Source organism: Coffea eugenioides, chromosome 8, assembly GCF_003713205.1.
Source record: "Coffea eugenioides isolate CCC68of chromosome 8, Ceug_1.0, whole genome shotgun sequence".
NCBI classification, from domain to species: domain Eukaryota; kingdom Viridiplantae; phylum Streptophyta; class Magnoliopsida; order Gentianales; family Rubiaceae; genus Coffea; species Coffea eugenioides.
In genome coordinates this window covers 15956609-16028697 of record NC_040042.1, presented here as the reverse complement: position 1 = coordinate 16028697, position 72089 = coordinate 15956609, and the positions used below count along the sequence as shown (strand labels likewise).

At 35.2% G+C, this 72089-nt stretch overlaps 4 protein-coding genes and 1 pseudogene across 4 annotated transcripts; 3 read left to right on the top strand and 2 right to left on the bottom strand.

Annotated features, from left to right (window-relative positions):
* Positions 1–4566: 4566 nt before the first annotated feature.
* On the top strand, positions 4567–9522 carry LOC113780326 (putative disease resistance protein RGA1). Its single transcript, XM_027326133.1, has 2 exons — positions 4567–5045; positions 6954–9522. Exons 1-2 carry the CDS (start codon positions 4567–4569, stop codon positions 9520–9522), a joined length of 3048 nt encoding a protein of 1015 aa, XP_027181934.1.
* A 4068-nt stretch (positions 9523–13590) lies between these two features.
* LOC113780325 lies at positions 13591–25872 on the bottom strand (annotated as a pseudogene).
* Positions 25873–26019: 147 nt separating this feature from the next.
* LOC113780324 (receptor-like protein EIX1) lies at positions 26020–28239 on the top strand. The gene is made up of 3 exons (XM_027326132.1): positions 26020–26073; positions 26179–26848; positions 27425–28239. Exons 1-3 carry the CDS (start codon positions 26020–26022, stop codon positions 28237–28239), a joined length of 1539 nt encoding a protein of 512 aa, XP_027181933.1.
* A 26-nt stretch (positions 28240–28265) lies between these two features.
* On the top strand, positions 28266–28625 carry LOC113780323 (putative receptor like protein 25). Its single transcript, XM_027326131.1, has one exon. The coding sequence runs from the start codon at positions 28266–28268 to the stop codon at positions 28623–28625; it is 360 nt and encodes a 119-aa protein (XP_027181932.1).
* Positions 28626–38523: 9898 nt separating this feature from the next.
* Positions 38524–51872, bottom strand: LOC113780322 (the record flags this gene model as incomplete). Its single annotated transcript, XM_027326130.1, has 3 exons — positions 51719–51872; positions 39570–40736; positions 38524–39494 (listed from the first exon to the last, which is right to left on the bottom strand). Coding segments are annotated over exons 1-3 (2292 nt in total), but the record flags the coding sequence as incomplete, so codon positions are not given.
* Between the last annotated feature and the right edge of the window lie 20217 nt (positions 51873–72089).

The following is a 72089-nucleotide window of genomic DNA, read 5'->3' as shown; positions in this document are numbered from 1 at the left end:
GTTATATCTAGGCAAACTCTGAAAATTATCCAGAGGTTTTCCCCCATTTTCCAAAAATAGGGATTCCAAAAACAGGGGATTAGCTGGCAATCCTGTTTTGTGAAAAATCTTGTCCTTCGCAATTCTGATCAAAGCATCTTGACACACAAAATGCAGCAGCACCTGGATGAAGATATACAAAGACCAATATTAATCCTACACCTTGAAATCTCAACTCACAATTCTAATGCATATGCGTCAGTTGTGCATGAGCATCATTAGCCGGTTAAAGGCTTTGCGGGTGATTGCTTGGGGTGAGGGATTTTTCATTTCTTTTATAAATATTTATGAATGTACACATTTATTATATCCTTTACTTACATAAAGGACCTAACCGCCAAATGTGACCGTAGGACTAGAAACATGAAATCAAGGCATGATGATTAAATAAATTTAGGAGGACAAAATCCAACTAATTAATGTCTTAGAACTCCCTCGTGAATCCAACTTCTCTGAAAAGGGAAAAAATTCTATGACGAAGAACTTATTTTGTTTTGTAGGAAAGAATAGTAGAATCTCTTAAGCAAAACATGTTTCCTATAATGGTCGAAAGCTATGGAGAAGGAGAAGTTATATCATTCTGAAATTAGGATGGTTAGATATTTCACAAATTTGAAAAGAATTACCTACCATGGAATAATTGTTGAAGGGGGTTTCGAATATTTTTTTCTATATGAAACGTTTTAACGTTATCAACTGAATCAATTTTTACTCACACTTGATCTGAAAAAGAAAGGAAAGAATCCAGTGTCATGTGGGCCAAAATTTGGACCTAATGGTTCCAAGTTAAGATTGTAGGAGAATGTCACAAATCCTTTGCTTGTAACTTTTGAGATTTCTTCCTTCAAAAAAAAAAAAAAATTGTGAGACTTCTCAGAGTTAGCTTGATTTTACGTAATGTTCAATGCTTGTGCACTACACAACCTGGAAAGTAAATGCAAGAACTTAGCTTTGCGTTCTTATCAATATAAGTATTGATTCCTTACCTATTACTAATACTTTCTCCTGTATACTGGACCACCAGCATTGCAAAAAGTTTCGCCAATATAAATTAGCTTCTTTCTTTGGTTCAATTCATCTAAATATTTTCTTCTGCTTAAATTCAAAGTTTTCAGAACGTAGCTTTACAATATACAAGGAATTTCTACATATTTTTCGCATTTGTTGTCGCCTCTCGGGAGTATTCATTCCCTCTCAAGTAAGTGCTCAAGTGCTTTTAACTAGTTGATCAAATAATTGTTTGGTTGCAGTATAGCTTCAACGGTTTTTTTTTTTTTGGGAACATTTCTTCAGCTAATTCCAGCTTTTCTTGTTTTATTATGCATATATTTTGCACTTTGCTCTTTGATCTTGACGGGTGTCAAATTCATCTCTGGCTTTGTCTGATGGTTCAGTAGCCTGCAGTGAGGCATAAGACGTACTTCGAGTAATACTTCCATTAACAATTTTTTTTTTAAAAAAAGTTGTTGAGTGCAAAAAGAAAGTTCCATATTCTTAATTTAGGTCTGTACTGATTTTGAAATTTCGGAGAAGAGAAAATCCATTTAAGTTGTTTGCTACATGATGTCGCCTTTGTCACCAAAAAGATGGTTTGTACACTAATTTTTGGAGATGTCTCTTAAAAACTAGGGAATGGCTTCAATTTGTTCCTCAACTTTTACCAGTGATTTTTCTATTTGATCTCTTAGCTTTTAAAATTGTCTATCGGGTCCCCTAACTTATAAATTTGTTTCCAAATTGTTCATATGATTCCCTCCAAGCCAAATCGAAGCATGGTAACGTTCATTTGATTTCAGGTATATTTTCCTTCTCAAAGCTTGAAAACAAAGTATAACCATATTGAATAGTTTTTTGGTTAAGTATTTTATGGTTGACCAGGTTGAGTAACAAAAAAATAACACTATTCTTGTAAAAATTTACATAAGGTAAAAAAATTACTCTCTAGTACATCACAAGCTTAGCATTACCTTATGCTTATAAATTTTGCTACCTTGGTTTTTTGTTATTAGTATGCCATCATCATTATTATTCTATTAAAGCCTGATAAACCTAAACTAGTAAATCTAAAAGTAACATTAATCTAACAAGAATAATGAAAACTAGTACAAAAATAAACTAAAAGAATTTTCTTTTAGCAATTTAACATTTTTTTAAGTCAATACTACAGAAAAGATGATAAAATGTGAAAACAAAATATTGTAAAACGATTAAAGTAAACAAAAATTCCTATATCTTTCTTCATCTTCTTCTTAATTTGTTCGCTTCTTTTTAAGGTACCTTTTTTTGCTACATCTGTCATTTGAATCCAAATAAATCGATTAGCCCCACAATAGAATAATAATATTTATAACAATATACTACACAAATCAATAAAGGTAGTGAATAAAAATCAATAAAATTAGTGATTCCTTACCTACTATTGTTACTTTCTCCTGTATATTCCACCATAACTGCAAAAGTTTTTGCTATTATTAATTTGCTTCTTTCTTTGGTTGAAATTATTATTTTTGTCGAAATCTTCATCTCTTCTACTTGTTAATTTGCTTGTTTCTTTTGCGGAAATTATCATCTTCGTCCTAATATTCTCTTTTGCTTAAATTCAAAATTTTGAGTACATAGCTTTCCAACATACAGGGAGTTTCAATACATTTATCAGAGCTGTTGCCAGAGTATTTAAACTTTCTGGAGTAAGTTCTCATGCTCTTTTAACTTTTATATCAAATAAAATTTTGGTTGAAATATAGCTTCCACTATTTTGTTCTCCAAATATCTTCTGCTAATATTTCCTTTGTCGTCAAATAAATTTTTGGGCTGGAATTTTGCTTCCACTTTTTCTTGTATAGTTATGCATATAGTTTCCGCTTTGCTCTTTGATCTTGACAGATATTGAATTCGTCTCTGGCTTAGTTCTATGAGTTTATAGCTTCTAGTTACGCATAAAGTAATATTTTGGGTGGCATGTCCAACGAAAATATTTTTTAAGTTATTAAGTGTAAAAAGAAAGTTCCATATCCCTAATTTAGGTGTGTATTGATTTTTAAATTTCTCAAAAAAAAAGAAAACATTTAATTTGTTTGCTGCATGATGTTCCCTTTGTTGCCAAAAAAATTACAACTTCTCTAAAAAACTAGGTATCAGGCTTCAATAATCTCTCAACTTTCAGCCATAATTTTGTTGAATCTATCAAGTCCTTCAACTTATAAATTTGGTTTTAAATGGTCGCTCCAAATCAAATCCAATTTTGGTAATATTCATTTTGCTCTTAAGGTTTGATTTTTATTTTGCTTATCATTGTCTAAAATCAACTATTTCATTGTTGGATAAATAACAACTATGCAAATTTTGAATTTAAAATCCAACTTTTGCATATGTGTCATTAATCTAACAATGATAGTTCATGCATTGTCAATGTATATAAAATTAATCCTTTACTTTACTTTATGATACTTAATAGTTTAAGTATTTAATAACCAAATAATTTGACTAACAAAAAAATAATTTGAGTGTGTTTAAATAGGAGATTATTTGAAATAATATATGGAAAAAAATTGCTATAGCACTTTTTGAGAAGTGATGCATGTGAAATATAAAAGTAGTTTAAAAAGTAAAAAATTAATTGAAAATTGTATTTGTGATACAAGCAAAATATTATTTGAAATAATTTTGTTTTCCAAACACACTCACAATATTTCTAACGATTTACATATACTAAAAAAATTGAAAAATTACTCTTCAACACATGAGAAGTTAGCATCGCCTTATGTTACAAATTTTGCTAACTTATTTAGTCCTGTTACAATGTCATCATCATTATTTTTCTGCTTAAATTCTAATAAACCTAAAATAATCTAAAAAGAAACATTAATCCAACAAGAATAAGAAAAGATTATATACAAAATAAATAATAGAGATTTATTTAACTATTTAATGTTTTTGTATAGTTGTTATTGTAGAAAAGAACATAACGTTTAACAATGAAAAGATTACAAAAAAGATACACATAAATAAAAATCCCAATATCTTGTTTTGATTTTTTTTTTCTTCTTCTTCTTTGTGTGCTTCTTTTTTAAGTACGATAATTTGTGTGCTTCTTGGCTAAACATGTCATTAGAATCTAAATATATCATTAGCCCCAAATTAGAACGATAATTTGCATAACAGTAGCTTGGAATTAATATGCTCAGACAAAATTTGTTAAAGGAGATTGTTATCAGTTTTTTTAGTTAAACTAGTTTCTCGAGTTTGTAACCATGCATGTCCACCAATTATTCTGAAAACATTTCCTTGATTAATCGATAAGTATTCTTGGTGGTCATTGACTGGCTGCCTAAAATGAATCCGAACAATGTTTTCATGTTAATGTAGAAGATATGTTTTCTTCATTTCCTAGTAAAAGAAAAACAGCTTTTGCTTATAACTATGTATGCTTTTTTCATTTTCTATTGGGTCCATCAAGTTATAAATCTCTAATAACTTGATTAACATTGATTTAACTTTCTCGAACTGTGATTTTTCAGGTCACACGTGATGGAAGCATTTGTGGGAATTCTCGTAGATACTTTGAATTCCATGATCGAGGAGGAGCTTGGATTGCTTTGTGGCGTTGCAACCAACATGCAAAAGCTTTCACGCTTGCTCTCTACCATCAAGGCAGTACTTGAAGATGCTGAGCAGAAGCAATTCACAAACAAGCCAATACTACAGTGGCTTCAGGAGCTCAATGTTGTTGCCCATGAAATCGATGATGTATTGGATGACTACGCTGCTGAAGCCTCAAGAGTCAAGTACAAAAATTCTGTTCGTTTTAGTTTGATGTGTTATCCTGTAGCAGGAAACTTAGTGTTTCGTCACAGGATTGGGAAAAGGATGAAGCAGATCCTTGAAAAATTTAATGCAATAGCTGATGAGCGAATAAAGCTTGATTTGAGTGATCAGAAGCGTGGGAGCTATTTCAATGCAAGCCTTGAGACTGGATCCATGGTAAATGAACCTGAAGTTCTTGGAAGGTGATAAGAGTTTATTTTACGTATTTTTAGTGTGTTTTATTAGTTAATTTTGGTTTGATTATTTAGTTTTATAACTAGAATAACTAAGGTTTTGGTAAAAAACTACATTTTATGTTAAAGTGGCTAAACATTGCATTTTATGGATTTTTATGGTAAAAACTTCATATTTTGTAGGTTTAATGATTCAATCATCAAATGAAGTGCATTGAGAATATATTTGGATTATTGATGATGGATTAAAGTTGTGAAAATAAAATATGAAGTGTAAAAGGAAGAAATGCAATTTGAGGACAAAAATCAAGAAAAGTCAGCTTTCACAACTCAGACACATTTTCGTATTTTGACTATATCAGGAGCTACAATGATCGGATCAAGGTGATCTTGGTACCATTTTGAAGCTAAGAGATATATCTACATTTGGTATGAAGACATCAAAGTCCAATTCAGCCGTTTTCTTGGTCAAAAGGTCGAAACACAGAAACTTATCTGGATGGTCGAAAGCTGAAGCCCAGAATTGACCAGTCTATGGTATTTTGACCATATCTCAGTCCACCGATCTCCAAATTAGATGATTCTTGAAGCATTGGAACTCTAATTCAAAGGGCTACAACTTTTGTGTTTTGCACAAAAGCCAGTTCGGCCTTCATCATGGAGAAAAATGCAGTTGAAGTGAGGTCAAAAGTAAAAACGTGTATGGCAGCCGAATTTCTGTAATTTGCTCAGCCATTTTTCTCATCTTCACACTACTTTCCAGCTAGAGTTGGAGAGAAAACGTAGGCTGCACATGCTTCAGAAGACATAAGGAAGAGATATAGCCAAGGTTCCAAGTCAAAAGCCATTATTTTTGACTCCCTTAACAAATCCAGATTTGGAGAATCAAAGTGGAGAGTCATAGCAGAAAGTTTTGACTGGTAAGGGAAGGATTTTTCATCAGCTTATATGCAGAGACATTTGAGAAGATTATATACGGGAGAAGCTGGGAGTCTGCAAAAATGTAGCTTTTCCATTCTCTTATTGTTAGATTAGTTTAGTATAGAGTAGTAGTTCATCCATTCTTGTATACTATCTAGATTAGGATGAAAATGGAGATGAAGAAAGAGAAGTTGAAGCTCAAGTGACATGGGTTATCTCTTCTCCAACTCTTTATCTTTTGTATTGGATTCTTAAATATAGTTAATATGCAATTTCTGGATTTTATATTTAATATGTGTCTTTAAAGTTTATACCTTGGGTTTGGTTGAACTTTCTATGATTGTTAGTATTTATTATTTGGTTATTTGATTGCTATGATTTGAGCAAGTTATTTAGCACTTTGACTCTTTAAATCATGATTAATCTGGTACCATTAATTGTGATTATCTAAGGTGTTATTTCTACAATGAAAATTGAGATTTAACATTAGTTCAAGAAGTGCTAAAACATAGGGAGTACACTCACGAAAGTAGAGGTGCACCTATGTGGTTTTAGTGATTCATTTCATGTAATTTCACTGAAGAAATGAAACTTGTAGCTAATTTCATAACCATGAGAATAGGTATGGATTAGTTATAAGTATAATTGATTCACTACGAAAGTAGGATTCAAATGCATAAGGAAATTACACCATAATTAGCCTAGATGTAGTACTCAATGATCCAAATATAACACTTGCATGAGTAGTTAGGGATACCACAACCTAAGGAGCTTTTATTTGTTAATTTCTTGTATAAGTGCAGTAGGTTAAATTTCTTATCATTCATTGATAGTCTAAATAATAGAGAAGCTTTAGTAATACCGGTAATTGTTCACTCTTCCTTGTGGGATCGACCCGATATATACCCTAAACTACTAGTTGATCTGTATACTTGCAGTGAACGGGTGTAATTCGGTATTTTTTAGCTTGCACGTATGTAAAATACCCGTCAGAAGGGATGAGGAAAAAGAGCAGATTGTACACATCTTGATGAAAGAAAAGGATAGAGATGATCAGAATGCATCAATTCTCCCTATAGTGGGTGTTGGAGGCCTTGGAAAGACAACACTTGCCCAATTGGTGTTTAATGATGAGCGCATAGCCAAGCATTTTGAGCCAAAACTCTGGGTTTGGGTTTCAGAGGATTTCGATGGGAAGAGGATTATAAAAGCCTTAATTGAGTCTGTAGAAAAGACTTCTATTGGAGACTTAGCCTTGAATACTCTTCAAAGAAAGCTTCAAGAGTTGTTGAGAGGGAAAAGATACTTGATTGTACTGGATGATGTATGGAATGAGAATACACGGGAATGGAAGAAGCTGAAATCTGTTCTGGAATGCGGATCAAGTGGTAGTTCAATTGTGGTGACAACTCGTAAGCAAAAGGTTGCTGAAATAATGCGCACATTAGAGACACGTTATCTATTGAGTTTGTCAGACGATCAGTGTTGGTCACTGTTCAGGCAACAGGCATTTGATTGTCAGGAGAAGCAAGAAAGACTTGAAGCTATTGGAAGAGAGATTGTAAAAAAGTGTGGCGGTGTTCCACTAGCTGCAAAGGCTCTTGGAGGCTTTCTACGATTTAAGTCGGAAGCGGAATGGAACTCCGTGAAATGCAGTGAGCTTTGGAACTTACCTGAAGATGAAACACATATCTTGCCCGCATTGAGATTGAGCTACCTTAATCTTCCAGTAGAGTTGAGAGGTTGCTTTGCATATTGTGCTGTATTTCCCAAGGGCTCTAAAATTGAAAAAGAGGAGGTAATACATTTGTGGATGGCAAATGGATTGATTTCTTCTAATGGAACGATGGAAGTGGAAGATGTTGGTGATGCTGTGGTGACTGAACTACATCATAGATCACTGTTCCAAGCTGTGGAGAAAGATGAATTTGGCCTTGTCCATGATGACACTTTTGAGATGCATGACCTTGTCCATGATCTGGCTCGATCCGTAATGGAGGCTAAACACGGTGGAACAGAGTCAAACAGAACCATGATGTTGGATTTGCGAGATGATCAGCTAACAATGGCTTTTCCTATTACAATCACAGGCATTGACCAGTTTTCTTCTTTCTTGTCAAAATGTGGTTCCCTGAGGGCGCTCATTGTAAGGTCCCTGAGAGAAATAGTTATAGAGTTTACAGAGCTGCCACCTGCAGTAAGCAAAAAGTTTACAGAGCTGCCACCTGCAGTAAGCAAACTGAAACATTTAAGGCATCTAAATCTTTCAAGATCCAGCATTGTTGAACTACCCAATTCAATTTGTGACTTGTGGAATTTGCAAATTTTAAACCTAAATGATTGTAAATATCTTCGGAGCCTACCCAAGGGCATGAGATTCCTCAGAAATCTTCGACATCTTTGTCTACAGGGGTGTGGGAATTTGACACACATGCCAAGTGGAATTGGAAAGCTAACTTGCCTGCGGACGTTGAGTATGGTCGTCTTGGGTGGCAAAAGTGGCTTCCGGCTAAGTGAGTTGCGAGGCTTAAATAACCTTCGAGAAGAGCTAACAATTGAGCACCTTGAGAGGGTTGAAGACAAAAAGCATGCAAAAGAAGCTTGCTTAATTAGAAAACAGAGTCTCCGCAAGTTGCGTTTGAATTGGGATTCCAAAAGCACGTTTCAACAGTACAACGATGAGGAAGTGCTTGAAGCCTTGAAACCCTGCCCCAGCCTTCAATATCTGAGTATAAGCGGCTTCGAAGGTTCATCATTATTTCCATCTTGGATTTCAACTGTAACAGAAGTTGATGTGGTGGAAAGTGCAGCAGAGTACATAGTTGGGGCCCAGGAGAGTACCGCCGCTAGTGCTGCAATGTCCCCATCTTCGTTGAAACAGCTGGAGTTAGAGAACATGCCCAACCTAAAAGGAATGTTAGGAAGAGAAGTCCAAGGTACTCCAGGAGTATTCTCTCAACTTCAATCCTTGTCCTTTTATCGTTGTCCAATGTTGACATTGCCATTGCCACGTATGCCATCCCTGAAGGAGTTACATATCGAGCAGTGCCCGAACATGGCATGGGCTTCAATCTCCAATCTCACTAGTCTCAACTCCCTTAGAATTATGGACATTGAAGGGTTCAGTTGTTTTCCAGAAGAGATGCTACAAAATCTTAGTCTTCTTGAATCCCTGGAAATTCGGTGGGTGAGTGATCTGCGAGCCTTACCCAGAAGCTTGGCTAGCCTCACGGCTTTGAAGGAATTGACCATCGACCACTGTCTCGAGCTGGAGTCTCTGCCAGAAGAAGGATTGCGAGGCCTTGCTTCTTTGCAGAAACTCGATATCGAGGGATGCTATAATTTGGTGAGTCTCTCAATGGGGACTAAAGCCCTCAAATCCCTGACTCATCTACGCATCGCAAGGTCAAACATGGCAGATCTGCCAGAGGAAGACCACTCCATTGAGCCTTCTACCATACCAGGGAACAAATTTATCCAACTTTTTGCTGCAAGGAAGAGTTTTCATATTTACCATGTAACAATCCAAAGCACCATTCTCAGTAATTTGGCAGAAAGAAGATGAGAAGATGCTATACGAGCAGACATGGGAACGGAAATTTGAAGGCCGCTAAATGCCATTCACTGAATTAATCTAGAAAAACAAAATGGGAGATAAAGTTATTGTCTCTCTTCCCTCTTTCAACCTTCTTCTGGTCCTTGGTAGAAACATAACCGACGAGGAAAAGAAGGAGAAAATCACATCCATGGTTAACCCAAACACATGATGTATTATGCTTGAATCCTTGCAAACTTGATTTTCATAATGCTCTTTATCCTTCCAATATTTGATTGGCTATGCACCATAGAATGTAGGGAATTAAGATTGCATCAGTGGGAAGAAAGTCATATCAGAGGACAATCTAGAGTTTCAAGCCAGACTGAAACCAAAGAACTAAATCTCTCTGATTCTTAACACATATAGCAAGTATACTCTTTGAATTTTGATTAAAAAATGTACTAATTAAACCAACTAATAAATTCCCTTAGAATAAAGCAGATACTCAAGTTGAATGTCATAAACAGCAATCTGACTTTCATGACTGACCAGCAGATGACATTGATCATTGTGGAACTGAACTTTAGTTTCTCCAATTACGGGTGATGTATGACCTGGTGGTGCTTGCATAGCTTTCATTTTCTTCTTCTGCAAACCATCAATGTTCCAGATACATAGCTGCAAACAATATGGTGCACCAATCATGAGCAGTTAGCTCCTTGACATTTTTACAGATTGTAAAGGAGATAATTTCAATCTAGACTTGGGAAAAAAAAAAAAGCATTTGCATGTGCATCTGCTCCAGATGATACCAATACATTCAAGTTCTGGGAGAAAGCAAGCCCAGTGATTTGTTTATGGTGCACCTTATGCTTGGTTTTAACCTATAATTCAAAACAAGTGTGAAAAAGAAAAACAGCTGATAGTTCCATCACAAGCAGGGGGAAAAGAAGACATACAAGCCGATAGTGAAGCTGCCACCATATACAAAAAAGATCGTAATCAACAGATCTGTAGGCTTCTTTATTCCAAAAGCTAAGTATAAAACTTCAAAGGGGCTGTCTCAACAACAAAAGATCTACTCTGAGATAGACAAAGAGAATTAGTCAAGTGATTGCAACAAAATTCATGCATACAAACTTTCATTTTCAAAACATCCTACGGCAGCATCATTATCTTTATGTAAAAGCCATTGAAGTGCTAAACAAACAATTTCTTTAAATAAGCAACATGATCAGCACTTTCGAATAGGATAATATTCACAGATCCAAAGGGATAAGAAGAAAATCTACCTCATCAACTCTGACATTGTATATTTGTATAGTGGAATCTTCCATTCCTATGGCAATAATATTGTTGTCCTGAGGATGGACTGCCAAGTAGTCATGACCTGACCAAAATTCAAGGATTGGATTTGTCATCTTAAACCATTAGCAGAGGTCGTGTAAAAGTCAAACAATGGACACAATCAAAACACAATCCGAGCATAAAAAACGATAGATAAGCAAAAGAGGACTTTGACCCATAAACATAATGGCATTAGGTGCAGAGGGTAACAACCGACCTTAAACCTCATCATATTGAACAAAGAGACCTTGCCACCAGATGCAGACATGACGTAAGAGTCATTCCTTGATAAAGCAATGGATGCGGGTGACTCTTCTGCTGGTTTGGCTTCACTTAGATCATTGGACAGGAGAGCCCTGCTACTTGGCTGCCACATCTGAGGAATGATGGATGCAATAGACTGATATGCGCAGAACATACAACACGGAAGAAAAAAAAATACAAAAAATGGGATATATGAGATAAGGTTAAACCGAAGGAAAAGAGAACAGAAGTGGAAACAACATGCTGAAAATCCAACCTTTCCAGAAGGATTCCGTTCACTGCGCTGCCATTTCCAGAGCCTATGAAGAGCATTAGAGCCCAACGCCAACAGAGCAAGACCAGAATTTGTGTAAAGCAAACGCAAAATCTGTAATTCCCATATTTTTTGCTAAACAAAAGTACCAAGGGTATCCGTTGATAAAGAACTTTCAAAGCATTACACACAGCAAGAAATTCTATCAAATATAGGATAATCACATTTGACACTGAGACTTGCACACTAGATACAGATACCCCCTCAACTTCCGATTGCAGCACTTTAATACCTCATTCAACTTTTTAGAGCATCATGATATCACACCAGAAGAATCTTAGCCTTCTTGAATCCCTGGAAATTAGGGAGATGAAGAATCTTCGAGCCTTACCTAGAAGCTTGGCTAGCCTCACGGCTTTGAAGGAATTGGCCATCATGGAATGTCCCAAGCTGAAGTCTCTGCCAGAAGAAGGATTGCGAGGCCTTGCTTCTTTGCAGAGTTTCAATATCTACGAATGCTATAATTTGGTGAGTCACTCAATGGGGACTAAAGCCCTCAAATCCCTGACTCATCTACGCATTTCAAGGTCAAACGCGACAACTCTGCCAGAGGAAGTCAAATATTTGCCCGCACTACAAAAACTAGAGCTGAATGATTTTCCCAATCTAACTTCAGTGCCGGACTGGTTTGGAAACCACCTAACTTCTCTTCAAGACTTGACACTAAAATATTGTCCCAAGCTTGAAACACTTCCATCCAGCATTCAAATGATGACAACACTCCAAAGTTTGACTATATTTGGCTGCGCCCTACTGGGACCACAGTGCAAAAGGGGAGGAGAGGAATGGCACAAAATTAAGCACATCCCGGACCTGAATATTTGATAATACAATTATGTATGTGTGGGTCTGCTTATAACATAATTATGTAATAAAGTATTTGTGTATTGTCCTGTAAGTGTGGAGAAGACCAACACTAGTACGTAATTGATACAATGCCTACTTGATATGAATTTAGTCATTTGCTAGAGGTTGTATTAAATGAAGAAGATATTTGGGATTTCATTGCAGTTCTAGTTTTTTTTTTCATAATGCTATTACTTTAGACCATCCACATTTGAAAATGTAAGATTAATTATGGAAAGTAAATAAATACAAGGAGGTGTAGGTAAGATTAAATAGGGAAAACATATGAATGCAAAGAAGAATAATAATTATTAATATGTGCATATACATGATAGGTTATATGAATTTTAGATGTGTTAATCAATTACTAGGCATGTCAAGTAATTGATTTGGACCAATATAAAATTTTTCAAAGTAGATATGGACCTATGCAGTGAAGTTGCAAAATTAGAATTCTTAATTGATATGATTGGAAAATTCTCGATGTGGAAGTTGGAAGTTTGGAAATTCAAATCATTGCAATTTTCAGCAATTGCACCTCATGGATGTGCAATTGGTACCAAAGTGCACGTTAGTATTGCATTCTTATGGATGCAAACAATTGGTACCATATCAACAGTGTCTTTAAAAAAGTCTTAAAATGCCCAAGGCAGAAATGGCAACCATATTTGAAAATGAGAAAGGAGAAGCAAGGAATATAATTGGGAAGGCACAACAGGAGTGGATTGAATATGAGGAGGTGACAGGAAGAGCAAGGAAGGAAATGGAGGGTGAAGTAGGGTCTGATCAGCATAGAAAGGTTAGTGAACCTCCAAAAAGAAGGTATCATGAGAATTCACACGGATGCAGCTATAAGTGCAAAGCTGATCAGAACTGGAAAGGGAATAATAGCAAGACACTTGACAGGAGATATTATGAGAGCAAGAGGTGTAACGGAGATGAAATTGGGAGAGGCACTAATGGAAGAATCCTTAACCATTAGAATGGCACTCCAAATGGCAAGACAAGCAGGCTGGGGAAAGATAGAAGTGATGTCAGATTGTAAAGCAGCAGTCGACATGATCACAAGCAACAATGTGCAGGAGGGTCATATAGCAACCATTCTGGAAGACATTGAGGACCTAATTAAAAGGTTTGATTTTTACACAGTTTTTTTTGTACCTAGATCAGCTAATGTAGGAAGTCATAGGCTAGCACAATTTGCAACAAAGCTAGTTAATGACATTGATTGGGAAAACAATTCCCCAACTTGGCTAATAGAAGCAGCCAACAAAGATTGGAGGGCTGAGGCCACCTTTTGTAATTAAGCCCTTGTAGTTATCAAGTTAATCTGTAAAATGTCATCTAACGTTTGTTGAAAAAAAAAAAAGAAAAAAAAAAAGAACATAAGTTCAACAAGGAGAACTTGACATGCAAGCAAATTTTTCCTTTCTCCAAATCCAATTTAGCTCCTGTCACCAACCAATGTCCTGGATTATCCTGAGGCCATTTACACAATTGTGAAGTATCTACAAACTTCAACAGCTTTTGTGTTTGCACCGGCACCGGCGGCCCTGTCGGATAGACCGCAGAATCCACCACAACTGCGGGCATTTTCTCCTTATCCAAAGTACCGGAAATCGACGTGCTTATGGCTGAGAAAATGCTCCACTTGATGGAGTTTTCCGATGGACATTGCATCCAATTTGATTGAACAACACAACAATTTGAGACCTTATACTCACAGTCGAAGATGTAGCACTGTTTTTGATGATTCTTTCTTAACATGGATTTGTGGCCCGGTAACAATGAATGCTTCGTCTGTTTTTGTAGCCCATTTTGGATCATATCTCACAGGGGCTGTGCATATATGTGAAATTTTTTTCGATTGAACTGCTTCCAAATATCGATTATCGGTCATTGATCATTGATCTTGTCTTGGAATAATACTGAAGCATTTGATAAGTGTTGCAGATGTATTGCTAACCTGATAAAAGTCCAATTTTTGATAAATAAGAAAGCTAACCAATTTTTATTAATCTAATTTCAAGGTTGATCACATATCAATGCAAGTACAAATTATAAAAATACAAAAACACAAATTAATGTTTAAGTTGTATATATATTTTTGTTTAATATGAAAATCAATAAACTGTTGCACAAAAAACACATACAAAAAGATGAATTTGTGACATAATGTACAATGAATTATAACAAAAAAAAACACTAAGTAATTCATAACATGGATATCAAGAATCTGAAAACTTAAAACATTAGTAATAAATTGCTTCTTCTAATTCACCAGGAAAAAATATAACCATTATTATTATTATTTGTCAGAAACCACATTTGAGAAGCCAGAAGCCAAGAATTCTTGGTGTTTGATGTTGGCAGGGAATTTGATCCCCCAACCAGCGCCCCAGGAGAGACTTAAAGGTCCTCCTGGTTTAGGAAAAACAGATAACCATTAAAAAAATTGACTGAAGTCTGTATGCTTTATCCATCTATTATTTTAGTGAAGTTCTAAAATTAAAATTGACCACAGTTTGTTTTTTTTTTTTTTAACTAAATACAACCTCTTTGTCTAGGCTACTAAGTACAACTTCATTCATTAGTGCATACATTCACCAATATTGAGATTGTCAAGCAATACCTGTTGCATTTCATACCCTCCAGGTACAACCGCATTCCCGTTACAGGTCTCTTTCCAACTATAACCTACAGCAAAATTGTCCCATTAATTCATATACAAATTATAATCACCAATGAGTCTATTTAGTGTACAGTTATTCTTTTGATAACAAGAAGATGGGTTATATATTATAATATGTATTAACTTTTTATACATTGACAAAGTAATAATTTTTTTTTACACTAACAGTTTTGAATATATGTCATATGTGCATGATTTGAATTTTAAATTTGAATTTATATTATACGTCATGATCTAAATCTGCTATTACAAATAAAATTATATACTGACAGTGTATAAAAAGTTATCTTCATAATATTTATATTTACTAAAAGGAGAAAAAGATAAAAATAATTACCTTAGTGGTGCTGACACAGAGCTTTGGGCCCATGAAGTTGAAATGTAGAGTGCTGTTTTGTCGAGCCTTGTTTCTTGTTGGCCCAAGAGGAAGATCGTTATGAACTGGAGCCCAAATTTTGTGGGCTTGGAAGTCAAGAAAGTGCTGCAAATCATTAATCGGTGGTTTATCTGCAGATTATGCATTTTCAACACCAGTTATTCACTAATGACTTCAAGCCCAATGGAGTGGAAGCTTTTATACTTTTATTTGTCTTCTTCTCTTCTTTTTTTCTATGTGGAAAAAGATCCATTTTCAATTTTCATTTTGTCGTTGAATATATAATTTTAACCCAACCCATGATTTATGCAGTTTTATCAATTACAACACAACATTCTCTATTTCCTCAAAATTCCCACAAAATCTATAAATTACTAATTCTTTTTTTTTTTATAAATTACTAATTCATGCATGTCAACGAATTAAATTAAAATTATACAAAAGCTAGCATATAGATGTAATAAAATGAACTTACAACGAAGATAGAGGTTGATGGCATGTGACAAGAAGCCCTTGCCAGGCACACCTTTGAGAAGAGAGGTGATGGGAATGAAATTGAAATGGATTGCATCTGGCATTGATGGAACTGTTAGAATCCACTCACAATGAGTACTAGTAGAAGTATCACCACCCCTTTTTGAGCATACAACTGTTATTCCCTGCAGAATATATTCATACCACAGGTTGGACATATAATTCAATCAAACAGTGTTTTCATTTCTTAGTATTTTGATCTTTAACAGCAAAATGAGAACACTGCAGTTTGTGTGATTTTTCTTTTTTTTTCCTTTTGTAAAATACCCTGAATTTGATTTTCTTTAATAGTAATAGTTTGAAAGTTCCTAAAATATTAGAAAACTACAATTTTGGGCTCTTAGCTTTTCAGTTTTCTAAGTTAATATGTCACATTTCCTTTGTCAATTGTTAATTTAGTCTTTCAATCGTCTCTAATGCACTGAATTTTTCAGTAATGAGGTATGCGAGATGGAGGGACCAACTAATTTACCAACTTTTGAGAAACTAAATTTCTCTAAATTTAAAGGGACCAGACTAAAGATAACCTCAGATTTCAGAACTAAAGCTCCAAAGGTACATTTTTGTTCTTAACATACTAAAACTTTCCTTAGTGTTGCTTCAAAAAAAAAACTTTCCTTAGTGTGTCACATTTTTCCAACCATTCTTTTTTTTTAATCCTCCCACCTTTCTCATTTCCAACTGTCAGCTATAAGATTCGAACTATGAACTTAACAATGAAGAAAACTCTAAGAGCTCTTTCATGTTACATTCATATTTCCCGCCGTGCTTATTGGGCTAATAATTTTTTGTTCCAAGACCAATCAGACAATTCACGGTTATAAAACCTTAAGAAACCACCACATTAGCTGCCTTATGGAGTCTTGAAGAATTCAAATACCTGATTGTTCATTCAAGATCTTGAGAATTCACTTCTTTCTAGCAATTTTGTGAGTGATCCTTGAAGAAAATAGTCATGGGAATAGAGTGCAATATTTTGGAAAAAAAATTATAAATTGCTTCCCAGACCTGAAGTTTCTAGGAATACTAACTAAATTTACCTGAAGTTTCTAGAAATGTTTCTAGCTGACCCTATAGCTGAGATTCAAATTGATTAGCACAATCACATAAGTAGAGGGAGACTATTGGAGAAACTAAATCTTTGTTTAATAAACATGTCTCCTATGTAGGGATTTCCAATGCTGAGTCAGGACTCACACCCAAACCCGCTCAGCACGCCAATTCTTCTCTCCGTATTATTTTTATTCTTACCATGTAACCCCTTTGAAACGCTAAATATGCATATCAAGATTGTGAAGATTGTTCCCTAGCAGTCAACTTTTCATTGGCAGGTTAATGGAGACCGATTATCCAATTACTTGGTAATTAAAAGGCTACTCATCTCAAATTCTTAATTTCATGCAGAGGATTAACTCCCCTTTGCATTTCTAAACTCGCACCACTTTCTCGCTTTGCACCTCTAAATTTATACCACTTTCTCACTTTATACTCTAAACTTTAATTTTGAATACTTAAACCCTAAACTCTTAATTTTAGATACTTTGTAAGCTAAACTGCCAAGTTTGTCCCATTTATGTCCAATCAATATTTATGTTTGTAAAATTAATAAAATAAAAGATAGTAGAAATTAATGACAATATACCGTTTTGTCCTAACTACGATTTCCTTGCTTTTCTGACCATTTTCAATACATTATTGTTGATTTATATTGGCTTCAATCATTAATATTATAAATAAAATTAATGAGATAAAAAATATTGCAAATTAATAACAATGTATTGTTTTATTTTTTTATGATACCTTAACACTTTTTAACCACTTTCAATACATTATCATTCATTTGTTAGGTCATCTATACCGTTAATTTTACTAAAGTTGTCATTGATTGGATTTAAATAGGATAAAATTGAGAACTTAGGATGCGAAGTATTCAAAATTGAGAGTTCAGGCATAAAGTGTTCAAAATTGAAGTTTAAGGTACAAAATGAAAAAATGATATAAGTTTAGGGGGTGCAAAGTGGATTTAGTCCTTTTTCGGAATCTCATTATCTATTTTTGCAATTCAATCTTTTTGGATTGTTTACCGGCCCAGTCAAATAATGCACGGGAATAACAAGCCAATCAGCCATCAGAATGGACTAGTTTAGAACGCGAAAACTTGAATTCATGATTCGACAAACTTTTTTTTTTTTGGTATCCAAATTATTTGATTTGTCATCAACATACGGAACTGGTGAAAATTTGGAAATTGCTAGGACTAATATGCCTTCAGGGAACTTTAAAGACGAAAATTGTCCAAACCTCAAAACATTTGTTATTCCCATTTGACAATTTGTCAATTGGCTTGGTGATTTCCTATCAAACATTTTTATATTAATTTAAATTGCAAAAAAGGTGGAAGTTCTGTGGTAACGTAAATCAGCAAATCAACCAACTGATAGGGAATGAGCATTTCCATTAATTGACTTTAGAATATGTCTCCAAGAAATTTTCTTTTTCCACAAGAACTTACAGATTTTCCACAGCGTATCGGGACTTTCATTCACGAGTGGACTTGCACTAGCAGGACCCTGCACGTACCTCGGCTAGTTTTCTAAGCAGCTTATGAAAAGGGTGATGAAGTCTCGTTGAATGTGCTGAAGAATGCTTTCATCACCAGAGAAAGAAATATAGATGCACACAATTATTTTGAAGTATTCTCATGAACCAAAGAAAACTTTTTATCTTTAATCCCTCTGAAGAACAATCTAAAGATCATTTGCTTAACAAAATGTACTGATTGTTTTTTTTATATATAAATAATCTTGTATACACTATCAATTTATACATTAGCAGGTATGGATGCAGATCACGTACACAAGAATTGAAGTTCAAATTCGAATCAAATAACGTAGTATGCATCGATACTTGTTAATACATAAATTGTCAATTTTTGTAAGGTTAATCCTTAACTTAGTATTCAATATATTAAACAAAAGGTAGACTGATTGGATTTTGGTAGTCATCAATTTATGGTCGGTTGATTGTTGGAGACTGACTAATACAACCAGCCATTAATTGAGTGGTCAACTTTCCATGAAGACTTTTAGGTAGTCATTTTTATCAACAATTTCTGCTAGCATTTAGAACCGTAGTTGATGCTCGTCAACTAGTATAGATGAACCACTCAAATATTAGTACCCAAAAACGTCCAATGGGGCATCTTCTTGGTATTTCTTCATCTTTACTGCTACTGTTCTTATTCAGCTTTATTCAAGTCTCTAGCCAATTCTCATTTAGCAGCAGTAACCAATCTTATCATTATTTAGATCTTTACTGGTATATTGTACATGAAAAAATGTTAAAATTTAGCAAAGTCATAAATTTTGTTTGAAAAAGTAGCAAGCTCTATACAAAAAATAGGAAAATTCGTTTGAAAAATAGAAAGGTTTTGTTAATGATATAGTAAAATTTACTAAAAAAATGGTAGGATTTGTTAATGAAGTCGTAAGTTACAATAAATCTAGTAAGATTTGATATTTAAATAGCAAGTTACAATAAATAATAAAAGTTATTTGTTTTGTACAAAAACTTACTATTAATTATACCAAATTTACTATCACAATTTTGTCCCTAGTAAAATCTGTGATAGCAGGATAAAACCTATATGTCGCATCATATTAGCCAGTCATTTATAATTATGTGTCCATCAAAATGGTGTCCATTTATGCTCATAAACTTTTCGAAGTCTTGTGGTTAACTTCCATGAATTAGATGAATTGCATGATGCAATTGCAGAGAATCTTCACCCAATTGGAGACTTTTCCCTAACTACATGTATACAATTGATACGTCATTGGGAATTTTTGTTGTCAACCCGACAGGGATTGACTTTTTGGATAGAATTTTGAATTTAACGTCATTGCCCAATAGGGTGGCTCGATGCTAGGAAGTGTTTTCCTTCTAAAATGACCCATATAATTGCCGACATGAACAGATCATATAATTTGGTTGAGGCCCCTACAATAAGTGAAAGTATTGTTTTCCTTCTATTCTTTTTTCTTTTTAGCTTCATCTTCTTTATAATTTAAAAGCATCTAAAATGTTTTACTTATGAAAAATTTTATAATGCCACATTAATGTCAAAGAATGTCTTCCATGGAGAAAGAAATGCTTACAAAAAAAGATTGAGAAAGGATTTCTATACTTACATGTCCTTCAGGTGAAACTAATAAAGGTCATCCAATTAAGCTAATTAAGCTGTTTGTTGCACTATATGTAATTCACTTTACGTATAAATGCTTTTTGAATGCTCAAACTTCATATTCAATAAAATAAACTTTTGAAAGATCAAAATTTGATAATGAACAAGTACATAAAAAAAATTCAAAATCAACACAAAACTTTTTTGATAAATGTGCACCTTTTTTTTGTTTTTGTTTTTTTGTAACTATCCAACATGCAATGCAGACTACTGTTGATGTGATCTACAATTGACACGATCTAGACAATGAACAATGACGGTTTGGCAGCAGAAGTTTGACCCAATCTAATCCCCGAAGTAGCGAACAATATTGATACTATCTCAACCTACTACTTAACGAATTAGCGAACCAAACTATATGTAGAGGAATGCCACAACCAAGGAGATACTTGACTGATAAGTTCACTTGAATAACTTGAGAAAGATTCTCAAAAATTCAAAGAAACTCTCTTGGAAAGAGAAAAGTGACAACTCACGATTTTTATTGATTCAAAAACTGATCATGAAGGTCTCTTGCCTTGACTATATATAGCCATACAACTTGAAAACCCTAACTCGGGCTAGGATAGGCCTTTAGGCCGCTTCTACTACTCAAATCCACTATCTAATGGTCGGCCAAGACTAAGTGATTGATGGCCGACTTTAGTAACAAAAATAAATAACGAAAATAGCAAATAAATGACAAATAGGCCCTTGCTCAACAAGACCAAGTGAACGACACAACTTGAAACTTGAATAACTTTCGCATGTGAGATCGTCGTGGACTAGAGTTGGGGGAGAGAGCTCCGGATCATATCATTCCCCTCCTCTTGAAAGCAATTTGTCCACAAATCGACGGTGCGTTTAAAGGACAACAATGTTGGAAATAGATGAATGACTACTAGCCATGTTGCATGTCGTTTGGTCAACTTCATGAGGTTCTCAAACAAGGACATGCGCCAAGGTAGGAAAGACCTTGTGTAAGGCTTGTGAAAATTCCAGGTTGCAATCTAAAACTCTCTAATTAACCTTTGGTCATGGATTTGCACATTGGGACCTTGATTGTGCAAAGGTGTAAAATCCAGCCCTAGTTGACATTGATTTGGATCATCTTGCATGGATAAAATGGGAGCAACTTGTTGCATGGATGAGGCACTAAACAACTCGTGGAGGATAGTTTTGGGATCTTGCGTGACACACAATTTCTCATCTTCCAACATATAAGGTAGCAAACAATTGAATTCCACTTCATGAGGGTTATTAGCACAAGTTGAAGTTAACAAATTGAGCACTTGGCCACCAGCTTTTGGATGTGTGAATAAACATGAAAGATCACCACTTTTAGCTGGAATAAGCACGAAATCAGGTTGTAAGTCTTTAATCAAAATTGGAAAATTTTGGACAGCTTTACAACCTACAAAAAAAAAAAAAAAACCTTCAACTTGAGACAAATCAGAAATTGGATAAAGAAGCAATAGTACATCATCTACTAAATGGTAAGAACGTATAGAACAAGATTTAAGTACGAAAACTCCCTTTGACACTTCATTATTCCTTCCACCAATTGATTCAACTTGAGAAGGCATTGCTAGCTTTTTACACTTTCCTTCAAATACTGCATGAGAAATACAAGCGTTAGGATGGAAATTATATTCAAAAGAAGGTGAAGATGATGAATGAACCATAGGTAGCAAATGAGAGTCAAAATTTGGAATTCTCCCTTCATGGTGGGTTTGAATTAATTCTCCTATTGTATGGACAGATTTGAATTAAAATTGTTCCATGAGGTGTTCCCAAATAGATTTAACTCCTAGAAGACAGGCTCCATGGAAACTAGTAAATTGTACGAGTGACTTTAGAATGGAGCATGACATGACTAATTTCACTTGACTTTGCTTAATTTGCACAAAAGAAGAAACACTAAACAAAGCAAAGGTAAGTTCGTTAGGAAAACAATAAGCCCTCACATTTTTTATCGAAATCGGCTCACTTTCTATTTTTTCTTCCTTTTTACCACTCATCTCATCAGATTTTCTGTTCTCTTTTTCTAGCTCGATACCCTTGATTGTTTCCTCATTATCAACCTCCTCAACAAATGGTTCAATTGGATGAGATACTCCTTTGTTAGGAATAGGCTCAGCAACCTCCTCTTTGGAAAACTCACTTTGATAGCATCTATTTGACTCTATTTGTTTTTGGTGTAGAAGACGTTGATATGTCTCCCAAAATGACTCCTCATGAGATGGTTCAACTCTAGGTTTAGGCCTAGAAAATGTTGAATGAACCTTCTTATCACCTCTTGTATAAATCGGCTTTAAAGAGGTAGATTGCATGGAACCCCACCTCTTGAGAGATTCATTCTCTCGCTTGAGTTTATGTTTGTGTTTCCTCGACCATTGTTCCCAATCGTCAAGGTCGGTGTGCACACATTTGAATCACTAGACTCATTCGAAGATTGTTTCCCTCGAGATTTCTTAAAGGAATTCCTTGAAGTTTCTAGATTATCAATGCATTCATGGATTGTCTCAAACTTAAGATCAAACTTTCTTTGAAACTCCGCTAATATGGCATCTAATTTAAGAGCAAATTGAGTAATAGTCATTTCATCTCCACTTGCCATATTTTTTTTTAAACCTGCAAAACTCAACAAACGTTAGTCGTAAAAGGCCTCACTCACTCCCTTACGTGTTTCTCTCACTCTCGTGTATCGCTCAAGTGTTTAAAACACTCTAATACTCTCATTGATCACTTCTCAAGTCCTTTGATTGCTTCCTTTGAAGAAATCAGAATTTTCTCCAAGAAATCCAACCAAACTTCAGTCAAGCCTCACCCAAAATGTGGCATATAATTGCTGGGATTTTTAGGGTTTATTGGACCGTCAAAGTGACTCAAGGAATGCTGTGAAAACTTGCTAAAAATTTCCAGATTTAGTCCGCAAAAGGTAGCCCACGAATTGGAAGAGTTTGACTCCGACAAGGACTCAAGGACTCAATCTAGGACTAATTAAATCCTAGACTGATTTGGACTCTTTTTGGTACTACTAGACACGAAAAACAATCTGAAAAAGACTCAAAAACACTAATTTATAAAGCTGGACAGAATATTAATTTCGACCAAACAAGAATCAAGATGGCAGAATTTTGTTGGATCCTAGAATTACTCTTCACAATTTGCACTTGACTGGAATTTAGGCAAGTTGAAACAAAGGTTTCTTGGGTTGTTTGGGGAGGTTAGTGGCTGATTTCTGGTTTCGTAAAAGTGCCAAAAGGTTAGCAACTGAATTTGGTAATTTGAGTGCAACTAGGATTTGTTTTGCAAACCCAAGTCAACTTAGTTTCCAAATTCAAGTTGGTTTCCTTTTTGTTTCTTTCTTGTGATCCGATTTTGTTTCCCTTTTTTTTTCTTGCGTTTTGTTTTCTTTCCAACGTAATCAGATTTCTTTTTCTTCTTTTCAATTCGGATCTCAACAAGAAACAAGAATTTTGTTTTTGATTTTTGCACAATGTCAGCCCCAATTTCAAGAAACAAGAACTAGGGTTTGGTTTGTTCAAGATATGGTGATTTTGACTTCAAGAATTCAAGAACCCAAGAATACCAACCCAATACTTCAAGATTCACCCAAGAATTTCCAGAAAATTCAAGAAATTATCAAGATTCCCAAGAACAAAGGTAAACAGCCATCTTTGTAGTGCAATCCCAATACACTTTGTCAGAAACCCTAATTGATATTTGGACTTCAAGACAAATAGCGACCAGATTTTCCCTTTTTTTTGGACTAGACTCAAAACACAAAAAGATAACACACAAACTTTTTTGTATTCGGATGAACAGTACCACCATGAATAGTATGTGAACAGTACGGTGAATAGTAATAGGTGAACAGTACTCCAATGAATAGTACCAAGATTTTTTTTTTTGGTGACTCTCAACGATTTCAAGACTCAAGAACAAGATCACAAGACACCAACAAATCAAGAAACACGACACAACCAAGAATCAATCACGGACAACAAACAACAAGACGTAAACAACAAGAAGAAACGAAGAAACCCTAACGACTCAATTTTTTTTTTTTGACACAAGAATCTGAATTGGAAACAAGAAGATATGACTCAACACAAAAGAAAAGAAGGATATAACCTAGTGGTTGTCGACTAACTCTGATTACCAACTGATGTGATCTACAATTGACACATGATCTAGACAGCGAACAACGACGGTTTGGCAGTGAAAGTTTGACCCAATCTAATCCCCGAAGTAGCGAACAATATTGATACTATCTCAACCCACTACTTAAGGAATTAACGAATCAAACTATAGGTAGAGGAACGCCACAACCAAGGAGATACTTGATTGATAAGTTCACTTGAATAACTTGAGAATTCTTTCTCAAATATTCAAAGAAGCTCTCTTGGAAAGAGAAAAGTGATAACTCATGATTTTTATTGATTCAAAAACTGATCACGAAGGTCTCTTGCCTTGGCTATATATAGCCATACAACTTGAAAACCCTAACTCGGGCTAGGCTAGGTCTTTGGGCCGCTTCTAATACTCAAATCCACTATCTAATGGTCGGCCAAGACTAAGTGATTGATGGCCGACTTTAGTAACAAAAATAAATAACGAAAACAGCAAATAAATGACAAATAAGCCCTTGCTCAACAAGACCAAGTGAACGACACAACTTGAAACTTGACTAACTTTCGCACATGAGATCGTCGTGGACTAGAGTGGGAGAGGAGGGCTCGGGATCATATCAACTGTCCTTCATGCTTTAGATTGTTCTCATCTCATGGAAACCTTATTTACTTGCTTCTTTAACATAGACCTATCAAATTTAGGATATGTGACAAATTTTCAATAGGTTTGGTGATTTTAAGTCAAACATTTTAAAATTAATTTAGATTGCAAACGTGAGGGTCGTAAATCAGAAAATCAATTCCACAACCAACTGATAGAGAATCAAAATTTCCATTAAGTCACTACAAAATGTGTCTCTAAGGATTTTGTCCACAAGAAAATAAAAATTTTCCACGGTGGGTCACGACTTCCATTGACGAGTAGACTTAGACCCAGCGCATTCGCCAATTCTCTACCCAACTCGAAACGTTATATGTTGCCCGCCATGATCTTGAACGTTGTTTATTTAGTTTTTTTTTGCTTCTTATAATTTTAAATGCGCATTTGAAATTCTCGAAAAATTACTTTTTCTATTTTTATGTGAAATTTTTAGTTGTATTGCTAATGCTTACAATTAATGCTAACTAACAAAAATAACTGCTCATGTATATTGTTTTTCAGACAAAAGTTCATAAAACATGAATTTTCAAAATATAAAACTAATTTTTACAATTAAATATAACTTGAATTATTTACGCATACATATAGTGTGCTCCCATCACTAGTTCATATGAATAACAAAACATAGGTTAGGATTGATTTTTTATGAAAACGTAGGTATCCAAATAAAATTAAAATTCAAATATAAAATGAATTAATATTTCCATTTGTATGTCACCAAGGATTTTCCCCACAAGCACGCAAGGATTTTCCACGCTATCTTTCCCTTTCACCACGTTAACAAATTTTTTTCAACGAAGACTTGAAATCGTCGTCCTTTATCACCTTTGTATGGTTCCTTCCTACTTACCACAAACACAGAATCGTGAAGTGATGCTTTTGTAAGCGTACAAATGAGACCACCCATCTGAGCTTACTATATCAAATAAACCAATAATACCAAAGAAATCCAAAGGAGCATCATCTTCTTTGTACTTCTTCATCTTTACTACTACTTTTCTTATTCAGTTCAATTCCTATAACCAGGCAATTCCTATTTGCAAGCAGCAAACAAGCTCATAATTATTCAAATGTCTCCTGTGTTGAAAATGAACGACAAGCTCTTCTTCAATTCAAGCATGAGTTGATAGATGAATCAAATCATCTGTCATCTTGGATTGGAGAAAGCTGTTGTTCATGGGAAGGTATTAGTTGCCACAAAACCACTGGTAGTGTTTTGAAAGTTGATCTATGCAGTACGGTGCCATTTTATGATGATGATGATGATGAGTCCTGCAAAAATTGCTTAGGGAGGCCATTTAAGTCCATCTTTGGTCAATTTGACAAATTTGCGATACTTGGACCTGAACTCGAATAGTTTTTCAGGAATCCAAGTTCCTGCTTTCCTGGGATTGTTGAAAAACTTGAGATACCTCAATCTCTCAGGTGCAGGATTTGATGGTGAAATTCCCCGCCATTTAGGAAATCTCATGTATTTACGGTATCTAGATCTTGGAGATTCAGATATCTCCCCAGTATCGAATTGGTTGAGCACTAGGGATCTTGGATGGGTTGTTGAGCTCTCTTCTCTAGAAGCCCTAGTCCTGTCCAAAGTGAACCTTACAGCTGCTCAAGATGGGTTACAGGTGATTAACATGCTTTCTTCGCTAACAACACTAGACTTGAATGGTTGTGATCTTTTCATCCATCCTCATCTTTCACATGTCAATTTCACATCTCTTTCTTCCCTTGACCTCTGTGAAAATAATTTTAGTAACTACATGGTTCCTCCTTGGCTCTGTAATTTTACTGGCCTCCATGATCTTCGTCTTGATCATAATAATCTTTCTGATCCAATTCATGGCCTATTTGACCAAATGACCTCTCTAGTTCGTCTTGATCTATTGTATAACTGCTGTGATGCTTCAACATTGAAATCACTTTGTAACATAAGCAGTCTTACTTATTTGGATTTGAGGGGTAATAATTTGTGAGGGTCAATACCAAGTGAAATAGGTCAGCTTCCAAAACTAACTAATCATTTATTGTCCTATAATAGTATAAATGGTACCATACCGACCAATCTTGGGAAGCTGACGAAGCTACAAGCACTTGACATTAGCTATAATTCATTCACTAGTGTCCTATCTGATGACCATTTTGCGAAACTCCGAGAGCTAAAGTCACTGAACCTAACTGGACACTCGCTCTGAGAGTGAGCTCCTCGTGGGTTCCTCCTTTTCAACTCCGACAAATTCGGATGGGATCCATCCTAGTGGGACCCCAATTTCCAGCTTGGCTTTGGACGCAAAAGGAGGTTGAGGAGTTAAACATGCGGAACGCGATGCCATACCCAGCTGGTTTCGAGTGCTTTGTTATAATATTATGTCATTAGATCTCTCCAGCAACAGCCTAACTGGAAATCCTTTGGAGTTCAAATAATTGAACGGATCGAGAAATAGTCAAATAGTTTCCGTTGACTATCCTTATCGAGAAATATCCCTAAGGTCCATCAAATTGATAGATCTCTCAAATCGTTACGGTTGGATATTTCAGATTTCGATCTTTCACTCAATTTTCTTACTGGACATATTCCGCAGCTTGAAGTTGGTCAAACTTCGGTTTTACAGTCTCTCTTTCTAAATGATAACCGTTTCACAGGTACTATCCCAGAAGACTTGTGCAAGTTGGAAAATTTATTTCTGGATCTATCCAACAATCTTCTGTCTGGAAGAGTTCCTGTGTGTCTAGGAAACTTGGGAGACCTGCGGATCCTAAACTTGGCAAATAACAGTCTATCCGGTCAAATTCCGAGTTCACTGGGTAACTTGGGGTCACTTTATACTCTGCATTTGAATGGAAATAAATTCGTTAGGAAGCTCCCGACCTCAATGCAGCATCTGAGATATTTGGAAGCTCTTGATCTCGGTGACAATGGACTCAAGGATATTATACCAGCTTGGATTGGGGAAAGGTTATCAAATTTAATGTTTCTAAGATTTCAGTCAAACAACTTCCATGGAGCTATCTCTGATACACTCTACCAACTCTCACATCTTCGAGTGCTGAACTTAGCACATAACAACTTGGTTGGATTTATTCCTCACTGCTTTAACAACATTAGTGCCATGGGATCAGGGCTAGAAGGAGGTTATACCTTTGATTCAGCAGTAAGCCTTCAAGACATTAAGGGAGGAAGAGAACTTGAGTACCACTCATTGAGCCTTCTGCGTGTTAAATCCATAAGCCTCTCAACAAATAATTTAGTTGGCGAGATCCCTGATGGGATAATGGAACTGGTTCAATTGCAAGTTTTGAATCTTTCACAAAATCATTTGACGGAAGGATCCCCAAGAAGATTGGCAACTTGAAGCAACTTGAAACACTTGATCTATCAATGAATGCACTCTTCGGTGCAATCCCTGAAAGCTTATCTGATTTGTATTCATTGAACTTCCTGAATTTGTCACACAATAAACTTTCAGGGCCAATACCATCAGGAAATCAACTTCAGACCTTGACCGATCCATCCATCTATGAAGGAAATAGTGGACTTTGTGGCAAACCGCTCCCAAACAACTGCTCGGAACACAAATTGCTTGCCAAAAATGGGCCTATTGATGATGATGAAGGCCACAGCGAGTCTGATTGGTCTTGGTTTTATGCTGGAATCATGGTTCAAAGTCGCGGTCGCGGTCGCGGTCGCGGCTTGGAACGTTCCACATCGGTCTCGACATATCGGTCACGGTCTCGGTGAGACGCAAATTTTAAAGAATTTAATATTCTAAAAATTGTTAATAATATAAAAAAAGTATGCTAAACAAAAATAATAAAAAATAGCCAAAGAAATGGCCGAATCAATCCGTCGCGGTGTAACTCGGCTGATTTCTCGTCTTGACTCGGGATAACTCGGAGTGACTCGATGTGACTCGGCCGAGTCAATCCGTCGCGGTGACGTCTCGGCCGATTTCTCGGCGAGATGAGTATCTCGGTCTCGATTCGTCGCGGTCTCGTCTCGGACTAGGCCGAGACGGTGACGACTCGGCCGAGTCGTCTCGGTCTCGGCCGAGTCTTCGAACCATGGCTGGAATAGGACCGGGTTTTGCTGTCGGGCTCTTGGGAGTTTTGGGAATCCTTCTCTTCAAGAAGTCATGGCGCTATGCATACTTCAACTTTATAGAAAGTGCCTATGACAAAATCTGGGTAACGATCGCACTTAACGTTGGTACTTTGTTATCTTTCAATTTGGTAGGCCTACGACTATCGGAGTGGTTGCTGCTGTTGTTGTCCAGAGTGCCTCGAGAAGCAATAGTAGTTTTGTTGTGTTTTCGTGTATTTAAGCTTCGAGTATTCAGTGTTTTTCTGTTTTTTTTTTTTGCATCTGAGGATTAGTCCTCTTTCTACAGCTATGAATTCAATGTCAAACCAAAGTTTCAATTGTTTGCTTAAACAAATTTTGAAATTTTGTTTTACCCTCTAAGAGATTCCCATGACCTAACACAATTTCTGCAGAATAATTAAAATATATAGTTGACTCCATGTAATGCTAATAAGGTACTTGTCATGATTTCGCCTTTGGTGTTGCAATTACCGTTTCTGCAGAAATGCTATTTATATTACCAAGCAACCAGAGAATGCTCGAGTTTTTATTAGTTAGTAAATTCTCTAGAAATGCTAAATCTTCATCTTGTTTGGTTAACAAAGGAAAATAGCCGATATTAAGAGGCGTTTTGGAGCATAAAATCACCATACAATAAAAACACATCCGTTGCTAGAACTAGTTCTCATATTTGGGCACGTTCAAGAATGTTGTCTAATGGTATACAAATTCCTTGTCGTGTCCCTCGATATTGCATGTTATTTATTTTTTTATTTATTCACAATGAATGCTTTCTCATCTATATCCTTTTTATGTGTTTATTTATTTATAAATATAAAGTTTTGAATTCAGAATCGACTAATTACAATTCCTCTTATTTTATCACTCAATCCCACCCTCTCTCCTTCTCATCAGAATGTTGTGGACATTTTTCATTTTTTTTTTTGCTAGTCCAACACTAGCAATGGAGTTTAGAAGGGAAAAATCCAATGCTAGGCGATTAGGCACTTTTGATGCAAGTTTCATCCATCACCCGTGTTTATGATATTTTCATGCATTTTTCTTATTTTTAGGCTCCTTTTTTTAATCATTTTCTTGCCTTTATACCCATTCGTCTATTTACTTTTTTATTTTCTATTATTCTCATTTGCATTATCATGATCCCACCATGGTCATCTGGCACATTACAATTAATGCGATATCACCAAGTAGAAAATTTTGGCCCAATTCGAGATGGTAGGATCTCAGTTTTGCACGCGCAGGTGATTTTCAAAATGCAATACTTAATGATTACTTTGGAAACATTTCGTTTTGGACCACTCCATTTGTTCTGTGATGTCAGAAGTAAATGATTAATAGGGCTTAGACTTAAGTCCACAGTTAAGAATGGCTTGGACTTGTGCCAAGTTAGAGTCAACCTAAAGTAGGCCCAACTGAAATGATAATATCAAATTCAAATAATTTATATGTTTAATGCTTATATGTATTCCAAATCCAAAGTACTCAAATTTTCTGAAATAATCGTGTTTTTGTTAATAATATTTATCTTGAAGCAATAATCTTTTAGTTATATAATATATAATTAAAAATGAATATATAAAATAACTAATTTAGCTTATAATTTTTTATCCAAAAAAAACTCAAGGTAATCAAATCCCAGCCAGATGCCCATTTTGATAAATGGGTAGAGATGAGCCTCTGCACGTATGAGTTTTGGATAGGACCAATTTGGGCCTGCAAATGATTTTTTGTTCCTGTGTTGGGTTTAAACTAATCCAAGCCCAACTAGCTGAGTCCAAATGACAGCCTTAACACGGTTTAGGCATAAACTAGTTATAGACTTTCAGAAAAGAAGATTCATGTTCATAAACCAATTTTTCTATAAAACACAAATATTGTTAACAAACATATTGTTTTTTTATTTTTGTTAGTTAAATTTTACAAACCAAACAAAAAAAGCGCATAATCGTTACCAAACGGGAAGGTTTTTTGTTTTTCAAATTAAACCTTATTTTGCAAAAAATATTTTTAATTTTGTTAAAAACCAATAGTCAATACATACAATTTAAGAAAAGTTTCCTACCATTCCGATAAATCCTGCATAACTAATAGCAACTACATTAAGTAACACTGATCTTAGTTTTATTAGATTAAGCGTTAACTGTGTCAAATAAGCTAATGTTAAAATGTCATTGCACTAAAAGTTCTATCTAATTAGAGCTTTATCTTTTTCTTGGATGATGGGAGTAACAATGCATGAATATCTCTTTAAAGATAGCATCCAAAATTTAATACTAGCAGTTATCATGTTGGAAGATCGTGGATACCACTAAGTGGCACTTATTTTAAAAAAGTAAATTTTAACAAGGAAAAGTCTGAAGTAAATTGTTATGGTAATGAAACTATTTTTACTTGATATAACAGGTAAAAACACTTTTAGCGACCATTTGATTATCTATTAGACTAATCACCCAAATAAGATAGTACCTAAAAATTTGGTTAGTAAGTTTTACATAAAGAATAGGAAGTTAACTCGATAAATTAATAACTTTTATGTCTCAAAAAGTAAATAGGAATAAATATGGAACTTACTTTTTTTGAAATAAATTACTACTTTATATCTGAAACTTACTTTTTGGAGAGTAAGTTTAGTTCAAGTAATAGTAAGTTTTTATAGATTAATAGTAAATATTCTTGATAGAATAGTAAATTTGGTTAGTGGTCAAAACCTACTAGTTTGTGGTATAAATTTGCTATTTTACTTAAAAAACTAATATGTAACAAGTATTAGGAAGTTTATTTGAAATAATGCTAAGATTTTTTTATTAATGATTGAAACTTAGTATTATAGTTAGTAATTACTCGTAATGTAAATGTATGATACACAATTGTATGTATCATTTATAAATGTTATATGTTTTAAGCATTTTAAATATACTATGAAAACTATTTTTTTTTGCACATGACCTTATGAAATATGTAAGAATAATTTGTCATATTATAAAATTTGAATTATTTTTGAATTTGTGAAATGTTAGAAAGTTTGGATGACAATAACAACAAATCTTTCGAGTTATATATAGAATTGCACTTATCTATACATCACAATTTCCATATATTAATACCTATGAGTATAATAAGATGATAAAGGTTTAATAAATTTATTTATTGGGTCACAAGTATAAAAGTTAAAGTTGTATTATAATAACAACAAATTTTTCGAGTTGTATACAAAATAGCACTTACTTATACATCACAATTTTCATATATTAATGCCTGTGAATTTAATAAAATGGTAAAATTTTAATAAATTTATTTTCTGGGTCACAAGTATAAAAATTAAAGTTGTATTAACGTAGCATAATCTTTGAAAATTATAGTTAAATTACCCATATGTTAAGTTCCGTGACTTTCAAACATACTTTGTATCATTTACATTATGGATTTGTATCCATATTTTTTCTATCAAACTCTTTTTTTTATTGGCAAATGGTATGTAAATTATTATAAAATGTCATTTTATAATAATCATAATTTTTTATAGATGAATGTTATGTAAACTGTTAAAATTATCAATTTACAAATGACTAAATCTTACTACTTTATGGCATATATTAGTCTAATTGACTAAAAAATTACTGTAATTGTTGGGTTTCAAACCAGCAAAAATAAAATTCCTACTCTTAAGTCACGAATTAAGTCCACTATGGTACTGGAGCAGGGACTTAGGCTGTGCAATGGGTTACTAGCTTCACCCTGGTGCCAGAGTTTGCTTGATCCGATATACCAAAATATATTAATTACGTGAAAGACAAAATTCGAATATAGCAGTGAGCAGGGTCGAATCCACAGGGACTTGGGAATTTATTTTGAATGAATGTAACATTAAATAAAAATGGGGGGGAGTTGATATGGAACTGTCTAATTTAATTGCTCAAATTAAAAATATAAAGTAAATTGACGGAAGGAAAATCTCTAGTCAAAGGTATAATCTCCACTTATGGTTCGAATCACTGATCACAGATGCAGAGATAAAATCTTTCATTTACAAATAAACTGGTTATGGTTGTCAACAAGCTCTGACAACCTGCCTAACCTTCCTGATTCGATAACCACAACAAGCTCTGTAGTTATTGCCCTAGCCAATTAAGCAGTCCTAAACACGCTCTTAGGATTTAACCTATTGACAGCATTAATCATTAGACTGGCCACCAATTATAACCAACAAACACACACGCTCGGTTTATTTAGGCTATATCATATATTTCCGCAACAACGACTCAAAAGTTTTTACTACAATTGAATCATATCACTTGCCACATGCACTAAAATTACCCAACAATTACGGATTGAGCACTCTTAGATGGCTGTTAATTACTCACACAATTAAACAGTGATCAAGTATTTAATTGCAAGAAATAATCATATGCATAAGTGAACAGGAAATATATAAATACTTGCAAATTAAAGAACGTAGGGAAATCAATTCGATCTCACAGTTTTGTCGAACCAAAGCTTCGATTTAACCTCTGACTAGATGAAGAAATTAGCCACTCCTCATAGTTGAATTGCAGCCAAAAGTACTGGATTGCAAAGGCATTGCGTTTTTACTAGAAAGCAAGGAATAAAAGATGTTTTTCCCGTTGGGGAATATTGTCGAACACCTGGCGTGTGTCAGAGGCCAGTCCAGAGAAAGGAAACTAGAACTAAACTAAAAAGCTAAACTAGAGGTCCCCCCCATTTTGCTTCCGTACGTCCTCTCCTTAAAAAGCCAAAAGTAAGATGACTTAAAGCTCTCTCCGGTGGTCCCCACACATGTGGACAAAGTCTCCAAAATTACTTCTTCTTCCAAGTCTCTCTACGTTCCTTTCTTTTAAGAGCCCAAATGACTTATAGCTTTGTGGTCCCCACCAATCCAAGGCCTAAGGATTGAAGCCCTTAGAAGTCTCCATATTCTCCATAAAGTCCCTCATTTTTGGTAGTTTTCTGCTTCATTCCTGAAATTAAGTCCCGATACCAAATATGAGTAAATATCAGCAATTAACACAATATTTGTCAGGGATAGAAGGGAAAATTAATAATAAAAATACCAACAATTAACACCCTATCAATTCCCCCCACACCTAAACCATGTTTGTCCTCAAGCATGAGAACAAGAAACAAACACCAATATTTGATAGTGGCTATTGCTCTATCCAACAAATTGCCAAGATACCAAGAAAAATAATATTCAAGCATCAATGGTCAAGTCCAAGAAACATCACTCCGGTTAGCTTCTAAACCACAAATGCCTCTAATTCCAGGTTAACTAATCTAAGAAAAAGGAATGACACACAACAGTTATCAGCAAATGGTCCAACTATTAACCAAAATCTCAACATTAAATCCATAATTCGGCAAGCTGACTTTTATTACACACTAACACAACCTTCACTTTTTTTCACATTTTTTCTACTTTTCTCTCTTTTTTTTTTCTTTCAATAGTAACAAAAGACTGAGTCGCTAGCCATTTGAGCCTTTTGACGCGAACTCCAACATTGGCCAGATGAAGGAGCCCGGTTACTCAGCTTCTATCGCCACGTGACCACGTACTCATAGAAGTTACTACCTTTTGACGCGAGAATCAACACTTTTAGGTGCAGATCCCCGGTTACTCAGTAGTAACTAATAGCGGAGTACAGTCAAGTTTATTCATAGTTAAAAATCACAAAAACTCAATATAACACAAAAACCAAAAGAAAACTTGCATCAGCTAGCCTCATTTTCAAACATGGAGAACTAAAGTTAATAACCGGACCAATTCACACGAAAATGCCAATAATCATTCCCTATGCCTAGGAAAGTTAACCAAAAATTATAAGAGTAAAACAATCATTGATATTCACCAAAGAGATGTTTTTGGATTCAACCACATTAACTTGGTACCCTTTTATTATTAAAACTTGGCAATAGCAGAAATAGAGGCAACAATCCAACATCAAACTTGGCATCACATACGAGCTAATCACTAAGAAGAAGAAAAAGAAAATAAATGAAAGACACTAGCACCATAACTGCTCCCCCCACACCTAAATCCTACATTGTCCTCAATGTGACAAATAAAAAGCAAAAGTGAAGCAAAAGTGAGAGGGAAAGCAACCACACTTCCCTGAAATCGGGGCATAGTGAAGGGCGAGGTGGAAACGGAGGTGCAAAGCCTGTAAGAAACAGAAACTGCGCCAAATCCTGTGCCATGCGGGCGACATTGGCATCGACGTTGACCATGCGAGCCTCCAAAGTCTGAACCTGGAAAACTAAGAAGAGAGGAAGAAATGAGCTGAAATCGCGTTTCTGAAGCCTTTGTTGGGACACATAAAACGCGATTGAAAACGCGCCTTCAACTCGCGTTTTATAAGTCGCGTTTCCTTCACAAATCTTGCAGGAATGAAAACGCGATTGAAAACGCGCCTTAAACTCGTGTTTTCGTAAGTCGCGTTTTCTGCACGAATCTTGCAGGAATGAAAACGCGATTGCAACTCGCGTTTTTTCAACCCGCGTTTCCTTCACAAATCTTACAGGAATGCAAACGCGACTGAAAACGCGCCTTCAACTCGCGTTTTCTAAGTCGCGTTTTATGCACAAATCTTGCAGGAATGAAAACGCGATTAAAAACGCGCCTTCAACTCGCGTTTTCTAGTCGCGTATCACGGTGGCTTTCGGACGATTCTGATTGTGAGCTTCCTGCACGTCATCACGCGGGCACGTCAAAACTGAAGGGCACCTATAAATCGGCAAAAACGAAAACTGAAACCCAAAATTAGTCGAATTCAAGGAGAACACCTCTAAACTACCACACGGAATTGAACAAACAATTAAAATGAACAATTGGGTTGCCTCCCAAAAGCGCCTTTCTTTAAAGTCTTTGGCTAGACAAAATAATGCTTCAATCAGAGAGTTCAGGCACTGCAAGGGTCACCTCCTCAACATTATTAACTTGAAATCCTTCATAAAAAGGTTTGAGACGATGACCATTAACCTTAAAAATCTTGTCAGTGTGAAGACTTTGAATTTCTACTATGGGGGTCTTAAAAGCTGTACGGTAAGCCCAAAGTGCATCATCTAAGCGCAAACTCCAATCCTTTCTATTGGGATTCACCGTCTTTTCAAGTATCGACTTGATTTCTTTATTGGAGATTTCTGCTTGACCACTAGTCTGCGGATGATAGGACGTAGAAACCCGGTGAGTGACGCCATATTTCTTCAACAATGCTTCCATTACTCGATTGCAGAAGTGTGTCCCTCGGTCACTGATAATTGCTCTTGGCGTGCCATACCTGACAAAAATATGAGATTTAATAAAATCAACTACAACCTTAGCATTGTCAGTCCTAGTTGCCTTAGCCTCTATCCACTTTGAGACATAATCAACTGCAAGTAATATATACATATTACCAAAAGAGGAAGGAAATGGACCCATAAAATCTATACCCCATATATCGAAAATTTCACAAACCAGTATAGGAGTAAGAGGCATTTGATCTCTATGGCTTAAATTACCTGTCTTTTGACAATTTGCACATGATTTACAAAATAAGTATGCATCACTAAACAAAGTTGGCCAAAATAAACCACACTCTAAAACCTTTCTTGCAGTTCGCTTAGGGCCAAAATGTCCACCACACGCATATGAGTGACAAAAAGATAAAATTGATGGAACCTCTTCTTCAGACACACACCAGGGAGTTGTCTTTTGAACTACAAAAAGATGCTCATCTGAAAAATTATCCTTCAAGGGAGCAGGTCCTTCACTATTGATCAAACGACTGAGGTGATCAGCAACCATATTTTCAGCACCCCTTTTGTCTTTAATTTCCAGATCAAATTCTTGGAGTAGGAGAATCCACCTTATAAGTCGTGGTTTGGCCTCTTTCTTGTTGAGCAAATATTTCAAAGCTGCATGGTCAGAATAAATAATGACTTTAGTGCCAAGTAAATAAGAACGAAATTTTTCTAAAGCAAAAACAATAGCTAAAAGCTCCTTTTCCGTAGTCGAATAATTGCACTGGGTACCATCCAAGGTCCTCGAGGCATAATAAATGACATAAGAAGCTCTGCCCTCTTTCTGGCCGAGTACTGCACCAACAGCAAAATTGCTGGCATCACACATTATCTCGAAAGGAAGACTCCAGTTTGGTGGTCGAACCACTGGTGCTGAAGTCAATGATCCCTTGAGCGTGTCAAATGCACTCTTGCAATTATCATCAAAATGAAATACCACATCCTTTTGAAGTAATTTGCATAGAGGATGGGATATCTTTGAAAAATCTTTGATGAAACGCCTATAAAAACCTGCATGGCCAAGAAAAGAGCGAACTTCCCGCACACTTGCAGGGTAAGGTAAACATTTGATAATTTCTACCTTAGCCTTATCTACCTCAATTCCTTTTGCAGATACCACATGGCCTAAAATTATGCCTTGGTCCACCATAAAATGGCATTTCTCATAATTTAAAACAAGATTAGTCTCAATGCACCTTTTAAGAATTTTTGTGAGGTTAGTTAAACATTCATCAAAAGAATTACCATAGACAGTAAAATCATCCATAAACACTTCTATGATATTCTCCACATAATCAGAAAATATACTAACCATACACCTTTGGAATGTAGCAGGCGCATTACAAAGACCAAAAGGCATTCGTCTATAGGCAAATGTACCAAAAGGGCAAGTAAATGTGATTTTCTCTTGATCTTCAGGCGCCACTGGAATTTGTAGAAAACCTGAAAAATCATCAAGACAGCAATAATGAGATTTTCCTGCAAACCTTTCCAACATCTGATCAATAAAAGGCAATGGAAAATGATCTTTACGAGTTAATGCATTTAATTTTCTAAAATCGGTACAAACTCTCCACCCATTTTGAACTCGAGTGGGCACTAACTCACCTTTAGGATTTTCAATAACAGTAATTCCTGTCTTTTTAGGAACTACTTGAACAGGACTTACCCACTTACTATCCGAAATGTGATAGATTATACCTGTGTCAAGAAGTTTTAAAACTTCTTTCTTCACTACCTCCATCATTGGTGGGTTCAATCTCCGTTGAGCCTCTCTCGAAGGCTTAGCACCATCTTCTAACAAGATGCGATGCATGCAAGTGGCTGGACTTAATCCTTTTATGTCAGCCACTGTCCATCCTATTGCCTCCTTGTGGTCCTTCAACACCCGAATTAGTTTTTCTTCCTCTAAAGCAGTCAATTTACTGGAAATTATTACTGGGAGTGTATCTCCATCTCCCAAGAATGCATACTTTAAATTATCCGGTAACTGCTTTAATTCCACATTCGGGGCTTGCACAATAGATGGCAAAAGCTGTGAATGAGACAGAGGTAATTCCAAGTAAGACACATTGGAAAATTCTGGACAAAGAGAATTCAATTCAAAAATAACTTCCTGCAATTCAAAAGGAAAAACAAACTTCCCTTTTATCTTTTGCAAATTTTCCTGACAGAGACCAGTAGAAATAGCAACCTTCAACGCATCGTCATTATTAAATTCAAAATTTTGCTGCGCCAAAGAATCAATTACATCTATAACAAAAATTGAATGAGATTCACCAGGATATTTCATGGCATCATAAATATTAAATTTAATAACATCACCATCAAATTCCATAGTCAATGTGCCAGTGAAAACATCAATTTTTGTTCTAGCAGTTTTCAAAAATGGTCTCCCTAACAGTATTGGAGATGAATTAGAATTATCATCCTCCATATCAAGCACATAAAAATCTGCAGGAAAAATCAAATTATCAATTTGCACTAAAATATCCTCCAAAACTCCATCAGGATAGGCATTTGATCGATCAGCCAGTTGAATTATTACGCCCGTCTCTTTTAAAGGCCCAATGTTCATCAAATTATAAATAGAACGAGGCATAACATTTATCGAAGCACCCAAATCCAACATAGCTTTTTCAATTTTAATATTACCTATTTTGCAAGGGACAGTAAACATACCCGGGTCCTTGCATTTAGGAGGCAATTTTTTCTGCAAAACTGCCGAAACATTTTCTCCCATATGCATCTTCTCGTTTCCTTTCAACTTTTTCTTACCAGTGCATAACTCCTTCAAAAATTTAGCATATCTAGGAATTTGCTTAATTGCATCTAAAAGAGGGATATTTACCTCAACTTTTCGAAAAGTGTCCAAAATCTCCTGTTCTTGCTCTTGCTTTTTGGACTTTGCCAGTCGACTAGGAAATGGAGGCGGAGGTGTAACCACTTGTGTTGATTTTTCTCCAAAATCTGGTTGTTCCAAGGCTCTAGGTTGAGACACATTCCCCTCTTTTTCGAGCTCTTCCTCGATTGCTTGTTCAGAAATTTTCTTGCTCGGCTCAGGCAACTCTTTGCCACTTCTTAATGTGATGGCACTAGCATTTTGCTTGGGGTTGACAATTGTCTGCGAAGGTAGCTTTCCAGATAATTGGGACTCCAATCTATTGACTGTGGAAGCTAACTGGCTCATTTGATTCTCCAAATTATGAATGCTAGTTTTCGTCTCCTGTTGAAATTGTTGAGTGTTAGTAGCCAAAGATTTCACAATATCCTCAAGTGACATACCTGATTTAGGAGCAGGTTGTTGCTGTGAAAGTTGAGGTCTAGGTTGATATTGTGACTGATGTGGAAATCCTGGTGGCCTTACTGCATAATTAAAATTAGGATGATCCCTCCATCCTGGATTATAGGTGTTTGCATAGGGATCATACCGTCTCTGAGGTGGTCCTGGAAATCCAACTGCATTAGCCTGCTCAGTCGAATCATCTTGGAGTGTGGGGCACATATCTGTTGGATGACTCGAACCATAGCAGATTCCACATGTTTTCAATTGCTGCATTTGTCCTATAGCTAACTTTTCAACCAAAGAAGTTAGACAATCTAATCTTTGCTCTATTGAAGAATTACTTACCTCATTGACTCTACGAGTTGTGTTATCCTGCCTGTCTCCAAATTGTTGAGCATTAGCAGCCATACTCGATATCAAACTTCTTGCCTCCGTGGGTGTTTTATTCACTAAGGAGCCCTCACTGGCAGCATCAATAATTCTTCTGTCAGTTTGGGACAGACCCTCATAAAAATACTGGATGAGGAGTTGGTCAGGAATTTGATGATGAGGACAACTAGCACATAGTTGCTTGAATCTTTCCCAATATTCATGTAGAGTCTCTCCATTGAATTGTCGAATTCCACAGATGTCTTTCCTAATGCTTGTAGCTCGGGATGCAGGAAAGAATTTTTCTAGAAAATGCTTCTTCATGTCTGTCCATGTGGATATTGACCCAGAGGGCAGATAATAGAGCCAATCCTTAGCTTTATCGGCTAAGGAAAATGGAAAGGCTCTTAATTTAATTTGCTCCTCTGTGACTCCCTGGGGTTTCATTGTCGAGCAAACCACATGGAATTCTTTGAGATGCTTGTGGGGATCTTCACCTGGTAAGCCATGAAAAGAAGGAAGTAAATGGATTAGTCCAGATTTTAACTCAAATGCAACCTCTAATGTAGGATAAGTAATGCATAGGGGCTGTTGATTTAAATCTGGTGCAGCCAATTCTCTCAATGTCCGTTCATTAGCCATGGTGCTATTTATCTCTTCCGTCTCACTAAATGAATCCACAAAATCTACTACTGAATTATGTCCAGTAGATGAGGAGGATGCCTCTGCTCGTTCTCTTGTTGCTTTTCTCAATGCACGAGCAGTCTTCTCTATCTCAGGATTATATTGCAGTTCACCTGTACGAGAAGATCTAGGCATAAACCAGTAACAATAAAAATAAAAATAAAAAAAATAAAAATAAACAAAGAAAATAAAATTCAAAGAAAATAAATTTATTTTGACACCAAGTCCCCGGCAATGGCGCCAAAATTTGTTGGGTGTCAAACCAGCAAAAATAAAATTCCTACTCTTAAGTCACGAATTAAGTCCACTATGGTACTGGAGCAGGGACTTAGGCTGTGCAATGGGTTACTAGCTTCACCCTGGTGCCAGAGTTTGCTTGATCCGATATACCAAAATATATTAATTACGTGAAAGACAAAATTCGAATATAGCAGTGAGCAGGGTCGAATCCACAGGGACTTGGGAATTTATTTTGAATGAATGTAACATTAAATAAAAATGGGGGGAGTTGATATGGAACTGTCTAATTTAATTGCTCAAATTAAAAATATAAAGTAAATTGACGGAAGGAAAATCTCTAGTCAAAGGTATAATCTCCACTTATGGTTCGAATCACTGATCACAGATGCAGAGATAAAATCTTTCATTTACAAATAAACTGGTTATGGTTGTCAACAAGCTCTGACAACCTGCCTAACCTTCCTGATTCGATAACCACAACAAGCTCTGTAGTTATTGCCCTAGCCAATTAAGCAGTCCTAAACACGCTCTTAGGATTTAACCTATTGACAGCATTAATCATTAGACTGGCCACCAATTATAACCAACAAACACACACGCTCGGTTTATTTAGGCTATATCATATATTTCCGCAACAACGACTCAAAAGTTTCTACTACAATTGAATCATATCACTTGCCACATGCACTAAAATTACCCAACAATTACGGATTGAGCACTCTTAGATGGCTGTTAATTACTCACACAATTAAACAGTGATCAAGTATTTAATTGCAAGAAATAATCATATGCATAAGTGAACAGGAAATATATAAATACTTGCAAATTAAAGAACGTAGGGAAATCAATTCGATCTCACAGTTTTGTCGAACCAAAGTTTCGATTTAACCTCTGACTAGATGAAGAAATTAGCCACTCCTCATAGTTGAATTGCAGCCAAAAGTACTGGATTGCAAAGGCATTGCGTTTTTACTAGAAAGCAAGGAATAAAAGATGTTTTTCCCGTTGGGGAATATTGTCGAACACCTGGCGTGTGTCAGAGGCCAGTCCAGAGAAAGGAAACTAGAACTAAACTAAAAAGCTAAACTAGAGGTGTCCTTTTGCTTCTGTACGTCCTCTCCTTAAAAAGCCAAAAGTCAGATGACTCAAAGCTCTCTCCGGTGGTCCCCACACATGTGGACAAAGTCTCCAAAATTACTTCTTCTTCCAAGTCTCTCTACGTTCCTTTCTTTTAAGAGCCCATATGACTTATAGCTTTGTGGTCCCCACCAATCCAAGGCCTAAGGATTGAAGCCTTTAAAAGTCTCCATATTCTCCATAAAGTCCCTCCTTTTTGGTAGTTTTCTGCTTCATTCCTGAAATTAAGTCCCGATACCAAATATGAGTAAATATCAGCAATTAACACAATATTTGTCAGGGATAGAAGGGAAAATTAATAATAAAAATACCAACAATTAACACCCTATCAGTAATCATGTGTACGTTGATTGTTGAATTGAAATTTCGTTTATTACTAGTACAAGTTCTTCTAATCAAAGCAAAATATCTTTTCTTTTTGTATGCAGTAGTTATGCTTAGTATAAAATTATTAAACCATTTTTACAATACATAATTTCTCCTAAAATTAGTAACATTTTCCATGACCTCTAATCTTGTCAATAATACTAACCACCGACATGTAGATAATCTTAAAAGCAAAGCCATCAATATGACAAAAAAAGAACATTTTTGTACTGAACGAAAAAAATTGTGATTCCATATAGAATCGAAGAAATTCATCGTGAATGAGAATGAATTGCAAAGTTATCACATTTCTAATTTCATATACATCCAGGATTTCATGCAGCATTACTTTAGAGGAACTTTCCTTTTTCACACTAAGGAACCGATCCCAATCTCTACATCTCTTTTATTTTTTCTTTAACCATTAAATGGGGTCAAAGTTGTTAGCAGTAAAATACTAAATAAATTTAATTCCATTTCAAGCTCTAGTTAATTGTTTACTAATATTTTACACCACAATTAATTGAGCACCAATTTCCATTTTTTTAAGTAGCTATTATTTATTTTATTATTTAGGTTAAATATTTACATATGAAATAATAGCAATAGAATGCCAATCCTCAGATCAATGGAACTTCAATTATTGTTAATAAAACTAATTTTGCATTGATAATTTTAGTCTACAGAGTGAAAAATCAATGGCAACAATTGCAAAAATATAGAAATTTTTAATTATGGGAAAATAAACAACTAAGTTCCCAAAATATTTCACTTTTATTGTTTAAAAAATCTCAACTTGTTAACTAAATTCAAAATAATTCTATTGTCAAAAATATTTTTTCTCAAATTAACTTTAATGATTAGATGTGAGATACAAATATGGTAAAATATCCCTCATACGTATGTCATGGATATTTGAGACTTCTAGTAAAAAAAAATTTTTTTGTTGTTAAAATAGCATTGTATCATAGTGTACTTATTATTTTAGGACCATTTTATACATGGTCTAAATTTAATTTAAATTATACAATAGATTATATATGCATGTGATTTTCATTTATAATTGTTGGATCCCATTTTTATGAACAATCTCCCAAAAAGTCCAATCATACTGATTTTCTTATATTAATTGTTATACTAATTTTGTCATTTTTATTGTTATATTATTTCTCATTTCATTTGGGCTTTAACTCTTATTATTTCTTGTGTCCTAGATGTAAATTTATTAAAACTTTATCATCTTATTATATTCATAGGTGTTAAATTATAAAAATTGTGATATATAAACAAGTGATATTCTATACATAACTAGGAAGATTTGTTGTTATTGTTATCCAAACTTTCAAACTTTCTAAAAATTGAAAATGATTAAAAACTTATAATATGATAAAATTTTATAACATAGTTTACGAGATTATGTGAAAAGTCAAACTATTTTTCATTGTATTTTAAAATATATAAATACAAAAAAATTTTAAATTATACCTATAATCATGTATTATATAGGTATATTACGAGTACTTACTAACTAAGGTGCTAAGCATTAATCATTAATAAAACATCTTATCATTATTTCAAATAAATTTCCTAATACTAGTTTGAAATATGTTTTAAAGTAAAATAGTACATGTGTCCCATAAATCAGTAAGTTTTGATTATTAATCAAATTTACCATATTATCAGTAAGAATTACTATTTATGTATAAAAACTTACTGTTACTTGAATTAAACTTACTCTCTAAAAAGTAAGTTTGGGATATAAAGTAGTAATTTATTTATTTAAAGAGTAAGTTTAATATTTATTCAAATTTACCTTTTGAAGTATAAAAGTTACTAATTTATTAAGGTTAACTTACTATTTTAGATGGGAAACTTACTTTCTTATTTTTAAGTGTTATCCTATTTAGGTTGATAGGTCCATCAAGTAATCAAATGGTCGCTAAAAGTGCAACAACCTGTTATATCAGGTAAAAAATTGTTTCGTTACGATAACTGTAGTTAGTAAAGCATTGTCCTTTTAACAATGGATACTTAATAGACAAACCCAAACTTATGTATAAAATAAAAGTAGAGACTCTCCAACAATTCTTTATGAGTTCCACTCAAATAACTTAATAAAATAGTAAGATTTATTTATTTGTGCTGACGATCATGAGCCAATTTATTAATGACCATGTGCTTACAGCTGAAATACTAAATTGGAAAGTGAAGCAAGATTCTTCATCAATGATTCATAAATGATTGAACAGGCATTTTCTTTCATGTGCTCAGAGTCTTCATCCATGATTTTTGGAGGCTTATTTGGCTCACATAAATTCCGTCAGTAAATCAAAGTCTAAGAACCCAGAATGGAGGATACTAGAGTTGGTGTTGAGAAGTAATATTCATAAATATTAACATGATCCCAATTCTAACAATGATCACGATAATATACCAATTGGAAAAAATAATGCAGGGATATAACAATGTTTCTAAATGTTTTTCTGAGAGATTATTTGTAGATTAATCTTTTTAATATTGAGTGAGTTATAATTTTCTTTTTTTCGCAAGTGTAGGCCACATGCAAACTGCATGTATCAAAAGATTACTTAGTTTTGAATACAATTTAAAGTATACTTGCTAAAAAAAATTTTTTTGGAATTGGTCGGTTTAGAAACAGTGTTAAAATTTCTTTTGAAAGGTTGGATGACTCAACGCATTTCAACTGAAGGCACATGACTTATTTTATCATAATCTGGTCCTTGTTCACCATTAACCACTTCAACTCTGTTTATGAATTCTCTGGGCATGGTGAGAAGTTTTAATTCTTTTAGGGTAGTCCAAGATTTCAATTCATCTGGAATCATTTCCAATTTCCCACAACGCCTAATCTGTAAACTTGAGAGCTTGGGCATGCCCCTTCATCCACCTTCCACTTCTCTAAGTTCCTCAAAGAATTAAGATCAAGAATTTGCAGGAACCATTTAATTTGATCTGTATCCAATGTAGAGTAAATGATCAAAAAGTCATCAAACTATTTAAAATTGCACCGATTATTGTTCACTTAACTTTTTTTTTGGTCAAAAATGTCACCAAGCTCTTTAAAACGAACCTTCCAAGTCGCTCCGGCAACTTCAGCTCATTTGGTAACTGGATGACTCACTATTGTAGGTTTTAGGGACAAAAATATTCAAAAATAATTGGAGTAAATTTTTTTCCCACAAAAACGCTTCAAACCCAGGACTAATCCGTATTTTGTCAAACTTCAAAGGTGGAAAACATAATTAATCCCAGGGAAAAACACAAGCACCATCACCCATTTTTTCTTTGTCACCACCCACTCGACCCCCTCCTCCACCTGGTCCTCCAATCAACCACTCCTACCCATCCGCTCTTCCACTTCCGCTCCTCTTTCCTCGGCCCCTTCCTCTTCATTTTTCGTCTTCTTGGGACTTGAACTGGTATTGGAGGAGGTGGGTGGAAAGGTGCAGAGGCAAGTAGAGACCAAAGAAGCAGGAGACTCGAGCAAACTAGCAATTGGGACTGGTACCGGGACTATTGTTGTTTCTTTTAACTTTTCTTGCCAATCGAGTCCCAAACATACTACTAGTTCTAATGCTACTACCAGTCTACTGACGCCTATTTACATAATGGAAAAAGGACAAATGACAGGAACAATGTCTAAACTGGAGCTTCGCTGAAGATGGAAGGTGATAGGACATTAACACAAGTTGCACCAGCTAAAGTATTATTGCTATTATTTTACTAACAACAGAAAAATCTTTAAATGAAGAAAACTTAAGAAAGCAGAAAAGAATGTTGAATAAAACATTCAACCAAAGCACTGATTGCTAGGCAGTGGCTTGGGAATAGAACTACAATTGCAAGAAGAGACAAGTATGACAAGCCTTCAACAGCTGCCAGCAACTCAAAAGGTCTGTCTGGAAGAATTCGCACACCTACTTCCTCTGTGAGTATATCTTGGTCATTTGAGGGCCAGGGCGGTGGTGGTGGGGGAGAGGATATGACGAAGTAGAGAGGGGGGGGAATGAAGGGAGAGAAAGGGGGACGAGATGTGTAGGGTGGTAGGGATGAGGACAAGTGAAAGGGTGGGATAATGGGTGGCGGGGATAGAGAGGAGGGTGGCTGAGAGGTCGTGTAGGTGGATGGAGAGAAGAAGGAAGTTGCGGGGAGGGGACAAGGATGTGTCGGTTGGAACAAGGTACAATTTGCAACAAAAAAGTTGTGTGTTAATTATTGGGTTAAAAAACAAAAAAGCCTTCTGTGATATATCTAATACACAGAAAAGTACCCTGTAGTTTCAAAGCATATAAAACGACATTTCATATTTTGAACTAAATTATAAACTAACAGAATTCGTTAAACTTAATGAAAATGATGGTCTCGGCCATTAAACTTATCGGATTTCGTTAAATTTAACGAATTCTGTTAGTTTACAATTTAGTGCAAAGTATGAGGTGTTGTTTTGTATGTTTTAAAATCACGTGGGATTTTTCTGTGTATTAGGTATACCACAAAAGGGTTTTTTTTTTTGTTTTTAACCCTTAATTATTTTTTAACATTTTCATCCTTGAAAACCTACATTAGCAAGTGCTGTGCTTATTTTCGATTATCAAAAGAGTTGAACTCACCAGAATTAACTTGAAACAACAAATTAGTGAGCTTTTTGGCCCAAAAAAAAATTGAGCGAGCAATCGATGCAATTTTAAATGGTTTGATGACATTTTTGGCCATTTACTATCTAATGTATTAGTCGCTTAAACTTATTAATCTTATGTAACAAGTTTGGTGGAAATTCATGCAGCTTTTCTAATTCGGATTCATTTGTTGATCATTGTTTGCAAGACTATACAATTAGCTTTTTCAGTTAGTTGCTTGTTGAAGCCGTGGCACAGGTGGATGTACTTATTTGGATGAGGGCTTTGTAGCGATAGCTGTTCTCATCTCCTTTTTCAGTCTAGATCAGCCGTCCAAGAACTCTTTACTTCTCTCCTCGAATAGTCGCTGGCTAAGGAAAGAGCAACAAGTTTTCAACAAGTGATTACTTTCCTGATGGACTGAATTTTAACTTTTAAGAGAGCCACTTTTCAAGATGAGTGAAATCAAAACTTTGAATTAATGAAAAAATCATACAAGTGCTGTTGCATCATATTCCATGGAAGTCCTTTTTAAGTCTATGCTGAAGTGAAATGTGCATATCTGTAATGAATGTGTTTGAATAGAGTATTATTTGAAATAAAAGTAACGTGATATTTATAAGATAAAAAAGATTTGTTTTGATAGATTATTATTTGAAATAAAAGAAATGTGATATTTGTGAGATAAAAATAAAATAAATAGATGGTTAAAAATATAAAATACGTATTTATGGTGCAAGTAACATGATAATTAAAAAAATTGGGTATTCAAAACAAAGGAAATGGACCTACTATCAAATAATTACTAGAAAAGCGAACTCAAAAAAATCATAATCATTGAGTAATTTCTAAAAAATTAATAAACCAAACTCAATTGTACATTCCACACTATTGCAAATAAAATCTGTTCACATTGATCCTTAACTACAGCTAATCAGAACCATTTTTGATAGATTCCGAGCACAATGAAAGCTAGCATAATAAGCACTGGCAGCCAAGTCCTGTACTGCATCATCAGCCAAGCCCTGTTCAGTTGGTCACGCCGCGAAGCCATCAACAGTTGATTGTGGAAGAGCACTGCAATGCCAACATTAGCTCGCCCTCGGTCTCCACCTTCGCCTTCCATGATGGTCACAAATAAAGAAAAAAACAATTGATTAATGAGGAAACCATTGGATGACAAACTTACTTAAATGGAATGAGAAATGAACGGTAACCTGCACATAGAAAGTACCTTTACGATGTACTACTTCACCACAAGGCCTGTCACTTTACTTACCAAAGATATGCCTTTGCCCAACAAAAATCAAAGTAAGAAGCAAGACATGCAAGTAGAACTTCAACCAATATATCAAAGAGTATCATCAACCTTTACTTTTTCCTGTAAAACAGAATTTGTCCATCCAAAATTGTTCAGGAATTTGGAACACCCAACAAAAGTGTTAATCTGCAATTTTGAATTCCACATAACCTAATAACTTTGAGAAACTGTTGATACTTGATTGGAATAAAAATTTGGTAACTTGATTCAAGGAAAATTTTCTATATGCTGCTGCAAGGTTGAACTATCCAACTCAGGTAATTAATGTAAAAACTGTGAATCTTTTCAATTGTTGGCATATATTCTAAGCCTTCTTGACATAGAAAGCAGAGGCGAAGGGCTTGTAATGATTAAAAATAACCAATAACCAATATTGTTGGACCTAAAAATATATTTTGGAGCGCCTTATATACTAAGAGTGAAAGGAAACTTATACTATTAATCGACTCATTAATTTTTTACCAAGTCCATAAGGCTGTACTTAGGGCTTGCATAAGAAAGTGCTTCTGCGCTCTAAACCCTATAATATGCATTGTTTTATCCAGGTAAGGGAAAGGAAAAGCTGGGATCCAAATTGAGGGAGCTGGGAGTGTATATATATATATATATATATTATGTATATATATTTTGGGTGGTTTAGGGTATGATCTGAAATTGGTGGCATATTTAAATCTTACCATTTGTCAAAAAAAGAAAAACTTACAAATATTTTCTAGGACGTTAAATCTTTGATTTTATTGTAAACATGATGTCAATCTTTCAAATATAAGATAAAGTTACCTTAAAACTTCAACCTCAACATAAGGTGCTTGCTATAAGAATACATCAACAATTTTTTCTGTAACGACTTGATCGACCGCACAAATGATTGATGGTGCAAATCGATTTAATTTTACTTTCAATCAACAGATTTTGAATGCATATATTCAGATGTGAAATATAACTTTGAATGAAATTACAAACTTATTGAGTTTTGTGCAGCAAAAAAATTGGGAAAGTGATTAACTGCCTCCCTCGGCCCTCTTCGCATCGACTGAAAATTGGGAAAATTTGAAATTGGGATAGATTCTAGAAGGAAAATTTGCCAAATTGGTCCCTAATACAAAAAAAAAATTTTAGTCCCTAACGTTTAAAATTAGCTAGAATAGTTCCAAACATATAAATTATGATCCATTTTAGTTCTAATGCTCGTATTTGCTCATTTTCCAACTGAAAATAGCACATCTCTCTCACATGAGTATATTTTTAAGGGTAAAATCGAAAAACACACTTAATTTCCCTCTTAAAGCAAAAATACATGAACCACCATCCGCTTTTCACCTTTCCCCCTCAAATTATAGCCACAAGAATCGCCCTAATTGCCGGTATCCCCTAATTAACAAGCATAACCTGAGAAATCTCCCTTCTAAAACCTAGCTGTACCCACCATCTCCAATTTTCCGATCTGGAGACAGCCAAAAAGGAGAACAATTAGTAGAACCATGTTTAGAATGGGAAAAGTTTCTCCAAAGAATAGGGAAACTAAGACTGGGAAGCAGAAAAAATGACCAAGAAGTTCAAGCAACAAGTATCTTAGATCGAGGGCTCTTGCCCAGCTTCGATACAACAAAGCATCTGCTGCTAAATCTTGTATAGATCTTGGGAAGAAAAGGGTCACTCTGGTGGATGCAGACAAGAAAAGAATAATGTTATACTTGAAAATAAGACAAGAAAAGAATAATGTTATACTTGAAAATAAGATTATCAATAGAAGCCCCACAATTTTATCACTTGTCAAATTTGGGTTTGGTTCTGCTATGGAGAAGAGCCCCACCATTTTATCGCCCATACGATCTAGGATTGGTCCTCTTTTTGGGGACATTGATAGTTTTAAGTAGAATAATTTGCAGAAAACACCAAAAACACCATGTGCTGAAGAGTGCAAGTCTGAGTCCATGATTGGGTCTCTCCTCGTGGATTTACTGGTATTTACTATCTACAAGACTTTCTTGATTATTGACTCCTCACTAGTGTCTTCAACTTTGAGTTCCACTAGTTTGTTACAAAGATCTTATCAAACTACTTTAAATTCATTATTGGTTGATATTCTTAGATTGCAAAAGCTCTTTACACGGGAGATTCCTCAGGTTATAGCACGGCAAGTGGGTATTGTTCTGAAATGGGAGATTCATTAGGTTATGCCTGTTAATTAGGGGATTTGAGGGGAAAGGTGAAAAGGGGATGGTGGTTCCATGTATTTTTGCTTTAGGAGGGAAATTAAGTGCATTTTTCGATTTTGCCCTTAAAAATATACTCACGTGAAAGAGACGTGCTATTTTCAGTCGGAAAATGAGCAAATACGAGCATTATAACCAAAATGGATTATAATTTATATGTTTGGGACTATTTTGGCTGATTTTAAATGTTAGGGACTAAAATTTTTTTTTTATAAATGTTAGGGACTAATTTGGCAAATTTTCCATTCTAGAATACTGTCTAGTGTTTACGTTTTCCTTTTGGGAATTTCACCATTTTCATCCCTAAACTTTTACACTAAAACCAATTTCGTCATTTATGATTTTTTTAGCCAATTTAGTCCTCCGACTATTTTGAAGTCTCTAATGTAGGACTTTTGCAGCGGCGACACCACATTTTGCATATTCCATACAATCGATGATGGGTATATCTGTCCTTTTAAATTAGATTCTTCAATTTAGACAGACCTTTGACCATGGATCTTCTTCTCCGGTAGAAATCTCATCCCATTCACCAGAAATTCCCCCAAACTCTCTCTCACACACACTCAAATCATGAAACAAAATTCACAAGAAAAAATAAAAAATCAAGAACCATGAGGAAAGTGAAACAAAATTTGAAGGAGAAATGGCTCTCAAGCATACTCTTAGGTCTACTCACAAACTCATTTCATTTGGGCATTTTGTCAAACAGATTAAGGTCATCACAAAAATTGAATATTTAGTATGAAATTTGACTATGGATGAGTCAAAAAATATCTCTTTAATGTCTGTCAAGCAACAAAGAAACCTCATTAAGTGGCACAAAGAAGGACTCGACTCTGTCATTCAAAATCTCTTAAGGGTTCATGTAGAAAGAAACATTGGAAGCATATTCTATTTTCACCGCAATTATACTATTCAGAATCAATCAGACTTTGATTAAGCAATGTAAGCTAGTTTCCAAGTGATGAATTGTTAACATCCTTTTGTCATCAGCACAAAATAGAAAACCATTTCCAGATTTCTTGACCATGTTTCCCCTACCCTTTTGCCCCTGTATAAAGTTACAGGTTGTGTTATAGTTTGCGGAAATGGCCAAGTGTGCGTCTCCAAAAGAGGAGACAAACAGGTTCAGAGATCGTAGAGATCAACTCCTCATAAACAAATTGAAGATAAACCTCTTAATCTATCTGCAACACTTCCATTTGGCATGCAAGCATAAACAAGCAACCTCTCTTCAGGTGTCATGCAGAATCCATATAACCGAAGAAGGTTTCGGTGTACAGCAAGACCGATCATCTCAACTTCAGTTTGATACTGTACCTCCCCCATGAAATTAGGATCTCACAATCTTTTGACTGCCACGACTGTCCTATTTGGGAGATATCCTTTATAGACAACTCCAAATCCACCTTGACCGAGTATGTTTTTGGAGCTGAAATTGTTTGTTGCAATTTGTAGTTCACGGAAAGTAAATCTTTTCAAGTGACCAATATCAAACTCAAAATCTTGCTGCAATTGGTGGTGTCTTTGCTAGCAACCATGACTGGAGGATCGAAGAATTAGAACCAAACAAAATGAGTTTGCCAGTGAGTAGATCTAAAATTGTATATGAGAGAGATTTCTCCAAAATTTGCTTCAATTTTCCTTTTGGTTCTTGGTTTTCTATTTTTTTTCTCATGGATTTTGTTCTCGATTTGAGTGCGTGAGAGAAAGTTTGTGCAAGTTTCCAATAAATCTAGATGAAATTTTCAGTGAAATTCATCGAAGAAGAAGATCCATGGTCAAAGGTCAGTCTAAATTAAAGGATCTAATTTAAAAGGATAGATATACCCATCACCGATTGTACGAAATATGTAAAATGTTGTGTCACCGCCACAAAAGTCTTACATTGAAGACTTCAAAATAGTCGGAGGACTAAATTGGCTAAAAAAAATCGTAAAGGATGAAATTGATTTTAGTATAAAAGTTTAGGGACGAAAATGGCGAAATTCCCTTTCCTTTTTCTTTGCGTTTTTTGGGCTCTTTAACATGACGATAGCCGGAGGATCTATGGCGGTTTCTTCTTCCTATTCCTTGGATTGCCCTGTCTCTTGGTTCGTAGACATGACCAAAATTACAGCTGCCGTGGATGATTTTCTCCCAGTACAGCCGGAGGTGGACAAGGCATCCTTGGTTGCGGCGTTGCTGCTGATAATCTTACTTTAGTGGGTGCTTATTTCCATGGACAATTTCCGAGATTCTATTTTCATGGTAGTTGGGGGTTGTTGTTTTAATTGAGTCCTAAACTTCTGTTTCATAATTTCTTTGGATAATGGTTTTGTTACTGAATTTTAATTTTGGGGGGTTTCTTTTTTAACTACTTGTTTGTTTGGTTGAGGGGTCGGGTGGTTTTCAGTGCGAGCATGGAATTTGCAGGCCCATGCGAAAGGTCATGGGTTTATTAACATGGATGGGAGCCCTTAGGGTGATCATCAAGCTTCCTCCGTGCTTGGTTGCTAATGGCTATGGTGTTTACGAGTTGTATCCCTACGTTGTTGGCTTTGGGTGTATGTTTTCCATTGGAATTGTCTTCAGGTACTTTTCCCTCATTCATGTGCGCATATATTTGGTTGATGTCGGGGGTGCTTCTATTTTGATTTTGCAAATGACCTGCCTGAACTTAACATGATGCTGCTAATCGTGAACCTTCCCGCAAATCCAAGAAATTTCAATTAATTGTGTTGAAAGTTCTTTGGCAACTAGCTGGTTCTGGTTTATGTGTGTTATGCATCAATTCTGTATAGCTAATGACATAGTAAGCTGGCTTCCTTCCATCTTCAGGAGTTGTTAAATTATATGCATTAGGTAAAACCAATGTTGGTCTAGCAAGGTTTTGATGTAGCAGATCAATCGTTTTGGTGGATTGCCTCTGAAATTGATTGCCTGTTCATGGTGCAATGGCAGACTCTTGAGTTGGTTTTTTCATTAGTCTAGCTCTAGCAGCACAGCATATTAGGCTTGTGAGCTTCTTGCTGAAGGTCCAATTCTTTTATGAAAAGATATCATCTGAAATAAACATGCTTGCTAACAAAAGTTAAACATGTACTTTCAGTTGTATGAAGTTGAAGCACTGCTACTTGTGCCTCTCTGTGGCGTGTATCGGATTTCTCTCTGTCCTGATCTCCTTTGTTGCCTTGAGTTCCCCCTCCCCGCTTCCCCACGCCCCATCCCCTCAAAATGGAAAAAAACAGGGCATGTCTGTCACTTTTTTGAACTTGGCCAACTGTATCGTTGTCCACCAGTTATAAGCCGCGATCCATGGAGGAAAACAATTTCGAAACGTTTGGCTGCTTAACGTCATATTCAGACGTTGACAAGATACTCAGAGAAATGAACTACCTAACCTCGCATGCGAGATGAGTTTCATCTGATGTCATGCTCATAGTTCTACTTGATTTCTCTTTCCAGGCCAACACTTGGGTACTTCTTGTTGTTATTGACATGGACTGGCTTTTTCTCCCCCCTTTGTTATTCGTCTTCAGGCACATGGTAGACATTGGTTCCTTGTCAGTCCGCCTGGCACCAGTAGTTCTTATGCTAGGTAAGCGAGGTTTTTATTGTTTTACATTGCACCTTCTGCTGTCAAACTTCAGAAAAATATGCATACTTAATTTTTTTAATTCCTTATGATGTAAGACTAGAGTATTCAAGAAAGGCAATGCACTGACTCAGCATGTTTCCTCCTCTCCAAGCACTTTGCTTTTTAAGAAAAATTTACTGCATGCATTCCTTGAGAGAATAAACTTGAAAACCTGTTATTACTAAATGAACCTTCAAAAATTGATCCCCTTCCCCTACCATTGATAGGTATCGAGTCTGTGCAATAATAATTACTAAAAAGTCCTAGTTATCACCGCAAGTAATTATAGAACAAATTTAAGTACTGGAGCAGAGACCCTAGGTATGCAATGGATTACTTGATTTACTCTGTTCCCGAAGAGTTTGTTTGATCCGATATATCAGAATTGTCTATAAAAACATTAAATTTGCATACAATGGCAAGTAGGGTCGATTTCACAAGGAACGGATAGGGAGTTGTTTCTTTCCAAGTTAATAGAATAAAATTGGGGGATATTTAATGTAATGAAAATGAAAATAAAATAAACAAAATCCCGAAGCTAACTCAACAAGTACAATTTACTAAAAATAACAAGTAATAAAATTCTATCCAAAGGATCAGCTTTTCAAGCACGGTCCAATTAAATGATCATCGGTGCAAAGATATTTTATTCATTCGTCACTAGATTGGTTATAGCCATCAACAAGTTCTGATAGCCAGTTCTTCTTTACTTTTTCGACAGCCAAGGTACAACCGTTGACTGCTTCTCTAACCAGAAAACAATCCTAGGTACGACCGTAGGAATTTAATTATCCAGTTGCATTAAATCTAGAAAAACCCAATCCTAACCAATAAACACGCTACGAGGGTTTATTTAAATTAGATTTTACATTTCCCCAACACAAAGCCAATTATGGTGGTTGTCACTAGTTGTCAACTAAACGAACAATTACAGATTCAATTTAATTAACGTGACAGTAGGCTATTAGATTAAATTAAATATCTGGTCGTTGATACTCAATTAATAAAATAACCATAAACAATTAATTCACGAAACGCACGAATAGTAATAAATTGGAAGAAATAATTAAAGTTTGATTAGATCTCACAGATGTTATGGATTGCGCTCTCGCGTCGATCTTTGGGTAGAGAGGAAACCTAGCCGCTCCTCATCGCATCAATCACGCGTGAGTTGATTGATTTCATCCACACAATTGCCAAAGAATTAATTGCCAAGGAATTGGGAAAGATGAATTAACGAAGGTTGAAACTGAGGTTATGTGAAACTGAGGTTGAATCAATTGTCCATGTTGTACGCGACTGTGGATGGATAAAGTGCATATGGAAACAATTTGTCAGGCAAAATAGATGGGAGGAGTTTTTGAAAAAACCAGTGCAGGCTTGGGTGAACTAGAATCTAAAGGATGGAAGGATTGGAGGGGAAGGGAAAGAGGAATGACAGCTGACATTCCAACAGATTATGTATCTTGCGTGGACAGCAAGAAATTCCTTCTGTGCCACGGGAGATGAACGGAAATTGGATATCAAGAAAGAAGAGATTTGCAGACACATAGGTAAAGCTAAAGAAGCGATACTTAAGGGAGATGTTCTAGGGAGAAAAGAAGTAAAGTTTATCAGATGGGAAAGGCCTCTAGATGGTTGGTGCAAGATGAATGTGGATGGAGCTGCGAACCATACTTCTGGGAGGGCAGGAGCTGGAGGTATTCTCAGAGATAGTTGGGGGAGGTGGAAAGCTGGTTTTACAATGAGTCTTGGGCTAACTGATACTATGACAGCCGAACTATGGGCAATACTTAAAGGGTTAGAAATGGCCTGGAACTCTGGGGAGCAAAGAGTGATTTTGGAAACTGATTCAAAGGCAGCTTTGGAGCTAATCCACGGAGCGGGTTCGGAATCACCATTATCCAATGTGATACTTCTCATCAGGAGTTACACGCGTAGGGATTGGGAATGCAGACTACAACATGTTTGGAGAGAAGGGAATAGGTGCACAGACTGGTTAGCTAAAAGAAGTGTTAACAGTGAACAAGGGATGCAGATCCTAACTGAACCTCAACTGGAATTACGGGAATTGATTGGAGCAGATATCTTGGGGGCTGCGACCCCGCGTTTTGTCCCTGCTTAAGAGGGTCGACCTCTCCCATGTAAACCCAAAAAAAAAGGAGAAAGTCTCTTAGTTTCTTTTCTTATTTCGTGTCCATACTAGACAAAGTCAAGAAAAGGGGCTAAAAGCTAATGGAAAATCGTACAGAATGAAAGCAGAGAGTCACAGAAAGAGGGCACGAAAGGTGGAAAGAGCTCAGAAGAAACAGTCCCTGGACAAGATTTGCAAGATCAGAACTATACAAACGAGGGAGCTGTGATAATGGAAATAGAAACAACAAAGAAAAAAGGACAGCACAATGTTGGGATAGGAGTCACAGTTAAGGAATATGCAAGGAATAGAATGACAGGGTGGATAATGAATGAGATCAGTCTGGGAAACAAAGTCCTAGATGATGCACTAGCTCTGAAATTGGCCTTGTGCAAAGCTGTGCATCGAAACTGGAGTAAGGTTAAGCTGAAGTTCTGTAACAAGGAGCTGTGGCGACAAATCAAACAGCAGAGCCCTGCGAACATTAAGATGGCAACAGTACTGGAAGACATCTCTAAATTACAGAGGTTGTTTTGCATGTGCTCTTTTGACTTGTGTAGACAAGAACATATGTTAGTTAGCAAAAAACTAAGTGATGATGCTTTAGGCGTTATTGTTGATGAGGAAAGACTGTTTCCTCAGTGTTCTTAGAACACTTTCTTGTATAGCTTCTCTCGAGCCGTTGCTCGTATATGTACTTTTTCTCATTAAAGCAATGAAAATATCCTATCGTTTCGGAAAAAAAAAAAAGAAAGCAGAGAGTCAAAAACGTCTACAGGGAAGAATTAAAAGCTAATCTACTAAGCCCACATGACTCTGGCTTTTCTTCTATTTGCTGCCGAATAGAAAGAAAAACGTCTGACAAAACAAAACAAAAGCTAATCTATTCATATAACGTGAATCTGGCTTTTCTTTTTTATATCCTCCAAGTAGCCGCCGCCTAGCAGAAGAGAAAAAACGTCAGAGAGCAAGCCTTTCTCTAGGAGTTTTAATCCCCTGCACCTCCACGGTTGGTGTACACCTGACTTCCTAATTGCCCTCCTGCTGCTACCAATCCCGCGGATCCGGTTTTTAGGTGTATCTCCTCAGTTTCTGGCGTGCGCACGCCATGAAATAAAGGGTCGTTTGGAAATTTGACTAAGGTGATCACTTTTAACGCCAATCACCTATAATTTACATAAATATGAAATATGAGCAAAATCTCAATACTTAGCACGATAAATAACCAAAATTATGATAGAATAACAGTGCAAAAGTTGCCCAATAATTGCTCTATCAACCATCCCCAAATGAAGAATAAGGAAGGCATAACAGCAAAGATAAAAACCAAGCTATAGATAACTAGTGACATTATGTGCATGGGCACATTGACAGAGTCAAAAACTAAGGAAATGAGAGGGGAAAACAAACATGAAGTGTGAGAAAGGAAATTGCATGGATACTGTTGATCTGCTTGGCTTTATACATTTTTCCATTCAAATCTGACTTGTGGGAAGTTTGCACATCACCGACTTTTGTGATTCATGCATTGAGATTGCCCCTTGTGTATGTTCTGGGTAACATTTGGGTTTACTCTTGTCTTTCTACTTTGATCTTCTGGCCACGTGTGTTTGGTCAATAATCCAGTAGCTCAGGAGTGGTTCTGTTCCGGAATAAGAAAGCCAAACTGTTTGAATTAAGTTACTGAGAAATCTGATGATGTCTTTCACTTGATAATATTTTTTTTTTGTTGTGCAGTGTTGATAGCTATACGATGGAACCCTCTACACATCCTGTGATATGATTAATTCTTGCTTATCATTTGTTGTATATCATCTCTGTTGAAAATGCATGATCCTCCTTTTTTTGTTGCAGGATAATGTTCTTCTACTGGATATGCATAAACATTGCGGTCATGCAATGGTCCTTACCCCATTTTGCCTCTAGGTATGTTATTCATATTCTACCTGTTCCAGTTAGGTTATAATTCATCAATATGATTTTGGATTCTGTGTGATGGTAGATTAGGCATATCTCCTACAGTAGGTCATGCCTGTAGCCTCGGTGTCATGATTCTGTCAATCTATCAGAATGTCCATTTGTTCTTTGTTTTATCTTTTTATTTCAAAGTTTAATGTATGAGACTTGCGAGCATATACCTACATCTAGTTTTTGTTTTGTTGTTTAAAAATAGCTTTACTAGTGATTATCTATTATAAGTGGCAGGTTTACATGGAAAAAAATTGGATTCTGAAAACAGTTTAAGTATCTCGAAGTAGAGACTCTGGTTGGGATGAGATATCGGTTAGTAACAAAGATCAGAGACAGAATAGGTTCAGTACTATTATCTTTCAAAACGATTTTTCTTAACCATCAAAAGTCTCTTTGAGTTCACTGCCCAGAACACCTCCATGTTTGCTAGGGAACAACCTATTGCATCCTGTCTTCTTTTCTCCTTGTGTCTTCCTGTCACTGACTACTTATAGTCAATTTTACTGAATGTGGCTGCATTCTAGGGGTGCCTTTGTAGTGTCAGTGCTGTTTAATGCTTCAAGAAATTATCCTGTTTACCTTGATCCTTTCTAGAATTGAATCAGTACCCCAGGTTTCTGCTATTCATTCTATGGATACAAGTTACATGATCAGCAAGTCAGATAAACTTTATCCTAGGGAACTCGCTTCATCAGAAATTTTTTTTCCCTTTCTAATTGGTCTGACAATATTGTCTTATACGTGCAATTTTTAATGGCGAAAGAAATACTTTTGTTTCCTCTCTCTTTTAAACAAATTGCTATTAGCTTTTGTTTCCAACTTTTCTCTTTCTTAAGCCCATTTTCTGTACTCCCCTTTCAGCTCTTCCCTGCTCACCTTGTAGGTTCTTTAAGCCATTGGATCTATTTTTCTGCTATTCTTTTGTATTAGCTATTGCAGTCCACTTCATTTCTATGAGAGAAATTTCTGCTTAATTCTTTTGAATCATCTTTCAACATATTAACTCAGTGAGAAAAAGGATTTGTGGACAGCATGACTCCTTGGCATAACTGTTGCAGCATTTCAATGGAAAACACAAGGTTGCAACTGCTTATTCACAAATCCATAGAAGCCCTCTTTAAAAACCTATCCAATCTATAGCTTTAGGGACCAATGGTACAGAGACTGGTTTTGGGCAGACTTTGGTCGAGTGTATTGATATCCGTCCTGGCAATGATTCGAGATCAAAGAACTAGTGGTTTTGGTTGTAAAGATGAATAGGTAGATTCACATGGTTCTTGTTTTGTTTTTATGGCTGCATGTTTAGTCTATAACTTGGTGCAATCTTCACATCCAGTTTGTTTTGCATGTATTTGTTTCTAAGATGGAAGAAACTGTAAAGCTTATTAACATGATAGTGCCTTGTTTTGCAGTCAAATTGAAGTTGCGCCTTTGCATGACAAAAAAGTTGAATCGGTGATGCGACATTTAGGCCTGTCACCTCTGCAGATATTCTTTCTTACGACTGGCAATGCGGTTTTCAATATGGCCAAGGTAATGTAACGTGAATTCCACTGTTTCATTGGTTGCATCAATCTTTCTATAGTAACAAACTTTTATGCATGTTGGAGCTCGTTCTGTACTTTGCAAGGTCTAGGCTTGAGTGTATTGTGAGGATGATCCACTGGTAGAAACAGTAAGTTTCTTGGACGCCCCAGGCCTCCACTTCCGTGACCCCCTCCCCCCAAAAAACAAATAAAAAAAGGACTCCAAACTTTTTTTTGGGTATAAAAATAGAAAATGAAAAAGATGAAAGCTACTGTTGTAACCCTGTTTGCTTTTTTGGTTTTGTTTTGTTATTTCGACTTCTATTGGTAACTGATTTTGTTTAACATTGATCATCATTTTACTGGAAAAAGTACTACCTTAATCTTTGTTTACTTGCCATCTTCTCTGTAAATTTTGCGAAATGTGCATTTGAGGCCGTTGTTTGGAATCTTCTGAACCAGTGCATTGAAATGGGTGGTAAAGAATATTTTTGGTACCTAAAGCTCTACTTGAGGATTTTCTTTTCAGAGCATTTTACTAGTGTCCAATACATGCAAACATTAGGGATATTTTTGTAGCAAAATCATGGGGTTGTCTGCTACAATTTTAACCTCATTTTTGTTCATTCTATATTTTGATCTTCTTCTGATTCTTTGCCCAGCAAGACAAAAACTGCGAGGATGGTATGGAATACTCTGTTTTCACGAATGAGTTCTATTGCATGTATTAGTTTTTTTTTTCTATCGAAAACGGCAAGAACACACACGCATGTATTAGTTCTCTTTTTGATTGATTGTTCAGGTGTATTGTGGTTACTTGACATGATGAGATAAAAAACTGCATTGAGGATGGTATCGAATACTATGTTTTCACAAATGAGTTCTGTTGCATGTATTAGTTCTCTTTTTGATTGATTGTTCAAGTGCATTGTGGTTACTTGACATGATATTATTAAGCACAAACTGTATTTTCTTTTTTGGCATGTGTTTTTTGTTGAATTCATTATTCTTCTTCTTTTTGAGTGACTATTCCTGATCTATGCGAGACCCTTTGGGTTATCATTGCGGCAAATCCTTCATCCCATTGGCTTATAAGATGCAACATATCTGAGCGGTTTCTAGTGCATATGGTTTGACTTTGACTTTCGGTGATTTTTCTGGGACATTCATTGCGAATGCTACTTACGATGTTTTTGGCATACCAAAATTGCACATGTTGATTTGTGTACAACATATTGCTATCCTCCTACCTGACTTAGTCAAGGATCCCTTTCTGGTGAAACATTTTCTACTCCCAAGACTTGGTATCTGTTGATTGATCTGGCATTACAGGGAGAATAGTTCTCAGGACTTCTGATTTGGACCAGGAAATGGTGATTAACTGCCTTTTGAAAGAAAGATGTTTGATAGGAGTGTATAGAACTGAAAGGAATTCACAACTCTTGTATCAAGATGATTGTTTTACTTCTCCATGTTTATGAAAAATATTCGGTTATTGTTTTTTGCTGGTTTATTTGGTTTTATGCTTTTTATCATCGCGGTTTGAACGCAGAACGGTAGACGCCGTGATACCGTCAGTTCAGTTTCAGAACGCACCAGAGCATGAATGATTTAGTAAATCCAAGAATATCTGAAGTTTCATGGTGTGCTTTTCAGAACAGAAGCCTTTGACTCTGTAGAGATCAAGGAGCGAGGAGAGTTTTGATTTATTTTGTCCTTTGTTTCTCTTGGTCTGGGTTTCTTATTGTTGTTCTGTTGCTTAGGACTTCTTAGATGGTTCCCACCGGGTTCAAGTTTTGCAGCGAAAGGACATGAAGCTGCCTACTTTAATTTAGATAACTGCATGTAGCAACCAGCTATGCGAAGCTTTGATTGTACATTTGCAATGTCAATCCGTATATTGGAAACGCCAACACCTCTGGCGTGGTAGAGGCTGAGCCCATCTTTTATTTCTCCTCATCGATTATATAGTGTGTTAATCTTCAACTGTAAAAGCAATTCTAGGAACTCATATCGATTTTGATCAGGCAAACTCTGTTTAAATGATGAGTGCATGGACAGTGCCAAACAAAAAGGGTGATGCAAACTGATTAATTAAAAATATGGTATGCAATCTATCAATTACAAGAAAGAATTTTGGTGGTCGACAGACTTACTCTATCAAGTCAAGAACTCAGTTGGGAGCAAATAATATTTTTACAAGTATTAGAGAGCCAAATGCTTAACTATCTAAACATGGTTACCTATTGAAATGAAGAGTCAAGCTATATCATCATTTACTGAGATATTTGAATTAGGTCATCCATTATGCTTCTTGTTCAATCTAAGATTTTAATTACTCAACAAGGTCTATGGTTTCTTTGGGTAATGAGGAAAGCAAGTTATATATATATTTTTTTTACCTTTCTGGTGCTAAAGAGGTAATGTCTGTAAAAATGCTGCTTCACATCCATCTGTACTTAACTATATAAAGTTTGGCAACAATTGTTGTTTTTGACAAGCATTGATAAAATGGATCTTTTTGTTTTTATTCTTTCTTCTAGTACTTCTTTAGCCAATAATTAACAATACAGATACAGTTGACATCAACACGGATTTTAAAACGTTAAGCTACGGAAAGTAATATATTATTGTTTTAACTAATATTTGCTAGCTACTCTTTATCCATAACAATTCTTCTCTGCAAAAAAACTCCTCCTATATGTGTAGATTTCTCCTACCAAAGTATTGAGGTACAACACCCAAGGATGGTAAGGTTGTAGAGATGATGGTTATGATAAAAGGCATTAACTTGGCTTTAATTCCAATTATGTTCTCTCACTTTTTATAAGGCTAACCTAATTGCTTCTGCTGTATGTTCCTCCCCTGAGTCTTTCATGGACAAACAAATAAGGGTATTTCCTTCACCCGAGCCTTTTAGGCGTAAGGAACCCATTATACAAGAAATGTCTTTGAGTTCATCATGGAGCGGGATAAGGAGGTTCTACAAAAAAAAAAATTTTTTGTTTACTATAAAAGCAAAATATAGGTCCAAGTTTATGAGCAAATGCTTAATTTCACTTCAAAATATTATTCTTCAAATTGATATAGTTCTAGCATCTTGCATGGAACCTCTGCTAACATATTAGTGTATAGATTTGCAATTGTTATTTGTGTGGTTAACTGTTATATATATATACACCTATATATATATATCATTCAATTATTAGTATATAAGTAGGCGGACAACATTCAGTAAACTTATTGTAATGTGCCAAACACCAATTCAATGGAAAAAAAATCCAAATCATGGCAATTGCCAATAGAACATCAATGACATGCCACTAAAATCAAATAAGCCACTGGTGTAACTGATATACCATTAAGAAAATCATGTATGTGTAAGGCTTGCCTCCAATTATGACCTACATAATTGATTGTACAGTGATTGATATCATAATTAATTGATTGACATTTTATCAATAATTAATTGACATCTCCCATTAGATAATGATTGGTAATTGATATCCTGATTAATTGATTGATATTTTGTCAATAATTAATTAGTATCTCCCATTTGTTAATTATTAATTGATATCTTTGTTAATTGATATCTTATTTAATCAGTTAATCAATCAAATCAATCAATTAGATTGAAAATGTTATTTTTAGTTATGAATTTTGGCAAGATTTTCTTGATGGAAGGAAACTCTAGAGATTTTTGTATTTGTTAGGAAGCGTCCCTAACCTAATTTATAAATAGTTTGTGGTATTCCATCAATTGTACATTTTTTGGGTTAGGTATAGGTTAGAAGATCCTTACTCTAAATTCTTGACGAGCGCGGGGCATATATATAATAATTAAATTCATCAATAGTCAAGTTTTACATTTATAAATTCTAAATACCTCACACGCGATTTTTTTGCAAGTATACACGTCGTGAGTGAGTATAGAGTATTAAGAGTCGAATCCATAGGGAAAATTTTCAATTATCGGTGATTTTCGAACTCCTTTATTATCTAGACTACCGTAAACGTAAAAGTAATAAAAATAACACTAAAGAACTCTTAGAGATATGGAATTCCTTACTACTCTTACAAATGAGATTGCAAATGAGATTACCAATTAAGTGAATGCTATTATCTTAGTTAGTTACGGTATAATTTCCTTGTGTATGTGAATCCTACTCTCGTAGTGAATCAACTATATTTGTAATTAATTCATACCTACTCTCGTGGTTTTGAATTAACTACAAGCTCATTTCTTCAATGAAATTATATGAAATAAGTCACTAAAGTCAGATAGGTGTACCTCTACTCTCGTAAGTGTACTCTCTAGATTTATTAATTTCTTGAACTAGTGTTGATAGGGTGTGAAATTGTTATTTAATTTATAATTATTTTTCCTTTTATTCTAGCCAAATATTGTATTAATTGATAATTCTACTTATATTTAGTATTTGGTGCCAATTGTAGGAAGTTGGAGCAAAAAGTAATAAAAGAGGTGATTTTTCAAGAGTTTCCCAATCCAAGTCAAATTTCGAGTTTATAGCTGCTAGAACTTCCCTATTTGTATTGGACAGTATTTCCGATTAGTGAGGAAGAGATTGAGTGATAATAGGAAAACCATTCATTCATTAGTTAACTTATTTCTAGAAAATAGGGATTTGGCAGGAAGGGGATTCGGTGAAAATTTGGTCGGCAAGGCCATATAACAAAAGAGAGGGTCGGATCCCGCAGGATGGATACCAAGAGTAGGGCCACAGGGCTCTTTCTTTGAGTCTTTTGTTTTTCTCTAGTATTTCTCTTATCAAGGACTTATGCCGCTGGCTTTGGAAAAATGGTGTGAATTGCTTCAATTGGCCATGCACAACTAAGTTTCTTTTCTAGTCAAGGGTTAATTTGAAGACGCGGTTCCAAACATTTGTGAGATAGAATTATTTTACTTATTTCTTTTATTCATTGGTATTTGTACGTTTTCTGATTTAACTTCTTCTGATTTTTTTTGTTATGTTATTTAAATATTAAGGGCCCGATATTCGAATTAACCTAATAATCTACTGTCAGATTAATTGATTGAATCCATAATTGTTCAATTGATTGATACCAGTGGTGACTAGCGTGATTGGTTTCATGTTAGGGAAATGTATGATCTAATTTAAACGAACCCTAGTAGCGTGTTTGGTAGTTAGAGTTAGATTTTTCTAATTCTTATTGCAATCAAGAAATTAAATCCTATGGTCATATCTAGGATTATTCTTGGTTAGGGAAATAGTTAATGGTCGTACATTGACTATCGAAAAAGTAAGGAAAGGCTAGTTATTTATTGTATGTATGACAATTATAACCAATCCATTAATGAGTAATTGAATTATCTTTGCATCGATGATCAGTTGAATGGACCGTGTCTGAGAAGTTGCACCTTTGGCTAGAGTCGTATTGATTATTGATTAATTCCTGTTTATTTCTATTAGTTGTTTTATTAGTTGGTTAATTAATTATTTTATATTTTCCAAAAACCTCTCATGCTCTGAACTTTAGAAGAAACGAATTATTCCCAGTCCTTGTGGATTCGACCCTACTTGCCACTATCTACTAGTTAGTAATTTTGTCAGTTAGTCAATTCTGGTATATCGGATTAAGCAAATTCTTCGGAATCAAGGTAAATCAAGTAACCCATTGCACATCCAGAGTCTCTGCTCTAGTACTTGGAATTGATTGTTGACTGCTTTTGGTGGTAGTTAGATTTTTATTATTGCACAGACTCGATAACCTGTCAAGTGTTAAATTTCAATTCTCATTGCAAACTTAACACCTTTAGATAATCACAATTAATGATCGGTTAATCATGATTGGATGAACAAAAATGATAAATAATTTGCTCAAAATAATATCATCAAATAACCAAGTAAACATCACTAACAAGATATAGCAAGTTTATCCATAACTTTAGGTATAAACTTTAACTAAGCATAAAGAACAAGAAAGAAAAGACCATATTTTGTATTATAACTAAATATAAGATTCAAATACAACAGTTAAAAAGTTGAAGAGATAGAACCCCTTGTCACACGTGAGCAATATCTTCTCCATCTTCAAATCTCAATCCTCATCCTTGCTTAGCATGATACAAAATGGGATAAAACTATACTAACCTAGCTATATTAATGAACTAAGAAAAACTAGTGAAGATTACATTTTTGGTGAGTTTCTCTAGACTTCCAAAGTTATGAAAATGGTCTCCAAAGGCTGCTATTTATAGAGAATTCAAGAGCCAAATGAGTTATTTCTAGTTGTCATTTTGACTCTTGAAACTCCTATGAATTGTTTCTCCAGCTTTTCAACTTTTTCTTGATCAGATATAGCTGAAATTGCTAGCTAGAATTGAGTTGAAAAAGTTATGTGAAAGCAGAGCAAGTTGCAGAAAACAAAAAAGAATACGCGACTTCTACTCACGTATTGGCAACTCACATTTTCACTTCTACACTATTTTCACTGTTATTTTTTTAATGATAGAGGCCGAACTAGCCCTTGTGTAAAACATAAAAATTGTAATCCTTTGAGTATCTTTCGAATGGCTTAAAAATCATCTAATTTGGAGCTCTGTGGACCAAGATATGACCAAAATACCATCGACTGGTTAGAGCTCTGTTTTAACTTTTGACAACAGAATTGTACTTCTGTATTTCAACTTTTTGACAATGAAGAAAAAAACTGATCTAGATTTTGATGTTTCCATACCGAATGTAGATCTATTTTTTTGATTCAAAATGGTTCAAGAATCACCTCAATCCAATACTTTAGCTCAAGATACAACAAAAATACAAAAATTATTAAAGTTGTGAAACTTGCTTCTTTTGTTCTTGCTTGCATTTTATCTTTGCAATTCATGTCTTCTTTAAACTACTTTAAATCATCAATAATAATCCATATATATTCTCAATTCATACCATTTGTTCATTGAATCATTAAAACTATAAAAACATGAAGTTTTTACCATTAAAATCCATAGAAATGCAATTTTTACCACTTTAACCACAAAATGTGTATTTTCACTAGAAACTTAGTTAATTAGTTATAAAACTAATTAAAATACACCAAAACTAACTAATAAAACACATTTAAAATACGTAAAACATATCTTATCAATTCTCCTTCTATTTTTTCCTTCTTCTGCATATATATATATATATATATATATATATATATATTTAGAATAGAAAAGAAAGAGTCAAAGAGACAAGGAAAGACCAACTTGTGCTTGACAACAACGGCTAGAGGTAAGTTTATTTAGATTTTCGCTGCGTAGTACATTCATATGGATATAGTTAGCTTAAAAGCATAAGGAACATGAAAAAGAAAATAAAATTCAAAATTCTTACAGAAGGATAAACAGTTGAGGAAGATAGGAAGTGGATAAAAACTGGTTAGCACTAGTATAAATTTTCCTATTTTATATTCTTGTTTTGATCCTTCCATTACATTTTTTTCAGTGATTAATCAATTGATCAATTCAAGAGTAAAATAGTATTCTTCAAAGAAATTTAATATCGTTTAATCAATTTTATACAATCTCATTACTATGTGAGAAGTAGTATATGTACAAACAAAAAAACATTGTATAAATCCACAAGCACTGAGTGTAATTTTTATACGTTGAATGATGATATATCTTTGGTTTTCAATTGAAGTCTTTGTTGGGTAGATTCCGCTTCCATATGGAAAATTTCCAGCAATAGAGTGTATGGTTGTAGTTTGACAAAGAGATGTACTGAAGCATTTATTAATATTAGGTAGATTTTCTACTTGGATATAGAGTTTTTCATAATTTGATAAAGAGATGTATTTATCAATTTTAATGACTTGTTTGCCCATCACGTTAAAAAACTACACTCTTTCAATTAAAATAAGATACATCAACATGTAAGAGCAGGTAAAAAGTCATGAAACACTAGATACTTAAACTATTTAGTTGATGATATCCTTCATATTAGAGCCAGATATGAACGATTGCTTTCTTAGAAGTGGCTGATGACTAATACTTGGAATGTTGAATTAAGGTTGTAAGAATGATCATGTTTCAGACAAGTAGAAAGATGAATGGAAGCAACATAGAGAGGTAATATCCTAGAATGCTGCCTCAAATGACAATCATTCTGAAAGTGAGGCTCAGAGAGATTCTTTAATACAGGATTCATTTTCCAAACCTTCTAAGAGTCTATCTGAATGTTTTCATTGCAATAGATGCCCAATTTATTCAAGTCTGATGGGCAAAAAATCGTTATAGGCATTGTTTGCTTCAGATAATCTTGTAATTTGCTAATGACATCCAGAAAGTCTGATGTGGGACTCATGAACTGATCGTGCCTAGTCGCGCGCGACTATGCCCCGTCGGTCAAGTTCCACAAACCTACACTAGGTGGTCTTGGCACAAGGCCCCACACCCCATTCCCCCAATCAAGTGCCAAACCTTGTAGGCTTAAGTAATGGATGGAGGTTATACCACAAATAGCTAGAATCGTGTAGAAGATACTAGAATCTCGTGGGATGTTCTAGACTATTCAAGAGCCATGTCGATCAGTCTAGAACACTTTTGGATAAGAGTGAACCTTGTAGATAAGGTTGAATCTTGTGGATAAGCATGAGACTTGTGTAGAAGTTTCTAGAGTCCAAGTGTCCATAAGTGGGTAGAGATTTCTAGAGATGTGTAGTGTTTTGACTTGCCTATAAATAAGCCAAGCCCCTTGCCATTTGTAACAACCTTTGTACAAGAAGCTTTGTGTAATATAAACTTTCCTCTGCCTCTTAAAACTTCTATTTTAGCCTACTACTCTTACGCTTCTGCACAACTTCCTCATACTTGAGTTTAGGCTAAACTAGTCAACCGTTCATAACTTAAGTCTTGAATGATGCTAATGCTGGATAGGGTGTTGGCTTGTAGGAAAATAAGTGACCCATGACAATAGTAACCCCATTAGGCTGAAAACCAATTGAACACATTTTCTAAAACGAATCCAAGGTCTCATCAGCCATATTTTTCCTGACAGAGCCACCATTCATCTAGGTCCAAGACACCACATCCCTCACATTACTCTCAAGGGAAACTGTTTTTGCATTCGCAACTGCCCTCTCTCTCTAATGTATCAATGCATTCCTAACTATCATATCATCCACAAAACTCACTTTCCAAATCTTACAATGCACTAATAATCCCATTTCAGTTCCACTCACAATCCTACAGCCTTTCAACAAAAAAAATCTTTTCTTATCCATTTCGACATCTTGGATGATCATTTTATTGAGAAAGAACAAAGCCATTTCAGGACATAGGGTTGGCATCACACTTTGGTTCGCTTTACCGATTGAGTATCAAAAACATTCACAAAATAATCCAACTTGTAAAACTACATTAAACCAAAACCATGTCTCGGGTCTACATAGAAACTACTGTAAAAACACACCAAAACCATGTCTCAAGTCTACATAGAAACCATTGTAAAGACACATCAAATTGTCTAAGCTCCATCAGCCATCACTCAAAGGAATTGCGTATTAATGCAACAATGACTATACCACAGAAATAAAAGATGATAGAGGCAATGACTATTATATACAACATCGCAATCAGGTGATATAAAACCATAGTTATTAAACCCAACCCGGGAGGGAATCCGGCGAACGAGGTGGGTCAACGGGTTACTGGTTCAACCAGTGGGTGAGTGGTTGAACCGGTGGGTCACTAAATATATTTAAATATTATATTTCATAATTTTAAATATAAGATATATGATATAAATTGTAATAAATAATGTCATAACAAATGTTCATATAATTTAATTTGCTATAAAATAATTAATTCATATAAGAATCAATAAAATATAAAGTTATTTAGTAATACACCAAACTTCAAGTATAAAATTTTATCTATATTTAGTGTAATTATCTAACTTATTTAGAAATTTTAAGTGCAAAAAATTATTAAAGATAATATTTGTTTTTAAAATGAATTATGTAATATGTTATTTTTTATGTCCATTTTATAACTTATAGAGTTTGGGGTCATAAATTTTTATTAAAAGATTCCAAATAAATTTGTTTTAGAGAAATAAAAAAGATAAAATTGATAAAAGGTTTATATATCATAAGTAAGCAATCTTATCATCATATCGTGAATTAGACTAGCGGTATCCTCGTTGTTGCAATGGCTAGATGGCCAAGGTTCGACTTCCAGCAAGCGCATAAATTTTTCTACGGTTAAAGACAAAATCGGCCGGGTTTCCGGTTTAATTCGGTCAAACCGCCGGTTCGTTGACTAGTCAACGGTCTGATTGCTTAAACGATCCAATTTGAAACCCAGCCCGGCTCCATGACCGGTTCGACCGCCGGGCCGGGCCGGGTTTAATAACTATGTATAAAACTCCAATATAGTGCAGAGCATCAGCGGTGTGATCCGTGGCTTCCGGCACCTTTGACGCTACCCACACATGCATCAGTTGTAGAGCCACTCTACCATCAAAGTTTCTACAAAAGGTCTTACCTCAAGGTGTTACCTAGATATTCTCTTTATAATGAGGGCAGACAAAATATAGAGGAGCTTCATGGCCTTCAAATATATACAGCCTGCGACCAGAAACTGCATCCCAAACCTGTCATAGATAGATCTATGAAAATAGATAAAATAAAACCACACTAAGATGTTCATGGAAGATTAGTTTTTTTTTTGGTAGGAAAGACTTGCATAAAATAAAAGAGGAAGATTAGTTCATGGAAGATTAGCAACTTGATCATCTTGTCATCCCCACATGTCACTACACACAGTTGCTTGTTAGGATGAGCAAAAGCAATGTCATTTACTCCACCGATATGAGCATCAATCTAGAAAACCCAACCAGTAATCAGCAACCAGACATTTGCATAGTTACCACTCACAAACGGACACAACAAACAGTTTAAAACCAACATACTTCCAAGTGTTGTCTCAAGTCGCCTGCTGGATTGTAGGTATATATCTAAACAATGTGCTTGGAAAAAGCAACACCTAGTAAACCAAGTGACAACAGAATTTGATATGTGCTTTAAATAAACCTAATGAATTTTGACAAGATCAAATAGAAAATTTGAGAAATTCCAAGTATAGATCCATCTGGGCCCCCGATATAATAGATGTCCAAAAGAATGAAAGTGTTTAATCCTGCAGCCCTAAAAAATCACCAATAAAATAAAAAATTAAAATACAATAGATACTTAAAACTTAAAATATTCCAAAAATTTGTTTTCGTTTTCTCCACTTCTTGAAAACTATTAATTCATGTTTTTATTAAGGATGACATGTTGCTTCACAACCAAACATGTAGACTTCTAAAATTTTTTTAAAAAAATAGAGCGGTTAAGTGGACAGAATTTATGAGCAAGGAAAAGAAATTTTAAAGAAAGAGAAAAAATAGAGTAGTAGAGTAAATAAAATTAATGCCAACAAATGTAGGAAATTGATAAAGTAAACGAAACACTTCAAATTTTTTTCACTGCAGATAGGATTCAAACCCTCCACCTTCAATCCAAAAGGGATTTAATCCCTTTTTGGTGGCCATTGAATCAAAGCTCAGTGGTTGATTATATTTGACTGCAACCTGCCGTGACCACGATGCGAAGGGAAGGACTGGAATGGTATAAAATAAAGCAAATTCGACACTCCAATATTTGGAAATAACGGGTCCACGGCGTAAAACTATAAATGGCAAAATATAAGGCATCTTCCAAGGCTTCAGACAAGTTGGCCATTAATGGATACGCTATTTAGGTCGATTGATCTTTCTATTCTTTACTACAATTTTATGTATATGAAAAATGTTATTGATTTTTATGAAGAATAAATATGCTATTATTTGGCTCCTATTATGAAACAAAAAAAAGAACTTTTTTCCTCTGTTATAAACACTCGAGAGTTAGAAGTCAATCTGCCATCAAAAAACACGTGAATATGGATGTGAATGTGACAGTATATATGAATAACTGCAAATTAAGGGGCATAAAATCAAAATTTTCTAGTGTCATATCTAAGAGTGTACAACGTTGAAAAATTCCAATTTACTGACCGATTTCGAATTCGGAATTTCGGTAATTCAGAATGGAATTCGGTAATTCCGATTTCGAATGGGTTGAAATTGGGTCGAATTCGAAAATATAATTTTTGAAATTAGAATTACCGATTTCAAATTGGAGAATTCGAAATAGGAATTCGAAATCGGAACTATGATTTCGATTTCGTTAATAATATTTATATATAATATAATATTTTTTAACAATATATTATATATGTA

Bases quoted from the DNA above. Each gene is read 5' to 3' on its own strand.
- LOC113780326 (XM_027326133.1), top strand. From the start codon at position 4,567: ATGGAAGCATTTGTGGGAATTCTCGTAGATACTTTGAATTCCATGATC. The intron at 5,046-6,953 runs GTGATAAGAGTT...ACCCGTCAGAAG, and splicing joins GAACCTGAAGTTCTTGGAAG to GGATGAGGAAAAAGAGCAGA.
- LOC113780324 (XM_027326132.1), top strand. From the start codon at position 26,020: ATGAATCAAATCATCTGTCATCTTGGATTGGAGAAAGCTGTTGTTCAT. The intron at 26,074-26,178 runs GTATTAGTTGCC...AAAATTGCTTAG, and splicing joins AAGCTGTTGTTCATGGGAAG to GGAGGCCATTTAAGTCCATC. The intron at 26,849-27,424 runs GTAATAATTTGT...TGGATATTTCAG, and splicing joins TACTTATTTGGATTTGAGGG to ATTTCGATCTTTCACTCAAT.
- LOC113780323 (XM_027326131.1), top strand. From the start codon at position 28,266: ATGAATGCACTCTTCGGTGCAATCCCTGAAAGCTTATCTGATTTGTAT.